Consider the following 72,089-nt stretch of genomic DNA (forward strand, 5'->3'; position numbering starts at 1 on the left):
ATAACATCAAAAAATATGGAATAAAACATACTGCCTTATAAGTAATTGCCACAATATTCAATCCTTCACGAGCAGTCACTCTTGATCTCCAGAATGAACAACATGCGCGCTCTCAAAATGCTGCATTTTGGACTACTTGTCCAAATCGTAGAGCTAAAAAAACGGATGACAGGCCAAAATACACAATACGTCCATTTGCCCCGAAAATGTGTGAGGATTTGTGTCGCCGTATCGGTGGATGCACGTTCTACACATTGTCTTCTGACCTGACCTGCGAACTTGGAACCGACAACAGCGTGATGACTGAGGGGAAGCAGATGTTCCATCTCAAGGTGAGTTTAAATGGAATGGGTTTCAAGTGAACAATTGACTTTCCTTTGCATGTGTTTCTGATGGGTGTTTCACCTTTTCGCATGATTCATGAACACTTTTTTTTCTCCTTCTTTTTTTTTCTTCATTCAAAATCAGTAGATACAAATATACAAAGTACATGATGCAACAGCACTTGGACACCGTAAAACAGAAATTCATATGGGTTGGCATTACACAACGTCTGTACTAGTGCAGAAGTAATAATTTAACTTTATTCAAATGAAGGAATACAACAATGAGCAAAATAGAAAACTCATGATAAATACTGTTATTATTTGATAAACCAAATGCCTTTCATTTTTTGGAGATTTCGTAGGTTCCGTTCTTTTCAGAAATAGGTTACTTTCCCTGAGAAGCCCACATGCAAGAAACATATAAGGTGAACCCATGCTCATGGGATTCTGGCACACTCCGTGGAAGCAATTACAATCATCTGTTGCCTCAGATGTCTGGACCTCACTTGTCCGTTTCCATGGCAACAAGTCTGACTTTGACTTTGTTCATAGTGGTGTGTTTGTCCGGACCATATCTCGAAAGGGTACTAGGTATTCTTTCATGAAACCGAAAACAAACAAAAATCAGTCTGTCAACTGCTGTCTATTATAATTTGCATTTTATTCCTTTGACTTTGACATTGATAAGTGCCTTACATATAAATACAAAGTTATTGTTATTGTTTTGATAGCTCAATAACTTCTCTTGTATACGAATGGATTAGACAAAAAAATCGCTCATCAAATCTTTAAGGAACTCTTAGAAGATTTGTTCTTTGACATTTGTGGGGCCAGAGGGGATTTGTCATCTTTTGATGACTCTTGTTTTATGCTGCTGACAAACAAAATAGAAAATCAGCAACAATCACATATCCAATGGTGGTGAGATTGTAGAGTTTGACTGGGGAGTGCAAAAGTGAGTATACATTTTAAAATGCCAAAACCCTTTTCACATCCATTTCTGCTAAAAGCAGAGTCTATTTACAAATCTTACTATACAAAGTGATTGACGCCGCATTCGGCAGCATTACATGTGGACAAGACAATCATTTGATTGCCAGATTATGTGTTTATCAATCACTATCAAATTGCAATGATACCAGTGTTTGCAGAACGATGAGCCTATCCTGCCCCTCTGGTGGCTTCCGTCATAAACATAAGACAAGCCAACTGTTCACTTAGAAGAAAGGTACACACAAATGGGAAATGCATCGGAGATATTTGATGAACTGATGCATCACATTTTGCAATATCCTCCACATGTTTACCACAAAAGAACTGAACGCTTTACCGAGGCCTTGAATGTTGCACATTTGATCGGACATTTTCCGAACAAGAAACGTATTGCATTCTATAAACACCAAAGCCTGGAGCTGTTGATAAAAATTGCTCGACATGAAAGGAAAGTTGACTGTTTGAAAGCTGATGTCCCCTTTGTCACACAGCTTTGTGGGGATTTTTTTGTCACTGTAGTAATTGAGGGATTGTGTGATTGAGTGAGTGAGTGAGTGAGTGAATATTTATCGTCACATCGGCAATATGTCAGCCATATCGTGACGAGAACATTTTATAAATTAAAGATGAATATATTCTGAAGATTAAAACCTGTCGACGATTGACAGTAAAACTACTAGAGGTGTCACACTAAATCCTTATTCACAGATCTGAACATAAAACACTTGTCTCACTTGTCTGGTTTATTTTAAGTTTAGGGGGTAAATGAGTGGAAGGGAACTGGTTATTTGATGGTGATCGAACAAAACTAAATCATTGATATACCTGAAGCTAAAGTTAAACATCTTGTCCAAATGACCATGTTTTGATTTTGCCAAACCGAACAGAAATTCTGATTTATAAGCATAAAGAAACAAATCCACGAAGATGGGAGCACAGTTGGTGCCCATGGGATGCTTACTTCTTGTCTAAATGCTTTATCCCCCATGTTATGAAGTAAGACGTCCAGCATTTCACATAGTGTTTTCTCAGTAAACTTCAAATGAAATTTGAATTTCATTTTTGACAAAAGATCCTGAGCTTCTGAAGATATACATGTATACTGAACCACAAAATAATGTCGCACCGATAGCAGTTTCTTACAGCATACACTTTAAATCACTCTAATTAACAATCAAAACGGATGATTTAGTTAAAACTTGACAATTAGGGTGAACACATTTTCGGGGATCACATTTAGAGTTCACACAAACAAAATCACATAAAATGGTACCATTAACATACCCCAAAGTCAGTATTATGTGTGGCCTCCATTGGCATCGATGAAAGCATTGCATTGTCTGTACACGGAATGAATTAGCCGATTGGTGAAGGCCATGGGCACTTGGACCCATACTGAGCGAAATGCCTGATCGAGGCTAGCCGCAGTTGTCGGCTTTGGTTGGAGGTCATTCAGTCTTCTTTGAATTTCGTCCCAACGGTGTTCTATTGGACTAAAATCTGGAGTGAGTGCGGGCTATTGTAGGGTTTGGATGCCATGCTGGCTGATGAAGTCTAATCTTGCTCTGGCAGTGTGGGCACTAGCGTTGTCTTGCTGGAATATGGGGTGGGGTGGGGTCTTATGACTCGGTCAATATAGCGAGCACATCATTCGTCCTCATCCTGGACCACGATTCTGGAACACCACGGAGTCAACTAACTGGTTCAGACCGATTGCACCCCATCACCATGATGATTGGACCATCCCACGAGTCTCTTTCAACAATACCCTCATTGGAAAACAGTTCCCCACGCCTTCACCGTACTGTCACTCTGTCATCTACTGTCGAAACACAATAACGGCTTTCATGAGATACAAGCACAGTTCTTCATTGTCGATAACGCCAATTTCTTTGCCCATTGCCCATCAGTTTTGGCGGTGATGAGCGGTGAGGACAGGACTACGGTTTGGTCTGTGGGACAGCAGAGGTTTCTTCCGTGCAAACGTCCACACACTGTATCGGCACTGATGGGTCTGTTGTGACTCCCAATGCCCTGGTGTGCTGTTTCCGTCGCTCTGTGGAAGCGATCCTGCAGATGGTTGCTGTCGGTCTTGACGTTGTGATGTTACTGGAGGTCGCCCATTGCGTGGACGATCTTGGATGCTGTTAGTGACCTGATACCACACTTGCAGTCGGTGGATTGTCCTCACATGAATATTAAAATGATTGGACACCCTCCGTGAAGTCTGGAAAACTTGGTTCCTCTGATCTCTCGTAATTGTGTCAAAACAAAAATGTCAGGCGTGTTTGGGACTCGCTTTCATTGGTTTGGTTGTCACGACATGCACGTGCATTTTCATTTTCACGAATGTCATATGGAACCGTTTACCATTTGTGCCTTTTGCGGCGCGTTTGGTCGATATATCAGAAAACACTGATGTTGGTAATAACTGTCAATTTGGATTGAAAACATGTTAACAAAACGGTACAATCATAATGCAAATACCACCTTGTAAAAAAAACCTTTGCATTTGGTTTTGAAAGGCGCCGTTTCTTTTGTGGTTCAGTATAGGTATATCTTTGTTCACCAAGTTTTTTGATAAATGCACCTTGGCTCAAGGAATGACGTTTTTCGTTACGTTTGTCAAGTGGGAAGATGATGTACAACACTGAAAAAGCAAATGTTTTGACAGAACTGAACTCGGTCAGTTTTTTGAGAATCCAAATGGTATTACTTCCTCTTGTCTCAAGTGGCAAACTCCTTCCTTGATAGTATTAAGTCTTAGGGAAGTCCTTGAGACCGGGATGTGCTGCACTTTGCAATACATCTAATGGTGTACAGATTTTTAAGTAGCTTTGGAATCCAGCACTAAAAGAGGAAAGGACCAAAAAGTAACCAGCCAAGTACCTAAAGAATTCCATTATCTTGAGAAGGCAGAATGTCTGTGATAATTAATGGATGGTTCACTGAAAATCAGCAATGGTTCAAGGTACTTGCACAAAACAGTAAACATGCCCTTCTCAACAGATAGCACCCGTAAATTTCACAGTTGGCGTTAACGTAAGTATCTATTGTGTGACGCCGTACAGCAGTGCTCCTACACTGTGGCAGCAGCCTGTAAACTAAGCAGAGTTATGGCTGGACCAGACAATCCAGTAACATGATGGTTATCTGATTTTGATGAAAGTAAGAGTCGGGGTATGATAATGTTAAATTACATTCACTGTGTTGACGTGCTGGTAATGCTATAACTAGAAATCCAGTAACGTCATAGTTCTCCTGAATTTGTTTCAAGTAAGAAGAAGGTTTGATAATTTTTAATTACACCCTCTGCGTTGACGTGCAGAAAGCGTGTTACACACGTTTAACTGAAAAAGGCGTGACGTCAATGTGGCATTGTGGTACGTCATGTCTCATTGAGGCAGAGAAATAGCCCGGGAGTTCTCTGTGAATGCCAATAACCTATGAAGCCACGAGAGCAACCTCACACACAAGTTCATCGCAAATACAAGCATTATTTCTAGACAAATTTGTCATACATATTATTACATTAAAATAGCATTTTAAAAACCATGCCTATCGTAACGTGTTCGGTTGGTCAGGCTCGCTGACTCATGCTGTTGATCACTGGATTGACCAGACCGATTATTTACAGACTGCCGCCTTATAGTAAGAATGTTGCTAGTGCAGCTATAAGCAAATTACTCATTCCTATTTTTAATGAAATGGTGTCCGAACCAGAATATGTTGCAAGTTTTAGTTCCTGAAATTTTAGAATCTTGCGAGACTTGTTTTCTTTGAGAAAGCTACTTAAAAGGAATCAAACATCACCAATTTCCATGTTTGCTAATTTTTAATTCACGAGATGCGGTCATTTCTTTCTGATTGAGTTTAGTGAGTGTGTTGTTCAACTGTAGTTTTCTAATGGGGTAACTTATAGTTGCTCAGTGTTCTGAGTTCAATGTTTCTCAAGTAGTCATATTGATTTATCATTGTTCTGCATATTTTGTTTATCATAAAAGGACAAACACCCATTGAACCAATGTGCAGGCGACTCTCAACTGATAATCAGCAGAGCAGGAAAACCGAAGTGTGTGAAATGTAAGTTTGGTCCATCATTTGCAGTAACACTACTGCTTGTGCTGGTCTAATTTCATATATTTCATACGACATTGAAACAAATATACTCAGTCCAGCCTATGCATGTCTAGAATATGTCGTAACTCCAGATTAGCGCAGTCTGAACATGAATATGTCTCTGGGTATTTTTTTATTATATTTTATGATGATGATTTAGGAATTTTGTGTGTGTGAAGTCAGTTAATTCCAGAGACTAAATGTTAGTCTTCGTGCATCATTATGGACCAGTTATATATTCATTAGATGTGACCGTGGCAGTGAGATTATATTTGTAGTAGAATGGTCTAAGGTGGCACATATCACTGTAGTATGTCGCCGAGTTGTCAAGATCAGATGGTCCGGGTTTGAGTCCAGTTATACGAGGACATCATCATGGCACTGTTCATGTTCTACAAAATGTCCGGCATGAGGTTTTACTTTCTCTCCAGTATAGACATATTATAAGTGGATTAAAGAATGGGTTGCACCTTTATTGTAAGGTAATGCAATGTACTGTAACGTAACTTAACTTACTGTGACGTAAAGTAACACAATATGCGTTGATTTTTAAAGCCACAATGACCGTCATGTATGAAGAGTCATTAAAGACACAGAATCTTGCCCACCAGCAACATCTACAAAATCAATCCATTCAGAAAGGTAAGAACATTTTACAACACGGAAAATATTGTCCATCAGTGTAACCTGTTTCATCGTTCCGTCATCCAATAATAACTATACTGGCCACATAAAGAAACTGTGCAAACAGAAAATATAAAGATAGGCAGACAGCGTTTTTATACATAAATAAAGGTGTGAACATAGCAAGTATTGGAGACAATCAAACGCTCATGCAGGTGCCAGGCGACGTGACGTCATTGATGGTGGCCTATGGACTTGCAATGTGTTACTGCACGTGCAGCCTGTGCAGCTGCACACAACATGTGAAACTCAGAAATTGCTGTCACTGTCGAAAGCTTGATCTTTTGTCATTCAAACGTTCACAAATTCACATGAGAAGTCACATGCACATCATGCCAAGATTAACATCGGCTCAACGTCATGAAGTCATTGGAATGGTTCGAGCAGGCATGAACCAACAACAGGTGGCAGCACATTTCCAATGGCATCGTAACACGATATCTGCATTGGTCCGGCGTTAGGGAAACAGTAATGACGTCGCCGACCACCCACGTTCTGGGAAGTCCCCGAGTAACGACGCCAAGACAGGACAGATGGATTCGGGTGACTCATCTCAAACACAGGTTCCAGACGGCAGTGACCACGTCCCAAACCATTCCCCAGGCCTTCATTTGGAAAATTTGGTAGCCTCTATGCGTCGGTGATGCATTGCTGTGCTTCACGCGTATGATGGTCATACTCATTACTGACTTTGTGATTTCGACGTGTGACCCCGACTCAATTTTGAACTTCTGACGTCATCGTTACTGATATTGTTCATGTTCTTTTGACATGTTGTTGAGGCCCGATACTTCAGCTTATAAAGTGTCTACATCATGTCGTCTTTTCTGTGTTGTGTTCCAATTCTGAAGGAATTTTCTGTGAGCACAGTTTCTTTATGTGGCTAGTATATATACTAAACATAATCCAGTTGTAAGCACGTACTGTGCCTACAAAATCTACATTATCAATCCATTGAGTAAAGGTAACAACATTGGCAACATGGAAGAAATAATTGTCCATCAGTTTAACATGTTTCATGGTTTCGTTATCCAGGGATAAACTAAGCATAATCTATTTGTAAACACGTTTCCATACCATTCAAATGTTGTCTTCTGTATATTGCCATGCTTCATTACCGTTTGGTATTTACGTACGACACAGGAAACAAGGTGACAACAAGAGCCCATCCGATTCGGTCGCATCTTCTGGCAGTACCAAGTAAACCACTAAAACCCACATCTCGTCTGAACATCTACGACCACTCAGTACAAACATACCCTAATATGGGCATCCAAGGTATCAATGCTGTGTGCTTCGTCCCTTCTACAAGGGAAATACTGGTAGGAGCAAACTGGGGTTTATACTCTGCACCCTTGTATGGACTAAAACACAGAAAAAGAAAAATAGGTGTCCATGTTGACTGTGTTGTGGTGGATGATGAGGGAGGCTTATTCTTCATCAGCAGTAAAAACGACATCTACAGCAGTTCAATACAACCTGTTAAACCAAAAAAGATTCATAACATTACAAAGGAATTTAAACTTCAACTTGCTGTTGACACGCAACAAAGAAGCGTCTTATATGTCATGACCTCTAATAACCTCATGTCATTTTCCTACACTGGTTCGCTTCTTGGCATATTGCATGAAGAAAAGTATATGCGTTCCTTAACAGTCGACCCAGTGGCAAATATACTTTACTTCAACCTAGACACAGATATACTGATGATGTATTTGACAGGCACCAACACCAGTGTGTTTTTCAAGAAACTTCCACATTTCTCAGATAGGATCACAGCTTATGACAACAGACTCTATGTAATGGACTCTGGAGGACTGGTGGTTTATGTCAACAACAGTTCGATTCCATTGATTACAGAGGATGATAGCCCCCTGAAATGTATGTGTCTTGTACCTTAATAATAGCATCAAAAAACATGAATTGTTCCTGGTAGTAACACTGCATTCCAATGCAGCAAATAGCAATGTTACTCTGGACGAATGATGGCATCGTCGTTGCAACGCTGCTGATGTCGTACTCAAGAAAATATAAACTTACAATAGCTGTTGAAACTATAGTTTGTTGTTTGTTTCTTGCTGTGACCCAACGACATTCCAGCTTTAAAATGGCGGTCTGTAAATCATCAAATTTAGATCAGATAACGCAGAGATTGATATGATAAGCATCGATATATGCAACCCCGAAACAATGACATTCGTCAACCAAGTCAGCAAGCCTGACCATCCGTCCTGTAACTCGCCCCTTTGTTGAAGACCGGATATTCAAGGGTATAATCGGACTTATAGGTATCAAATGGGTGCACAACTATGTTGAAAGACATATCCTTTGTTTGTCTGCCCAGTAAGCTGACAGGGGGTCAGTTATCGCTTTTACCGTGTCTAAATAAAAACGATACAAGTAATTTCTTTAATCACAATGGCTGTCAGAAAAGCACAGTCCTGTAGAGTTCGTATGCGTTTCTTTCCTGGGACTTAGTCTCAAAAGGGATTAATGATTTAGCTTGGCTGCTATGGCCTGGTGTTATCCGGTAATCTCTAAACATCATTTTAGGTTGCCATGTGTGACGCCCATTTTGGGTGCCCACGCAGTAATATTGCGGAATAGTGCTAAAAGCCACATGGAGCGTTACTCCTCCCTCAAGCGTACCCCACCGTAATACTACTAGAACTTTGTGAAAAGCTGCGTCAAACCTTACTCACTCCCTTAAGTGGACCCCTCCGTTACTTTGTTGGAATAGTGCTAAAGTCCGTGTGTAGGCTAACTACATCCCTCATTCCCTTAAGTGGACTCTGCTGTAATTTTGCAAGAATAGTGCTAAAAGCTGCGTAAAGCCTTACTCAGTACCTTAATCCCTTAGCAGACCCCGCCGTAACATGGCAAGAATAGTGCTACAACCTGCGTAAAGCCTTACTCAGTTCCTTACTCCCTTAAGCACATCCCGCCGTAACATGGCAAGAATAGTGCTAAAACCCCGCATAAAGCCTTATTCAATTACTTAAGGGGCGTGAAACATGAAAACATTATCAGAGCTTCTTCGTACACGTTGAGTATGCTTCTCCACGTAGCTAATTGCCAGTCCATGATATACAAAACACAGACTGCCGACCAATATCCAACGCTTGAGTGAGTGTGTTTAGTTTAACGTCGCTTTCAGCAATATTCCAGCAATATCACGGCGGGGGAAAACCAAAAATGGGCTTTATACATTGTACCCATATGGGAAATCGAATCCCGGTCTTGGCTTGACGAGCGAACGCTTTAACCACTAGGTTACCCTATCTACCCTAATATGCCACTGACCAATAAGAGAAACGTGCCAAACCCTACAAGATTTACCTTACCGTTATTGGAACAGTTATATTAATTTTAACACACATGGTTTCAGTAAATGCATCATTTTCCCACTCACTTTAAAAAACCGGGAGACTATATTTCACAAAAACAACCCAGATATGGTGTCTGGGTATAATGGCAGCCTGAATGAGCAAGTACTTTGAACGCTCTGTGCACACAGACCATCAATAATTTGAAGTCAAGAAGATGCGGATGTTTTTGATCTGAAACATATCCCTCAAATATTAAAAATTAAAACGTTAACTTCACACCTGATGATAAGTATTTCACAGGATTTATGCAGATTATACTTATTGCTAGTTTCAGAACATGTTAATAGTCAGAGTTAATATTTAACGCATTAGCATTACTTCCGCCATGTTGGTGAGACCACATTAATACATATGCACAAGTCCATTGCATAAGCGAGCAAATTATATACACATGTGAAGATTACAATCTTAATTACGATTTAAAACACGGGCAAAAAAAGCGATTTAGTTTCCAATTTGAAACACGACCAAGAGCAAAAAATTGTCAAGTACATATTTATAGTTTAGATACCGAGTAGTAATGTTCAAGCAATCAGCATATTGGTCAACAATCCTTCATTTGTAGTGCTTGACAATGTGAATACCTTGCAACTGCAACTACAATTCCACACAGTCAAGCAAAACATGCTTCATGGTGATCCTTTCATCATAAGCTACACACTGATGGGCGTCGTCGTCTATTTTAAGCAGGCATTCGTGAGTAAATGTGACACTATTTGTCGTGTACATTTGTCAGATACATGTCAAGGTGACAAGCAGATTTTGTTCATGAGAATCGCAGACCTAAACAAATTCTCAGTCGGGACAGGATAGACAAACAAAGGGATAGCCGGCAGACAATGGGAAGAGCGCGGATAGGCAGAAGGCAATCCTTGACAAGGAGGGACGAACACTGACCAGCTATCTGCCCAAGTGTCAGCCTGTTCACATGAATCGCAAACCTACAAAGGTCGTCAATCGTCCATCTGCACATAAAACATCAGACAGGATAGACAAGCCTGGACAAGAAGGTAGGAGCACTGACCAGCCAATCCAGCCCATCTCCTGCCCCAGTGTCAGCCTGACATCGCCATCTTTCCATGGTAGTCACTTTCGGACTCTGCATAAATTCACATAGTTGTACTGCATTTAAAAACACCCGTGCTTTGTAAACTAATACGAATCATGTTGTTTAAAGTGTGCCAGATGTGTTACGCCATGAACAAAACCTCATAGACCTCATCATGTCTTGACAAACAACCGCAGTAGGTATGAGTGAGTGAGTTAAGATGTAACGTCACGCAGTAGATATGACCGACTGAATTGGTTTGAATACATTGAAGGTTATTGATTCCCACCTGGGTGTCCCTTCATTTTTGCAAATGATGCCGATTACAACCTTATATACTTGGCTTGAAATCACTGTAAGCGGTAAACAATTTCGATAAAGATTTGTAAGATTCAAATACAACATCCACAGTTTGTGTTTCCGGCTATTCCTACTAGTGGTGGTCCGATTAATTGAAATAATCGAAGATTGGTCGTAGTGACTAAACGACCAAGCAATCGATAATAATTTCTCATAATCGAACACGAACAGTGGCTGAGACACTGACATCTTGGCCACCATCTTTGGATCCCAAAGAAAAAAGGACCTACCACGATATGACATGTTGAAATCATCGACAAAATGTGAGCCATCAACACACATGTTTAAAGCTGTAGTAAGACTATTAATATGACTATTAATTGTGACTACAATAATCGGACAGGATGGAACCCACTCGAAGATGAAATCGTTCTTAGTGAGATATAAAGGAATGTAATTTGCTGTTCAATCCAAATTCATGCATATCTTTTAAAACACCATGTTTTCAATTTGTCTCGAGTGCTTTCTGTTGGTCGATAAAGATTACTTCGTTGACTAAAGAAGTTATAAATTATTGACTTCATCTGCTCTGTGTCATCATCACGTCCGGGCTAAACGCATTCTGCTATTTCTGTCATCTTTTAAAATACAATAACTATTCTAAGCAATCGTTCAGATACGAATGTATATTAAACTTTATGATCAATTTGCCAGTATAAAAAGGCAATCCAATTAAGTATTTCCTATATTGCCAAACACTTTGCAGTGGGGAAGAATGAAAACATATAATATAAGTTGTTCACTGGTATCGAGGGGCACTAGTGTGCCTACATTAAACTGTGTGATGAAAGGAAATAACGAAGAAGGAGCAACAACACGGCACCCGTATTAAGTAAAGCATGAAAATTGCCTAGTAATATCTACGTGATGTGCCTCTTAAGTCAAGTTTTAGTTCAGTTCAGTTTTACGCGGGTGTTAGCAATATTTCAGCAATATCACGGACACCCGAAACGGACATTTTACCCCTGTGAAGTATCGAACCTGGGTTTTCAGCGTGACGAGCAAACGTTTAAACCATTGGACTACCCCACCGCCCCTTAACGTTATCCGTCCCAAATCACCAGGGAAAATGGTTCAGGTAAACAGAAATGTTAAAAAGAAAATCGATAAAGCAAATTGTTTGATATGCATTGCTCTAAGAGCAGGTTGATAAGGACTGATAAACTGAAGGAAATTATAGCACAGACAACACCTAGCAACAACCACCATAGTCTTTCTGGATACAATGGTATGTTGCTTTCACATGCAACACCTGTACTGTACATATACGTCTTCTTCATGCATTGTGGGGCGGTGGGGTAGCCGAGTGGTTTAAGCGTTAGCTCGTCACGCCGAAGACCCGGGTTCGATTCCCCACATGGGTACAATGTGTAAAACCCATTTCTGGTGTAGTCCGCTGTGATATTGCTGGAATATTGCTAAGAGTGGCGTAAAACTATACTCACTCACTCACTCACTCACTCAAGCACTGTAATGGTTTGTGTGACTGTTTCTGTATGAGTAGATCACGGGGCACATGTTCTTGTCTAAAATTCATTTCGGATATATTTGTAGTCGTTGATTAAACAAACCTCCCCACGTCGTCTAGGTGCTACCCAGTGGGAAGTCGGCCCAGTCTATAATCCACGGCGACTCTCGGTGCAGAGTTTGGTCCCTTTAGATCTGTGAGTGGGGTTCGAATCCCGGCTCATCCCAATAATGTTTCTAGATTTACCAGAACTTCACCCTTGTTCCTTGATTTCACCAATGTGTTAATTATCTCATATCTGCATCATGTCCGGCTTACCTCCAGCATCAAGCTGTCACTCTCGTTCATAACTAGACTGACTGAGTTTAGTTTTACGCCGCTTTTAGCAATATTCCAGCAATATCACGGCGGGTTCATAACTAGAATATTGCCAAACGTGGCCTCGGGGTCAAGTCAGTCAAGCTTCGGTCGGCTTGGAGATAAAATCTAACTGAAACCGCCAAGTCCATGGCTATTTAGGTGTTACGTCATGCCACTGTCTACAATGTGCGATCCACGGTGACAACTAAATACAGAAGTGTCCGTGTTTAGTTACCATTGCATAAGTGTTCGCATATCTGTATGCTTCTTCAATACGAACAACTGGGCTCTGAAGAGCCGTCTATCAGCCATATGTGATATCAAGCTTCTCAACAACTTGGCCACTTTGAAACCATTTTCAGGATTTGCTGTTACCTTTATTCAGTCACCATGTACGAACTATTAGGCATATTCACAGACATTGGATTATCTTTAAACATGGTATGTCCCAATGATTTAGCCGCTCAATGATAAGGATAAGCTACCGACAGAAGACAGAGGCTTAGAGCACTGTTAGTTATAACATGCAACCAGCCTCCCAAAATACACAACAACAAACCGTTACGAATCAAGAAAAAAAACAACAACAACAACAAAAACCCAAACTCTCGACAACTGAAAGCAAACAAAACAAAATATATGGTAATCGATCCTTTGACATTTGAAAATATTCATGTTGTGTGAAAAATCCATAAAGGCAAAAACTTTGCAATGGGGAAGAATGAAAACATATAATGTACGTTGTTCACCGGTCTCGAGGGTCAATCAGAAAACGACATTTATGTGTGAGGCAAGATAACGTTTACTGTTCCACAAGTCATTTGTACAAGCTGAATCACAAATAAGCCTGTTAGCAAGCTGTGTGGGTCGACCAGGAAGTTCAATACTTAAATACACACAGACAATCAAGCCCCTGCTGGCCAAACTGTGGTCCGGAGGTACTCGCGTCGAAGGACAAGTCAGGATAATATGATCCACTTGTACAACTTGGTGATCTGATGCTTCTTAGTGGCACACCATCATGGACAAGAGGCTGGAGGTTCATTTGATGTTTTTAGCTGCGCTGGCTGTCAGTGGTAGGTGTCTATTGTATCATTTTTTATTTAGAACATGACTCGCTGTCGAGACCCTGACCCATGAAGATCCGGGTGAGAACTGATCTTCAGTAACCCACGCTTGTCGTAAGAGGCGGCTAATGGGATCTGATGGTCAAGCTCGTTGATCACTGGAGTGTCTGGTCTATTTTCAGACCGCCGCCATACAGCTTGGAAAATTGCTGAGTGCGGCGTCAAATTAGACTGATTGTAGAGACCTATAGCCCCATTTGTGGAATTGAACTGTATTAACTATACTGAAACACTTTAAAAACGCAACAAACAAGTTCCACGTCATCTGAAAATACCTAAAGAAAATACAGTGGTACATGGAACTACGACTGGAATCGGTGTCAGTCCGGGTTTGAAACCATATCATGTGACCACACCTGGATCAGTTTCGCCAAACGCAGTAATGCAGAGCTGCTGATATGGATGGTTGAAGAAGGTGCAAGTCTTTTATCAGCGGTTGGATGCATAAAAGACACGGTGATTTATCACTGTTCACACAGGCGTCGGCATCCACATATCCCATCCCATCAGACAGACCAAGCCACATAGACTACCAGATAGACAGTCACTATTTACGGCTGTACTGATGGGCATCGCTACAGCGTTACACAACCCGCTAGTCATACAACACAATACAAAGCTAATATTAACATACTTACTCAGCTAAAACGAAAATACCAAAAATTTACTTAAAATAATAAACCAAACGTTAAAAACCAACTATATATCATGCATGAAACAAGTTTGGATCCCTGCACAGGTTGGGGTGTTTGGAAACGCACACGCCGACCAGGTCGGCAGAACAGCTCTATATATTTCCGGAAATACGCCTAAACACACCACTTAGTAAATTCGAAATACAAAAGTATATCAAAATAAAACTTCGCCAACAGCAGCAAACTAGTAACCAAATTTATATCCCAAAAAACATTACACCCTGCGAAAGCCAGTCCAAATACAAAACACCTACCACAGATGCAAAAACCATGACCTATAGACTGGACACACAGTAAGTTAAACTCGCACCTGCGCAAAATAATAATTTAAAAGGATAATCCAGCAAATGGCCCCTCTGCATTGCACGCAGTAACACCTACAACCAACAAAGAATAGTGCTCCAAATCTTACTGGACACTACAAACACTATTAAGCCCAGTACACAACACCCAGACCTTCAAATATCTAATTGAACCAAGCTTCAGTTGATGCTGCTATTTTCCTCCCGTGTTTCAATAAGTTGTTGTGCGGCTGTCAGTGGAGACCAAGTCACGTGTACCATCTGAATTTTCTCATACACCCTGTCCATTTATTGATCCAAAAAGGCTCCAACCTTAATACATGTTTCCCCTCATTCTATCAAGGTAAATACGCCAATGAATTCACAAAATTGCAAGTCATTTTCTAGTTGTACTCTGCATGTCCTAATCACCTGGATTGTTTTGGTGTAATCAGCCAGGAAGGTCTACACGCACACACAAAACACTACTACATAATGACGCAGCTAGTCTATCTCACGTCAGAGTGTATGCTGTACAATATTCATCCATCGACCATAGCCAGAAACACGTTACCTTGCATTCAAAATGACAGAAATGGGTGCAGCGTATATACTTCTTCTTACCAGATTCTCTTGCAGCGGTAAGTTTCAGGCAAATATTTATATTTTTTTAACTCAGCTAGAATATTGTTTATACATATTGTTCTGTCATTATGGCTGTAAAGAAGCGTTTCTGTCAATGTTGTTTCATAATGACAACTCATCTTATATTTCCAGTGTTTGGCCAGACAATCCGACTCGTGTCCCCACTGGACAACGGTGTTGGGAGACTTGAGGTGTACTGTAACGGTACATGGGGCACGGTGTGTACCGATGGAGCTAAAGTGGCCTGTAGACAACTAGGACGTTAGTAAGACACCATGTATAAACTATATCTCTATGTCTTATAGCTAGAATGCTGACGTTAAACAACTGCTTGCAGACAGACTAACAAAACTGACAGGTATCTTGGGGGAGTTCGTAAAGTAATTTATCTACAGAACGTGTTATAGAATGCATTCAGATATGCGAGTTGTCACGTCCAACGCAGATTATGTAGGACAGTCGTTATATGGCGTACTGAGGTTGGCGAGGTATGCATGACTGTGGTAAAATATTATGCTGAAATAGTACTTGAGATAGGTCAGGCATGTGACAATAGTAAGATAACGTGTTAAAGAAGTACTTGTGATGACTTTAGATCACACATTAGTACTATGTATGACCATCGTAATGCTCTCGTAAGGCAGGTTATAATATGCTCGGAGGCAAGAATTATTGTGACATGGTAATCTCATAAATTAATTTTTGGATTTTAATCAGAGAATGAGTGTACTAAAGTGATCAAAGAAACGGAAACTAGCTGTTGTTCGAATTGCACGAAATTTCAAAGAAGCATTATATATGTCCGGTAATGTTCACTTCAAAATGCCAGGCATGAAGACACGTATCATTATTCCCACTCAATGCCGTTTTTAGAAGTGTAGAAGGCAGAAAAAACGTCGATTGAACGCCCATAGAAACACAGTTTGGCGCTTATGTTGACCTTGCCTTCAACACAATCACGTTATTGACCATTGCAGTGGTGACAGCTGAACAATAACGACCACAAGTAAAGTCTGATGGATTCGAACCTCGCACCGCCGACACAGGTTTCAGTCAGCAGCCCGCACACCCAGTATCATACCTGACAACAGAGGTGTATCAGTGAGAAGGGTTCGATGAGGGGTGAAGTGATCTCGCAAGATCCCCGGATTGGTCACCCACTGAAACCCGTCTGGGATCCTGCTTTTATGACGTCATTCGAAGTTTTTAACAAACTGCATGAATTCTTCCTCGCATATCAAATGATGTTCCCCATGAGGTGAAGGCCCAGGTCTGCATCAATACACTAGCTGGACAAACTGGCTATTGGCCGCGTGAACAAGCCTGTGTACATATGCCAGGGCCGTTGATCGTTACTTTACCTTAAAGCATTGGTCTTTGCATGCAATAACAGTTCACTCGTGGCTCCAAAGTTATGAACTGAATTTAGTTGTTGTTTGTATGTCACAAGAAGTTTTGCTTCTGAGTACAGTAATAATGCCTTTATTCTGAGGTAGGTGAGGTCTGTGTGACAATAGTAGGACACACGTTTTAAGGTAGTAAGGTACATGTAGTACCGACCTATAATTGTGACCCATAGTTTGTGGGCAATTTGGGGATGCCAACGACAATATAATAGCGGAGTTACACCGAGGGTTATTCAAAGTTTCGGATTTGGAGTGGGGAGGATTTGGTTGGATGACGTTAGTTCCTCCGGTACCGAATCATCTTTGGCCAGCTGTTCACACAACACATGGGGCGCCAACAGTTGTAGTCACAGTGAAGATGTTGGCATCATATGTGATCCAAGTGATTAATCATCTTGACAAGAATTTACTTGAATAAATCTAGCTATAGTTATTGTGCAGCTCGTCCATTGTCACTGTCTTTTCTCGATCATGATTAGAAATACATACCAGTGAAATCGAAACAAACAAATAGCAATCTTCAAAACACCACCCATCCCACCACACCCCACCCCTTCGTTTCATCCTCTTATAAATCAAATAAAATGAAATATTACACGGAAATGTTTCAAAATTAGTCTATTGCTTGACTTTTTAAAAAATGTACAAATGAACATTAAATGGGTGACTCCAAACCAGAATGAAAAATGTGTACTTACTGCTTATTGTATATTTGTACACACCTTTCAGCTATCCACCTGGAGCCACCAGGAAGTGTCCTCAATGTCACCCTTGGTCAGGTGATCAGTGTGGTGTGTGTCGGCGAGGATTTTAACTATCCGGCCACGTTGTTCAGGTGGACACACAGTGGACTTTCTTACAGTGGACAAACCTTCAGTACAACAATAGCGTCGAAGAACGATTCAGGCACACTGAGATGCCAAGTTGTGAATGTGATGGCCTCCACGGAAATACACGTGTGGTGTAAGTGTTCCACGGCATTAAGTCATGAGAGTTATAAAATGTAAAATGATCATAAATGGCACAGACTTGTTCACAGCAACAAAGGCTAAAGGATAAAGGATAATACAGGATATTCTGATATGCATTTACGTATAAGTGAGCTTGTTGTCAGATAAATTGAATATTGTGTCTGCTTCATGTGGGATGAAGTCCCGAAGAGTACAGGTCCATGAACATTGATATGGTACTGACTTCACACCACGACCGTAGGATTCTCGCAGGTCTGGCAGGTTTACAGCGCCTCCTGGCTACCTATGGGGTTCATGCATTCAAGACACGTCATATGCTCCATTATACTGTATTTACTTAGAATGTATGTTGAATAGTATCGAAAATATGTAACAAAAGCAGATATTTGCAAATGTACATCCATGGAACTGGGCGAATATGTTAGGGGACATTGTGAACCATTTATTCATTTGAAAATGTTGTTGTTCTTTACCTCTAGTCGAAATAGATCCACCAAAAATACACCTCGAGCCGAACCAACAAGTCATCAATGTCAAACAGGGTGGCGATGTCACTGTTGTGTGTGTCGTTGACGACGCCAATCCCAGCGTCACTTCATACACGTGGTTACATCCTCACATGAAGTAAAATTGTCATGATGACAGTCAATCCTACATCTGTTTATTTGCATTTCTTCATTTTGATGTGTTCTGTCGCAGTGCAAGCTTCCTCTTGGATCGGGAGCGATGACACTACAAGCACAAATAAAGTGATTGCCATAGGAACAGGGTCTGCTTGCCTAGTCATCATTGTCATCCTCATCTTCATCATTTTCTATTTTAGGAGGAGAGTACATGCTGCAAAACGTAAGTGCATTTTTGGTAGACTTTACAACATGGCTGACATAAAATATGCACATAGCTACTAAAGACGTTCACCAGTTAACATTTATTTCAACATTGCTGTGCATAAGGACATATCACAAGTGATATATTGACCTCCCTTGAATAGAATAGCATTGTTCGAAACATGACATTGACAACGGCGTATCTATTTCTAGCTGAAAATAAACCAGAGGAGAACCAACAGAGGTAGGTGTTCTGCATCTTTGTATATATGTACTGATGGAGTTGTTTAATCAATATTCAGTATGTAACAAGTAGCTGGTAACAAGCCATTTACAGTTATGGTGATTATTATACCGCAATTTCTCACAGTAAAATGACACCTAGTCATTTGTCTCATGGGATGATTTAATGTATTCTTTCAATCACAAGATCAGCCCATTTTACTCAAAATGGCACCGATTCTGCTAAATGGTATATTTATGCTATTCAATATTCACCAGTAATTGATACTTGACATCATCTACTAAATTCAGAAATTTAACATTTCACCAACATGCTTCACGCCCTTCACCTCTCTCCTCTATATAAGACGATATTTACACTTGTGCCAAAATGCACACAGTGTCTTAGAATTCTTAAACAATCTTCCATTGTCGGACTAACATATGCAATTGGTGGAACGGTAAAAACGAGAACTGTCGGTGGCTGACGATGTTTCTTCATATTTCACTGGAAAAGAAGCGGAGTAAAGTTTGCCCTTACTGATCCACTTGACCTGCAAAAGTAGATAATGACCTGACATGTGCAAGGTTTACCTATGTATTCGATTATAGAATAATGTACATAACATCTAACACAATGTATAATTTCCTCTTGAATGATGATATATACGTGTATATGTAAATTAATGACGATGGCAAACTTGTCAATTCCTTGTAGCTCTCTGTTGGCTGCACGCTTACAAAACCTACTGAACGTAACTTGTCAGAGTAAAGAACCATATCTTTGAGCTTTTATCTCCTAATCTTTGATGAAGAAGAATATGTTTACATAGTTCATTAGAGCATGATTTTGTGTTTGTGTATGTATACTAGAATTGCACAGGCGTCAAGGAACAATGAAGAAAGATGACAACAGAATTACGAGACCATGGAGCGGTCAAGTGGAGGTATAGCACCAAAAAATCTATAGCATATACTTAGTGACGTGAACGGCCAAGTGGAGGTATAGCACCAATATTATCTCTAGCATATACTTAGTGACGTGAACGGCCAAGTGGAGGTATAGCACCAATATTATCTATAGCATATACTTAGTGACGTGAACGGCCAAGTGGAGGTATAGCACCAATATTATCTATAGCATATACTGAGTGACGTGAACGACCAAGTGGAGGTATAGCACCAATATTATCTATAGCATATACTTAGTGACGTGAACGACCAAGTGAGGAGGTATAGCACCAATATTATCTATAGCATATACTGAGTGACGTGAACGGCCAAGTGGAGGTATATAGCACCAATATTATCTATAGCATATAATATTATAGCACCAATATTATCTATAGCATATACTGAGTGACGTGAACGGCCAAGTGGAGGTATAGCACCAATATTATCTATAGCATATACTGAGTGACGTGAACGGCCAAGTGGAGGTATAGCACCAATATTATCTATAGCATATACTGAGTGACGTGAACGGCCAAGTAGCACCAATATTATCTACAGAGGTATAGCACCAATATTATCTACAGCATATACTGAGTGACGTGAACGACCAAGTGGAGGTATAGCACCAATATTATCTATAGCATATACTGAGTGACAAGAACAAGGTCATACTATTATATGACGTTTTGCCTTGCATTTCTGCCTTTAGCAGATGAGGTTGTTATATGTTCCAGGTGCTGAGAATTCCTATTTCGGAATTGAAATGACCCCAAGGAAAGGTTATTTACATGTCTGTGTACTAATAGGGTTGGCAGGACAGACACCTGGTGTCATCACTGATTTCCAGTTATCAGGGCTGGCTATCGAAAAAGAATATAGCGATCGATAATCGATCGATCACTTATCGAAATATAGAAGACGGAATGTTGAGCAAAAATGCCAAAAATGTCTGAAAGAAATGAATATATTTAACATCACAGGTGAGTTGTGTTGCATGGATTGTTAACAAAACAACGTGTTTCGACAATATTTCTTAATGTCAATCATTTTAGCCAGTCCTATCAGTTATCGATGCAATTTTCAAAGTTACTTGGTCCAATTGAAACTGTTTCGGCATTAGATTACGTCGTCGATGCGTAAGATATACAAAAGACTCAAAAGACTTCTCTTTTTCGTCCTAAAAGGGTACTGAATGCATTTCTGTTCACAGCTTTGTCCCTTTGTGTGACAGGAACCTGGCTCGATCCAAGGATTAAGTCAGTGCTTTACCGCAATTTTGTTGACTTTGTGAAATTCATACCTGTCCACGTTGGGTTCACAAAGTATCGTGGTCATTCTGCCAAATGGAGCTGACAAGTTTTATCGTATATGAAATTTACTCGGAAGTAACACAATGTTTCAGATGCTGATCCTGCTCATATCTATGGCAACATTGGATTTGAAGATGAAGAAAACACAATGCAAGAACAAGGTAACATGTTTCCGATTTAAAGTGCTAAGAGAGATCTGAACATTAACCCAGGCCTTCATCTCGGTTTCGGATTTATAAACACATTCGGATTCGTACAGCAGCAGCGATTTCTTAACAAATGTGAAAATATTTCTGTCGTTTTTAACATTTAACAAAAATGATTTTTCATGAGAATGTTTCCATTGTGCACATTCTGTGTTCCATATGAGCGTGTTATTTTCTACAATAATACATTACTCATGGAGTCTAACCGTCTAAGAACCAATTAAAACGAATATTTGAGATAATAAAGAATTATAGGGACGTATATATCAATTAGTCCGAAGTTCGACATCCAACTAGTCCATGCAGGTGACAAAAGTACTGTAAGTCACCATGTCCCTAGTATGGTGATCTGCTTTCATTTGCTGGTGACCTATGGCCCGTTTTTTTTATATTGTGTTGTCCTGTATTGTAGTAAAGATTTTCACACTTACGCCAGTTTAATTTTCTATCTGTGATAACCTGGTTGTTTTACTGTCCTTTGTTGACAGATTTTATGAAATAACTTTATTTATTATTTACGCATAAATTGTTTTAGTAACGATATCGGCTGAAATATTGCCAATGTGACTGTGAATCTTAACTCACTCTCGAAACAAGCTGAGAGTAATTAAGAAAGGCCCCGGCGACGATTCGGATTCTACCGGTATCGTAGCAACTTAAATTAGTTGGAGTGGGCGAGGTGTATTCACGAATACTTTGAGTTCCCCGGATAGATTAAGATAGAGTAAGACCTGTGGTGAACCTGTCTTTGGTGACCATCACGAAGACGAGTCAGCCGGACAAGCTTATCTCGTCATGCCATTTTGCAAACAATTTCCACTCTAGTGTCACATCTCCAATGACCAATTAAGTGTTCCCTGCCTTCTAACACCTGAAATAACATTGAAACATTTATCTAAATGTGTTTCTGCCTGAATTCCGTGACCTGCACAGCGTCAGGTAACACGGTGTATCGAGGGTGACACTTAAAATTATAGATACATTGTGCAAACATAGGATACATTTTGATATTACTGAAATTCTCTATGTTACCAGGAACTGCTTCTAGTCCATACTCCAGCAACATCCAGTTTGGAATGAACAAGAAAGTAGGCCCCAAAAGAGGTACTTAGACGCTGATTAAGAAACTACACCGCTCACGTGTGCGCAGTGACTATATACATAATAAATAATAAAGTTAATATTTGTAAGTCGTATTGATCAACGGCGAAGGGTATGTTGAACAAGTCGGTTTTCAGCTGTCATTTGAAGTGGCCGAGATTTACAATGTCCTGAACGTGTCGAGGAAGACATTCAAGGAAGACATTCAGTATAAACAATGAATCGTGAGGTGTCCCAATGGTCTGAAGAAATGCAACAACCTCAGCTGCCTCAGTCCGCGGGTCATGAGTACAATAGTTGCCGTTATCCTTGCTCCATAGTAGTGTAGAGTTCAATGATGTACATCACAGGACTGCCAAATGTTTATCAGTGGTAAGACGTCCTGCTTACCAGCGGCACATAGTCCTGTTTAATTGTGCTTGCTGTGTAACGCCATATTAAGCTATTCTTCCATCTATATGGCGTCGGTCTGTAAATAATCAAGTTTTGATGTGACAATCCAGAGGTCAACATCAGGAACATCAATCTCATCAATTGGGAAACGATGACATGTGTCAACCACACGGGCCTGACAACCTCATCTTACGACTGAAAGCCAATTCCATCCCGAATCTTTACAGGTACTGTTTTATGAGTTGTCGATGGTCATTCTTAGTAGTGGTATAACATAAACTTGAACACTCCCACATTTGTTTTCATCTTTTATACAGAAATAAAAGAAAGAAAAGTGAGACCGCCAAGAGGACAAAAGCACGGTAAGAGTTTATTTCTGCTTGAGGTTTTTACTTTAAAAGCAGAACTGGAAGCAAAAGTCCTGTTTATCAGAAGTACATGGTACTCCTTTTCAGTGGCATATTGCCCAGTGGTATAGCTTTACCACGTCCTCATCCGTCTTCGTCTGTTATACAGAAGGGATAAAAAGTAAAGTCAGACCGCAGAGAGAAAAGCTTTATGAGGGGAAGGTGACTATGATACTTGCAGTTTGTACTTGAATGGCTTCCTAACCGAAAGCAAAACACAAATGATTAATTATGTTAGAAACCACCAATTGCCGATCTACAGATTCTGCAGGTTTTGATGTTTTCAAGTAAACATGTGAGGTGTTTTTATCGACTAATGTGTGTACCGGTAGCTGCAGGTTCTAACATGTTCATTATTTAAAGTCCATGTTTCATGTTTTGCATTCCTCGACTTTTCAGATAAACCTCGGGTCTTGTACAAAATAGCATTACAAATATAATTGGTGTTAATGGACATGAGAAATATATTATATTGATGGGTGGTCGGCAGCTGGGGTTTAATTTGTTGGCACACTGGCGGATTCTACATCAAATCAGACTTTCTGACTGATTATTGTTTGTTTGACAAGGTGATTCTCATATTAATACTTCACTATTGTTACTAGCTCTCGCCTGTTCTCCCTCACAGAGCATGTTTATGAAAACACCATCGTCAAGAACTGAACTTTCTGGGAACTATGGATCCGATGTTATCACCTGTCCTGGGCACCTGTCTGCATCTGCAATTAGTGTTTGCCATATGTGTACATTAGTATGTAAATGTTTTATTGTTCCTTTTACCCACGAGCTAATACAACCAGCCCCATCACTGCATCTTGACTGTACTTGGTTTCTCTCTCAATCGCATTGGCTCGTCATTATGTTGTTACCTTTGACCATCAATCCGAAATTACATGGATCTGCTGTATGTACTCTATAAACTCACGTGTTCTTGGGGCAAGGTGGTGCCAACTTAACACTCAGATAAGATGTTATTCATGTTTGTTCTCGTAAATGTCCACCAGTTACCTTTATACGTAGCAATTCGTGTCTGGTTTCATCATTTTATGTACAAACAAATATATATAACAGTTTTCAACAGCATACATGTAATGATGTTCATTACCTAGTAGTCATACAGCGCCTTTATCATTTGAGAGACACCTTTTATCATTTCTACTATATGATACATTTGGGATTACAGATTGTACTCGTTTGAGCCCCATACAGGATTCGTCCAAAACCTCTGAGAGTCGATCTGACCCACCCAAGCCATCGCTGCTTCCACAAACATGATCACGTATTTTGTGTACTCTTCCTTCTGAGAAGGGTAAAATGGCATGGCGCCCATGACCAGTTGTTCGTGGAAACCGCTATGGCTGAGTGTGTCAGATAAGTACGCTTGTTGGTTCAACAAACATCCAACAGGACGTCTCACAGTGACGTATTAGTTTGTCAGATGGTGTTTTAAGTGACTACCTCTCTTTACGTGTATTTGCTCATGTCCTCATGTCAGTGAATGCACTGACCTCGGCACAATACGAAACGTGTTTTAACGTCGTTTTTATGCATTTTCTACAACTTTTTCTAGTGCAATAACATACATTACATGTTATCATTGTTCACCGTTTGTCGTTTTTTCTTGTACATACTGTCTTTAAGGGGCGCCTAGAAGTTAGAGCAGTAAGGAGGGATAACGATGAAAAAATATGATCAACCTCTTTATTACCTACATCGAATCGTCGCTCTCACTGCAATAAAGTTGTTCATCCACACATTGTTACTTCAGTACATAGTCATACCATGTTACTATTCATTCGTGTTCTACAACAGTTCTCAATGTAATGATGTGCATTATGTAGTTTCCATTGAACACTGGTTTTGTCGTTTCCAGGAAACCTGTTATCATTTTCTATGTGATAGATTTACCGCATTATTTTATCATTTTTTGACAAGAGTATAATCATTAATTCAAATGTTCGTAGAAACCATGAGAGGGAAGTAAAATCCTATAACAATACAAAGCAAATTGACTGGGAATGTGACTTACTACCTGCGTGCATTAAAGCAAGAAAAGTGTACAAAAATACTTCTAGGAACAATCCCAAATTGTTTTGATAAAAACAGAGAGATGCTGGAAATATTTTGTGGGATACACTTAAAACCTAAAGTTGGAACGTCTGAGGTAACAATATAGAAATACAAGAATGGTTTGAATATTTCCAGCGTTCTTTAACAAATAAGCACATTCCTGTTGACACACAGTGGAATACGTAATTTGATAGTGATGATAATTTAGTCACTGACATTGTAGATCTTCCAATAACCGAGATGAAGCATGTTATTATAAAGTTGAGAAAGAATTAACGTCCTGATATGAACTGGTCTGTTATAGAATTTGTAAAATGTTTTCTTTAAACAAACCTACTATGACAGTAATATATATTTACAGTATACTACTATAGTTTGTTACACGCATTTGACCGGGGCCAATAAAATAGTTCGTTATTATCCTTTAGTTCGTTATCACCGTGTCATTTATGAAAGTAGTTTAGATTCTTCCAAGAACTGGTGTCTGGGAGTTGTAGTTCCACTTCATTAAAAGGGATCTACAAATGATGTAAACAATCACACAGTCATTAAAGTTTCTAGTATATTTAGCAAAGTCCGTATTTCAATCATCAACACGCATTTAGTGTACTGGTATGAGTCTCGAGATAAAACTGCAGAGGCAAGTTGGGTTTATACGTTCGGCAAATGATGACATGTTTGTTTACATAGTATTATAGACCGACATAGAAATCGGAAGGAGGAAAGTTATTTGCAGTTCCTTTTCAGATTCTGTGGCTTTTATTTGGTTCACATTGTGTTGCCAACAAAATGAGGAAACTGATGTGCAGTATTTATGAAAGGATGAAATGATGCGTTAACCTAAATGATAACTATACTGATCATTGTACCTTTCATAACAGTGTTCGCCAAGGGTGTGTTCCACGCTCCATTGTATTCTGTTTATTTTTCATTCATGAATAAGCTTTTAACAAAATAAACAGCTGTGATGGTGGTGTTCAGCTTCACCCTGAAACGTTTTATCATATCTAACTCACTATTTGCTGACGGTATTTTTATGTAGTCGACTAGCATAAAATGTTTGCAATATTTGATTTACTGTTTAGAATTATATTATGAGAACTTGAAACTAAGATAGAAACCCCAGAGTGTTTGTGTTTAGCAAGAAAAGTAAGCCATCAAGAAAAGAAAAATAGCTTTTTGAAGGGGTGATATTGGATACTGTTACGTCTTACAGATGCATTGAATTTTGCATTTACAAAGACATTATCACTGAATGAACATACTAGTAACTCAGCAAAGGAAGTTAAAATATTTGTTGGAATTTTACACAATTTTACACATAACGTATCTTTCACACAACGCATTGTTTTTAAATATTTGATACTAAAATTTGTCCTCGTCTATTACATGACTTAGCAACTTGTTTCTGTATGAAGTGAAAGCTGTTTAAGTTGTAATGTATATCTGCTTGTAAACAACAATGATATCAAACAATATACTTCAAATGTTATACGTACGTAAGTCCCGAGGGACTCAAAGTACAATTTAACTTGCAAACCTTTTCAAAGGTAGCATTTTTGCTAAATTATCATACAATCAGCAGCTGCTGAAGGCATAGTATCAATCCATTTAGGGTCCATGCGGGTAGCAAAGGTACTGTAAGTCCCCATGGTCCCTATATAGCTAGTATGGTGATCTACCGTCGGTTGTTGGCTATCTATAGCCCGTATTTTTATATTGTGTTGTCACTAAACAGTTTACTATGTTATATGCTCCCTAGCTTGAAATAAAATGTGATTAACTAGTTGTTGTACTGTGCTTTGGGGACAGGATTTTATAACCTTGAAATATATTTAATATTTTGTTTATTGCTGTAAAACGTTATCTCGTCACGATATGGCTGAAATATTGCCGAATGTGACGATAAATCTTAACTCACTCAGTCACTCTCTGAAATGTCCCTATATATATTTTCGTTATGCAATAATTCTTATATGTCCGATGGAAATATTAAAGATGACAAGAAATTGTTGCAATTTGTTATATGTTGTTATATATTATGTTATTATATGAAAGCCATGGCGCGCAGAATTGAGTCTACAATGACAAATGTTTATCAAAGTAATGTGTAGATATGCATGGCATCACTGTGTTCCTGACCATCCAACTCAAAACGACATGTATTTGCAAAAAGAATCCTTTCTATCTTAGACTCTCTTGTTAATTGTAAACCAATAGTGTGTGTTTTTTTGCAAATTCATTGGTCGAGAAACCTTGTCGAACATAGTTCGATTCCCTGAATTACAAAAGCCGAATAACAGCCCAATGATACATAAGAATATGCACTACTTTCATTTGCATAATGGAGGCTAACTCTATTTTGTGTGATGCTAATTTTTTTCTTGGTTCCTTTGATGAAATTTTTGGAGATGATGCAATTTTGGAGGAGTTCATGAATGATGAAGGTAAGTATTTCATTTTTTTACCTAACAGAACGCTTATGTGCTTTTTAAAGTATTGATTGAAGAGACATAAAATCTCAGTTGAGCAAACACATTTATTCTAAAAGTGACATACAAAGGACAGTGTTGATAAAAGATTTCTGGTAATTGACAAATGAATAAACTTAAAAAAGTACTTACAGTTGTTAAAAACAATAATTTTTACTTGGGAATAGGTTTCGACTCTCTCCAAGAACCTGACGTACAATCCATTCAGGTTGACAACTCGGCTAACGCTGTCAAAATCCCGGACCAGGCCTCGACAACCGAGCGTCCATCAGTATCGGCTGACCAGAGTGGCTCCAGCTCTCGCTTTGCAAAGGTCAAGGATGATGACCTACAACAAATCATTGATGGATCTTTATCAAAGGCGACCAACAGAAATACCGTCTGGGGTGTGAAACTGTTCCGGGGTGCGTCCATACGACACTTTGTAAACAAAGGGAAACAAATTGATAGTTACCTCCCCTGATTAGTTTAGACTGGCGAAACGTCTTTCACAAACTGTTTGTATCCATAAATAAATGAAGCATACACATCAAACTCTGCCTTGACGGAAAAATGGGAATTTACAACCATTTTAACGATAACTTAATGCAATAACGTGTTATTGATTGCATAAATATTTTAGCCCAATATTTCATACACACCAAGCCATACTGTACTGTAGCGTGGATAAAAAATCTATGATTTTCTAACAAATTTGTTACTTTATAACCTTACCTTCTCTTATTCGCAGAGTGGCTCCAAGAGAGGGGGTATCCTTCCGATTTTGAGAATTTTGATGCTCAAGCACTCAACACCTATCTTCGTTCATTCTACGCTGAAGTGAGGAATGGTCGTGGCGAAATGTATTCGAAGTCTACATTCGTCGGACTGCGGGCGGCCATCAATCGCCATTTGCGTTCTCCTCCATATGAACGTGACATTAATATTATGAACGACAAAGATTTCCATACAACAAACAATGTTTTCATTTCTATGGTCAGAAAAATGAAAAAGGAGGGCCTAGATAAAACTAAACATCACGCTGCAATCCCCGCGACCGAGCTGGCAATGATCCGAGAAAGTTTTGATTTGTCTTTACCAGTCGGCCTATTCAATAAAGTATGGTTTGACATAACTCTTGGATTCGCCCGTCGGGGCAATGAAAACCAGGCATCACTTCGCTCGTCGTCTTTTCAGGTCTCCGTTGACGAAGATGGCTGTGAATATATTGAAATGACACACTAGGAACTCACAAAAAAATCACCGTGGCAATTTGACAGATTCCATTGAGCCAAATAAAAGGATCTATGCCACTGGTGACGCGCACTGTCCGGTTTCATCCTTTAAATCGTACAAATCCCACATGAATCCCAATAATGAATCGTTCTTTCAACATCCAAAATCTGTCGTCGATATCCGCGATTCTGTTTGGTACACCTCACGGTGCGTTGGCAAAAAATTCACTGTCACAAATGATGAAAAACATCTCCAAGAATGCCAAGTTGCCACACACATACACGAATCACTGCCTTCGCGCAACAGCCGTCACTCTGCTATCCCATGCCGGAATCGAAAACAGAGAAATTTGAAAAATAACTGGGCATAAAAAATGATCAGAGTTTAAAATCATATTGCACCGAATCTAGCAGTATACAGAAGAGGTCGTACTCGGCCATTTTGCAGGGTAATGATAGCGAAAACAGAGCAATCAAATGCCACCGCGTGGGTTCTCGTGTCGTTGACACTGTGTCCTCATCTAGGCCCTCTTCACACTTGCAAAGTTCTTCAATTGTATCCGTGATGGGAATGTTTCAGGGCATACACAATTCTACCATAAATGTCAGCTTCTTGAATCAACAGTAGGCCAAACTTGACACGATGAAATCCATGTGGTCGTACTTGATTGGGCCAGTCTACGTAAGGTAACACGAGGTGGAGAAGGTAGCATAAAATGGAATTTGTTCATTGTCATTGTAATTCCAGTGGTATTGCAGTAATTGGGATTAACATGAAGACATGTAAACTGTTACTCATCAAGTTTAAATAAAAACATGACTGAATACATTTTGTTGTATGTATTATATTGACAGTTATTCATTTGGAACATGACGTAACCTATCTCCCCCATCAGATAATAGTTTAACCCTTCTTGTTGTTTTCCGTTTCTGGGGCGACAGCGAACTTGACCACGAGAGGCTAACCGCATTACGACACACGATCTCGCTACGTCAAAGAGTTCATTGAGAAAACGCTTCTTACTAATAATTGGTTTACAATATCGATAAATAGTTTCGTTTGTTCAATTTCCGGGATTCATTGGAATTCAACATAGGCAAATTTTAGCGTTTAAAACCTCCGGCTGACGCCGTCGGTTTTAAACTAAATTTGCCTATGTTGAATTCCAATGAATCCCGGAAATTGAACAAACGAAACTATTTATCTTCTAAGTGTAATTACTATAAACTTTAAATTTCACATGTGTGCAGAGACATACCCTTTTGAAGTATATTGTTGAACATATAAAGTGGCTGTATTACAACTTGATTACAGTACACATAGATTATTGATGGAATTAGGAAACCAACAAACTGTGAAAGGGAAACATGTGCACAATGTATTTTAAATGCAGTTGAATATGCTTAGCACTTGTTTGTCTGCTGTAAATATAATGATTTAAAAAGAAAATATCTGAAAAAGGCTTTTTTAGTTTAAGCAAATATTCCAAGAATTCGTATCCTTAATATGTTCATCTTATTTTAATGTCCTATGAAACTTTTCATTGTTTATCATGCAGTGTTCACTAGACAGTACATTACGCTGTTTCCACCTTCTGCTTTGTATGCTAGGCCTGTGGCCCCACAGTACATATGCGAATATAGAATTGTAGATACATGTGTAAGATACTGTACCTCATCCACATCTGGAAAGTCGCTCTGAAACGTTATGCTAACTGGTCTGTCTCCCTGACAAGTAACACTGGCAAGATGTCTGTAACAATACAGGTTGATTAAAGCATCCACCCAACAACGTGTGTTGATTACTTTCAGTCAAAACTGTTCATCAGGCGTTGCTAGAAGTGGCTAACCTTTTCCTCTGAATGTTTGTGTTAATATATTTATATTCCTGTCATTTATTGCTGGTTTAATAAACATATGTCTTTATAACTTCCGAGTATTCCTAAACATAGCTTGTTAATGCTCATGTATCCGTTTATCGTATACCCCTACTGTCATCTTCTGTTGGTGCTGTCACATATTATGATGGACTGTCCATCTTATATAAGAACTGTCAACATATATGAATACGATGTACCATTAATCTTTTTACATGCTGTCAACAAACTTATACGATGCAGCTGTCGTTCAGAGAGCCTGCTCTGGAAAGACTGGGCCTTCAACTGATAATTAGCAATACAAAATTTGCATTTGCATCAAGAAAAAGGATATATAGCAAAACAAGAGAAGAGACAATATAAACACAACTAAACGAAAGACAATCACCAATACAATAACAAAATAATACGATATATACTAAGCAGCAAAAGAAACGTCAGTTTGGAATTTTCCTTCGCAGAAACGGATAACTGTAAACTCATTTAATGTTTATATTGGATATTTTTGACAACATCTCCAACTTTACCTGAGCAAAGACATTCCTTCCCAAACTCAGAATGGAACTCAGGAAATGGTCTCGGAGATGGTACAGTGTTCTCTATGTTTTTCATGGAACTCATGCTGCACGTGCTGTTCACAAGGACCAGCCCTATAAAATGTACCCCCAAACCTGGTTGAAACATTCACATTACAACGTCAGTGACCAAACGACCAAGCAATCGATCACATTTTCTCATAATCGAACATAAACGATTTTGGAACTACTGCTTTAGTCTTTGAAATACTTGACAATGGAACATATCGTAGTAGTTGTCAGGGCCTGAAAACTTGTTTAATTCTTAGAAAACTCACTTCACTAACTGAAAAGCCATGACTGAATATATTTTTTTAAGACTCCAAGAAGTTTATGTTCATGATATATTAGTCATCACATTAAAGTAGCAAGTTGCATCATGTTATACATATCTGCACTAACGACCTGGATAGGAAAATCTGAAAAATGACGCTAACCAATTTTTTTCGATGATTGTTTGTTGGTAATGAAGCAATCATACTAGCATTACATAACAATATTGACAATACGTAGCTTCATTATGGGATATCGTAGCTAGATGTATGCCTCTCAGTGAGATTGACAGCCTTCTGGCTTACTGTGCCACTGGGATGGTGCTGTCAGTACTGCCCGTATACACTAGTAGCTCCTTCATTCATTTTATACAGATTATTATTCGTAAAATATATTGAAATAATAACATAAGTACATTTGTCTTTGTAAATTTACTTCATATTACTCTCAATGATGTTTGTGATACATTGTTTACAAGTGATAATTGGTTAGATTTATAAGCACATGTATCGTAGAATATATATTTCATAAGCAATGTATACTGTTAATTATTACTTAAACAGCAATTAATGGTCTTTTTTTTCGCTATCTGATGTCAATTGTATTTAAGATCTTAATGACGGCTCCAAGTCTGCACTTCTTTCATTACTTCGTCTTATGATTCTGAGAAGAGATGTGTCTACCCTAAGTGTTGTCTCGTGGTCGACCATGCTAGTCGTGAGACTAATTGGGTGGGGTGTTCAAGCTTTTCCTCTGTGACCCGTGTAGATCTAGATTAGAATTGGTCTTCAGCAACACCTGCTTGACGTGAGATGCTACTGACGGGATTAGGTAGTTATGCTCAAGATGTTGACCACTGGATTGTCCGATCCAGACTCAATTATTTACAAACCGCTGCTATGAAGCTAGAATATTGCTGAGTGCGGCGTTTAGAAACGACGTCAACAACACAAATAATACAATTGCTCAGATGCCAAAGTTATTGATGGCTGTGTGTTACCATTGAGTAAATCAATGAATAAAATGTTGTTTTTCTTTACCGTGGAATCTATACACTTGCAGACAAAATTGACAATTAAAATTAATTACTGGATAACCTGATCAATCGATCACTTGACTGTCTGGTTTGCTCAGAAACCGCCATCACATGGAATCATTACTGCTGTGCGGCGTCGGCATGTAAACGCTTAAGTTTTAAGCAAACTGTGGGAATGGCCTATTTCATACAGTTCTCTTAGCCAATAGTCACACCAAATTAGTTGATGTTTCATTGTTATCAGTTATTCATGTCTGCCTGTTAAGATGACTCCATGTCTTCCCTATTTTCCTTTCTTCTGAGATGACTATTCCTTCCTGGCCACGATATATATAAACTTCGCATCGGCCTTGAATATTTCGGGGTTCATCCTTAAAAAACGTTTCTTCACATCGTCGTAGAGTCCATCAACTATCTGCTCCTTCTCCTCCAGTGATCGGGAATCTGAGAGACCATTCATGAAAGTACTGTTGCTCCAGTTCCTGTGAGCAGACACGTACATCCTGGCAAACTCCTCCCTTTCATCAATTCCTTCTTTGTCTTTCTTCTCTCTCCAATTGTTGTAAAATACATCAGGGTTCACTACAGCTTCAGCTGACAAGAGGGTTAATCCAGACCTTGAAACTGGTGACGTTTTGTCATCGAATGGTTTTCTCAACTCCTTCATGCTGCGATAACAAGCGGATATGTTTGTATTGACGAACTCATCTTTGGAGATTTTACCAGATTCACTGTATTTCTTCCATACCTCATTCAGTTGTCCAACCATGGAATACTGAGTGTATCTATTTTCTCCATTATTTTTGCCCTCAAACTCAGCGCAGGTACCTACGACAAGTACGCCTCCTCGTTTCAGTTCTCTACTTCTTCTCAGTAAAAAGGTCTTCCAGTCCAACTCCGCTTGCTTGTGTAGTGCAGCCGTCTCCTCAGTACTACTCTTGGCATCTTTGTAAATCGAGTCCTTGAAGGTGGTTGAAGTCCTTGACAACCAATGGACAGACGTCATTGACATCATGAAATGCATTGAGTTTGAAGGTACACACTGCTTGTAGAAGTTTGTCCCTGAAGCAAGAACATAGACATTGTCCATTTCCAGGAGGTAGGACGGCGGATCAGGGATGATTCCTGACATACGTTTGAAGAGGGAATTGAAATCATTCATTTCCAAGTCTTCATAAATAACCTGGAACTGGGTGTTGGGACCATGATGATCTTTCAGAGTTACCAACAACTCGCGGAAAATGGCCATGGCAGTAGAACCATCAGCTGCACCATAGTCGGCAATGTTGAAGACCGAGTCCTTGTCAGTGAAGGGAATGGTTTTGGCCAATCTGAGAATCGTTTCTCGCACTGGTTCGACATTTAGAACATTTTGTTTTCCGAGTGTTGATCCATAATTTCCGTCACCTGTTTTCCCATACGGGCGATATGCTTTAGGTACATCTTCATAGTATCTCACTGGTACAGCTGTAAATCCCTTGTGAATGCGTAGATGTCTTCTGATTTCTGAATAGAGTATCCTGATGGACATTGTTGATGCAGTTTTTGTTTTCTAATTATAGAGGGTCGCATGCAATCCCGTTGTGGAATGGTGGCCTGAAGAAAAGACAAATCATATATTCACTCACTGGTTTTACTATCACCAACTGTCTAGCTCCACGTATCAAGACATTTATACCATTCTGATTATTGATGAGAATATTAAGGTGAGGTGAGGTTTACCGTCGTGCTTGAGAATATTTCGCTCATATGGCGACGTGCATGCGTGTGTATGGGTATGTGCGGCTGCTTGTACTAGCCCAGACTGAAGCTGGTTTTATAGTGCTAGCCCACTGAGATACCATGCCGCAGTGAAGCATGAATACCCCACTCTGACACATTATACTGACTCCGAGCCGACCAGTCCTTGTTGAACCCATTAATGCCGAGCGCCAGGCAAGGACCATCAAGTACCATATTTTAACGTCTTTTGGTATGACGGGATCGAACCCGCGACCTTCCTCTCTCCGGGCGGACGCTCTAACCACTACACCATGGAGGCGGTCGATGAGAATATTATGATTAATAACAAAAAGACTGACTCATTGACTGAATTTGATTTACGCCGCTTTTAGCAATATTCCAGCAACATCACGGCGTGGGACACTAGAAATGGGCTTCACACATTGTACCCATGTGGGGATTCGAACCCGGGTCTTCGCGTGACGAGCGAACGCTTTAACCACTAGGCTACCCCACCGCCCCATAACAAAAAGAACAATTATATGAAATAATACGATGTCTTTATAAAATTGCGTTTAGGGGCACTGGTTGATGAAAACATTCATTTTAAATATTAAACTGATTAACAGCATCACAGTCAGAGTTGAATTTCTATGATTGACAAACAGTTTGAACAACACAGGCATTTGCAACACACGGCTAAGATTTGGTCAACTGTTTACACTTTCTGTCGACTCAAGCAAATATGTATTGCAATTTGATAACACCTGAACAGGGAGCACTCTATGTCACTTCATTACAGTGCTAACTCCCTTCGCAAGGGACACAACTCATGTTTCTGCTGTGTGCACACAAGACACATGTACATGTACCATGCACCTTGGCGTGTGTTGGGCAACTGCCAATCTCAGCAGGTTCGTGTGAAGTCACCTGGTGTTCCCGAGTCAAGTTCTAAACGAGTATAACCGCCTCCGTGGTGTAGTGGTTAGAGCGTCCGCCCGGAGAGCGGAAGGTCGCGGGTTCGATCCCCGACCGCGTCATACCAAAAGACGTTAAATATGGTACTTGATTGTCCCTGCCTGGCGCTCAGCATTAATGGGTACAACAAGGACTGGTCGGCTCGGAGTCAGTATAATATGTCATGCACTGCGGCATGATGTCTCAGTGAGCTAGCACTATAAAACCTTCTTCAGTCTGGGATAGTACAAGCAGCACATACACATACACTCGCATGCACGTCGTCATATGAGCGAAATATTCTCAAGCACGACGTTAAACCCAATTTCACCTCACCTCACCTCTAAACGAGTGTCAGAAAGAGATCAACTGTAATCCAATACCCCATACACACCCCTCGCGCTCAATAGCCCATTTGAAAGCGCCATATGCTGTCAGTTTGCATATTTTAACGATGTTAAGCAGAGCATTCACGTGTAGGCCTGATCCTTACCATAACAGTATGCTGACCAAATGCAAAGTAGTTATACCTGTGTAAACAATATTTAACATTTTAACAGCACACGACGCAATTAACTTTGTTAATCCAAGACCCATCTAAACCCCTAGGTGAGATTCAATCAAATTTACCATCAGAACAAGCTGCTAAGGCATAAAATGACAATCACGTGATCAGAATACCAATGTGTATATTAATATACAGAGATGACTGTATGCCGTTAAAGCTTCCGTCACACAATTTCATTATTTTAATCAGCACTTAAGATTTCAGTACTGGAGTACGAGCCAAACAGTTGGGTGTCAGTCAGCAGTGGTACCGCACAGTATGTGATTGACATGATGGTTTTCTGAGTTCAGACTCAACTCTGCCTCAATTCTAGCTCAACGAAACAGTTTGGAGTTGTATTCTGCCTGTTTTATATATCTCCTGGACTTGGAAAACAATAACATTGTTATCAATTTTGTAACGAGTTTACACTTACACAATTGTGACTACATGGTGAGTGTCTGGTGGCAACAGTGTTCATATGTCCGTGTGTAAACACACGCGGAGCTCTTTGTTTGTTAGAAGGCAGATAAACAGCTGTACATATGGCCTTTCTTTGTCAGTAGTGGTTATTCTCAACAGTGAAATTCTGAATTGATGAACTATGCGTTCATCATAAAATTAACATTGTATGGATAGACTGTGCGTGTGTTCATAAACGTAGCTCCCCAGTTAGACGAAATATTGTGGAAACATCTGTTTTTGATGTTCAATAACTGAACTCACTGTCGGCAATGTAACTATGAGTGAGTGAGTGAGCGAGTTCAGATTTTAAGTCACATCGGCAATATTCCAGCCATATTGTGACTATTGAAGTTATAATGTCATAATAATCATTATAAAAACATGTCGGCGAAGGACAGTAAAGATAACTAGAATATCACAGATATAATTGTAAAACTGGTATGAACATCTAAAATAGATTACATATGAAAGACAATACAATACCAAAAGTTGCTATAGATCGCCAACAACTTAAGGTAGGTCACCATACTAGGGACCATCGGGACATACAATACCTTTGCAACCTGCATGGACCCTTGCTGGGTTTACACCATCCCTTCAGCCATTGGCGTTTATAGTCCAAATTAGCCATACTTTAAAATAACACAAATTCTACGATTAAAAACACGTGGTATTGGTATGAAAAATCCAGTGTAACTATGCGAAAAGAAAGAATTACTGAATGTTTCAGGTATGCATTCATATACAACAGCAAATAAAGCTCAAACCTTCACATACCATTCCCATGCAAATTCACAACAGCTGCAATTGTTGTTGTTTTAGAAACATAATAAATAATATACATTAAAAGCGTACTTACATTCACCAGACGATATTTCCGTGCATGTAGCAGTTCGTCACCAGGTCAAGTCTACTCAAGTTACGCCATGTGCAGCAGATGCTATTAGTAATGGATACCTGCGCAGTTTCAGTCACCTGACACACATGTCCAATCAATCTTTATTTTCTTTGTAGTGGAGGCCATAGGCCCAGGCTACACTTCAGGATTTCAGAGCGGTACATATGTGCAAATATAGTTCAGAAGACAATAAGTTAATTTACAAAGTATACAAAAGGAAATATGATATTATTGGCATAGAAGTGAATCTCTAAGTTTCATTGCATTGTGTATATAAATAGCTAGGTTTTTTACAATATATAGATTGCCAGTTCACATGAGCATATTAAACTTATGAATAGTGGGATTCGAATAAAAGTTATGTGGTAAATTCAAACATCTCAGATTTTGATAACAATTACATACCAAAATAAAATTAAATTCATTTTCAATAAAGTTATCTTTACTTACAAAACATAATCTGTTTGATCTGGGTTGATTAATATATCGACCGGTTTCAATTTGCAGGCAGTGTGAAGAACATCTGAATTTAGCAAGGCCGATCGGAATTTTGAAATTGATAAATCTTTTATCTAAAATTCAACATTAAATGAGATTTTAAAACAAGAATAAAGTGAAAATTTAGGACTATTTAAAAGCTATGTGTGCCATTCTTGTTCATAACTTGCTCTTAGTCTAAAAACAAATTCTGATATGAATTTATCGACATTACATAAATTTTGCTGCTGTTCCCACATAAAGCCAAATCCAAGAGAGTAAAGAATATTCTTATTTTTTTATGCCAACTTTGTTTTACCATTTACAGAGTCTAAAACTAACATATTATAACATTTATTTACAAATCTGAAAGCGGGTATTTTACATATTTTACACCAATATTTAACAACTTTTTATATATACATATATACATTGGATAACGGCCACAGTCTCCCCTAACTACATGGTTCGAAGTCGACTGTTTGACATTTAAAAACCGTTTACAACAAAACATATGTACAACTTCGACTTCTTTAAAGTTATCAACTCCCCATATTTCAGCTCCATTTAAAAGAATCGGACTAAGTTTTGTATCAAATATCTTAAAAAATAAATCATAAGGAAGTGGATTAAACGTATAAAGAGATTTTAGAATGCCATATACAATTTTCATGTCAACGAGTTACACCTTTATCTGTGACAATATGCCCATGTCGAATGTACACTCCAGCATTAAACGTGTCAAACTGTTTGTCGAATTCCCGAAAAGAAACTCCATCTTGTGCGTCTAATTTCTCCTTTAATCAGTGTATGAACATCTGCGTATACAGCGAAGTCTGTGACATATTGGTGAGAACACTGACATCCGTTAATATGGGTTTTCCCGAATCGAAATTGATGGAAAAGAGACATTCACAAGCCACTGGCAAAGTTTCGTTATGTGTCACAAAAAGAGTCGGGTTTACATACCAAGGACACTGATAATCTAAGCCGCAAACAGTGTGCCAAATGTCACGCAAATAAACTTGAGATGGCGCACTGTGTTAACATATCTCGAGATATAATGGTTGGTTGGTTGGTTTGTTGGTTGGTTGGTTGGTTGACGCAACGCTCAGCAATGTTCCAGCTGTATGGCGGCGGTCTGTAAAGGACGTCGACCTTTGGGTGACATGTCATGGTTCATGTAAGAAAAAAGGTCGACGTCCTGTCCATTTGACATTATACCAATCAACAGGGGATTAAAAAAAGACAGAGATAATCCAGTGTTTACACAAGGTGATAATCCGGATTATGCGCTTGAAAGCACAGACAACAGGAGGAAAGTATTATATTTCGTCCATTTTATTTCTGATTCGAAATCATCCCACATGAAGCAGGTGAGATGCAGCATCTGCAAAATCTCTGGTGTTGATGAGGCCATTCCTAAGATCATGTTTTAGGACGTCCAGGCGACGTTCCAAATCACTGCCCTTTCTTTTTATTCAAGGGACGTTTTTGTCCACCGCCGAACTGCAACAGGCGGACTTCAGTGTGAGTCTGCTCCTTTGCAAGAAACTTGATCATTTCAAAGATATTGGGGTGCGCCTTCCCCACCAATCTCTTGAGACGAGAGTGTCACCCTTCTAAATGGTTGTTGGTGCGGGGGCCATCAGAATCATGGTGGTTCCACTGTGGTCTATGGCGGTCACCCTCATTTTATAAATAAGCACTTTACAACACTCAACTGCTATGTAGAAATTGTTAGAATTTTTCACAAGTCTATTATATGGTAGTATTACCTGAATCTTTTGCGGTTCCATCAAATAGCCTCTCGTCACGCAGGCATCGCACAAAAGTCTAAACATTCTCGTGTATGTTTCCTCTCTCTTATCTGGTAAAAAGAAAAACACGAGGGGAAACATGTGTCCATCAATCATGGCATGGATCGTGTACAGTTGGTGAAAAATGCCAGGTGTCACGTAGAATGTTCCATCGCAAAAGATCATCTCAGCCGCACTTAGATGCAAAACATGTTTCGGATCAGATATATTTATTTTACATTTATATTTTTCTTTGTAACATATTGATATTAGGCATTGAGAAAATGCTTACCTTCATGTCTACTTCGACATTGGGATGACTATGGACGCCTTTCACCTTCGTCACTATGTCATTGGCGGTTGACGCAGTGGAGTTACAGTGCACTTCCAAGATATCTAATCTCTCTTCCTCTTATTCACACGGTACATAAAGCCACCAACACACAGGTATCTGCCACCACGAGATGTAGGAAGAATGATACGAATTATTTTCAAAAGTTATTAAAATATATAGTTTACAAATCTGGACATTACCTTTGATTTTTCAATCGTAAGAATATCATTCTAACATACCACTTTAATTTGAAAATAAAACTAAACCAAACTAAACCAAAATAGCTCCATCAACACAAACACAACAGGGTCAGTGGGGCATCCAAGTGGTTAAAGCGTTCACTCGTCACGATGAAGACCCGGATTCGATTCCACACATGGGCACAATATGTGAAGCCCATTACTGGTAGTCTCCCACCGTGATTGCTAAAAGCGGCGTAAAACCAATCTCACTCAATCACTCAAACATAACAACAGTGTTCTACATCGAGATGCAAACTAACGAAATTCAAGGTTACATCAAAATCGGGTATTACTTATGAAAACTACCCAGAAAACCACCCACAGATTCTTCTCCAGATATTTTTTAAGAAATTGGCCAATTTCTCCCAGAATGATTTGGGCAGATGTTCAATGTCCTCTCCATGACCTCTCTCCCTATCGAGTTAAAATCATCTCCTTCCCTAAGTACATTCAAAACACGACTAAAGACTCATCTATTTCTTCGCTACAAGTGACTTCCAATCATCCGTACCTGCCAACTGTATATAGTTTTAACTTGAGCTCAGGAAGCGCTTTGAGCATATCCCTGTGACGTGGAAAGGCGCTATATAAATGGCCTATTATTATTATTAAGTTTCATGATAAATCTTTCAGCATCTCTCTGAGTTCAGTGACTGCTGTGTCGATAATCATCCATAACGGTACTTTCATATTTGTCCACGTTTGTGCCACACAACAGCGATACAGCGGTACTTGAATGTGAGATGACACTGCAGACAATATCCACAAAGTCACAAATACCACCACAGGAATCGAGATCTGTGGTACATTCCTTAACAGCCGTGTAGGCGCCGCAGCCAACTTCCTTAATACTTAATAGCAGTTAAAACAGCACGTTTCTGTCTAGAGTGCTCTGCGTCTGAAAACACAAATATGATACATAATACAATGAATCTGAAATCGATTGCATGACGTTTTGATCTGATATTTGGTTTGGTTTGCTGTTTAATGCCGCACTCAGCAATATTTCAGCTATGTGGCAGCGGTCTCTAAATAATCGAGTCTGGACGAGTCAATCCAGTGATCGATCAACGCAATTGCAACATGATGACATGTGTCCACCAAATCAGCAAACCTGACCACCCGACACCATTAGTCGCCTCTTACGTCAAGCATGGGTTACTGAAAACTAATTCTCTTCATGGGTCCTTCCTTCTCTGTATGTAACATGTACTGAGTGAGTGGGTGAGTGAGTGAGTGAGTGAGTGGGTGGGGGGGGGGTTGGGTTTGAGGAGTGAGTGAGTGATTGAGTGAGTGAGTGAGTGAGGGAAGGAGTGGGGAGGGAGGGAGGGAGGGAGTGAGGGAGAGATTGGATGAGTGAGTAAGTGAGTGAGTGGTGAGTGAAATTTGAGTGAGTGAGTGAGTGGGCTGGTGGGAGAGCTTGAGTGAGTCAGTTTTGAGTGAGTGAGTGAGTGCAATGCATGTATTGTGAAAAAAGCGCAAGTACGTACGTCCTTGCCTGTCGTCAGCGTCATTTGCGAGGGGCACTCCGACTGAGGCAGGTGTCAGCACGCCCACCAGCACCAGATAAAACACCACAAGTCTCATGTTCTTTATCTGCTAAAACATTAGTACCAGAGAGACATTCCAAATACGTTAATTCATCAGCGTTGCAATAGTTCATCAAACAGGTCAGTCTCAAAATGACAATCACGACGCTACCATACCTCCAACCACCACTCCTTGTGATAATAATAATACCCTCACAATGATAACACTCCCATTCCTCCACTACCACTGCCTATGACAATAATAGCACTGTCATACCTCCACTACCACTGCCTATGACAATAATAGCACTGTCATACCTCCACTACCACTGCCTATGACAATAATAGCACTGTCATACCTCCACTACCACTGCCTATGACAATAATAGCACTGTCATACCTCCACTACCACTGCCTATGACAATAATAGCACTCCCATACCTCCACTACCACTGCCTATGACAATAATAGCACTCCCATACCTCCACTACCACTGCCTATGACAATAATAGCACTGTCATACCTCCACTACCACTGCCTATGACAATAATAGCACTGTCATACCTCCACTACCGCTGCCTATGACAATAATAGCACTGTCATACCTCCACTACCACTGCCTATGACAATAATAGCACTGTCATACCTCCACTACCACTGCCTATGACAATAATAGCACTGTCATACCTCCACTACCACTGCCTATGACAATAATAGCACTGTCATACCTCCACTACCACTGCCTATGACAATAATAGCACTGTCATACCTCCACTACCACTGCCTATGACAATAATAGCACTGTCATACCTCCACTACCACTGCCTATGACAATAATAGCACTGTCATACCTCCACTACCACTGCCTATGACAATAATAGCACTGTCATACCTCCACTACCACTGCCTATGACAATAATACCTCCAGCACTGTCATACTCCACTACCACTGCCTATGACAATAATAGCACTGTCATACCTCCACTACCACTGCCTATGACAATAATAGCACTGTCATACCTCCACTACCACTGCCTATGACAATAATAGCACTGTCATACCTCCACTACCACTGCCTATGACAATAATAGCACTGTCATACCTCCACTACTACCACTGCCTATGCACTCCCATACCTCCACTACCACTTGACAATAATAGCACTCCCATACCTCCACTACCGCTGCCTATGACAATAATAGCACTGTCATAAGTCCACTACCACTGCCTATGACAATAATAGCACTCCCATACCTCCACTACCGCTGCCTATGACAATAATAGCACTGTCATAAGTCCACTACCACTGCCTATGACAATAATAGCACTCCCATACCTCCACTACCGCTGCCTATGACAATAATAGCACACTGTCACACATCCACTACCACTGCCTCATGCCAATATAATAGCACTCCATACCTCCACTACCTATGCCAATGGCATATGACAATGTGTAGCACTGTCATACCTCCACTACCACTGCCTATGACAATAATAGCACTCTCATACCCCCACTACCGCTGCCTGTGACAATAATAGCACTGTCATACCTCCACTACCACTGCCTATGACAATAATAGCACTCTGATTCCTCCACTACCACTGCCTATGACAATAATAGCACTGTCATACCTCCACTACCACTGCCTATGACAATAATAGTACTGTCAGACCTCCACTACCGCTGCCTGTGACAATAATAGCACTCCCATACCTCCACTACCACTGCCTATGACAATAATAACACTGTCATACCTCCACTACCACTGTCTATTACAATAATAGCACTGTCATACCTCCACTACCACTGCCTATGACAATGATAACACTGTCATACCTCCACTACCACCGCCTATGACAATGATAACACTCCCATACCTCCTCTACCACTGTCAATAATAGCACTGTCATACCTCCACTACCGCTGCCTATGACAATAACAGCACTGTCATACCTCCACTACCACCGCCTATGACAATGATAACACTCCCATACCTCCTCTACCACTGTCTATGGCAATAACAGCACTGTCATGACTCCACTACCGCTGCCTATGACAATATCAGCACTGTCATACCTCCACTACCACTGCCTATGTCAATAATAGCACTGTCATACCTCCACTACCACTGCCTATGACAATAATAACACTGTCATACCTCCACTACCACTGCCTCTTACAATAATAGCACTGTCATACCTCCACTACCGCCGCCTATGACAATGATAACACTCCCATACCTCCACTACCACTGTCTATGACAATAATAGCACTGTCATACCTCCACTACCGCTGCCTATGACAATAATAGCACTGTCATACCTCCACTACCACTGCCTATGTCAATAATAGCACTGTCATACCTCCACTACCACTGCCTATGACAATAATAACACTGTCATACCTCCACTACCACTGCCTCTTACAATAATAGCACTGTCATACCTCCACTACCGCTGCCTATGACAATAACAGGACTGTCATACGTCCACTACCGCTGCCTATGACAATAATAGCACTCCCATACCTCCACTACCACTGCCTATGACAGTAATAGCACTCCCATACCTCCACTACCACTGCCTATGATAATGATAACTCTGTCATACCTCCACTACCACTGCCTATGACAATAATAACACTGTCATACCTCCACTGCCGCTGCCTATGTCAATAATAGCATTGTCATACCTCCACTACCGCTGCCTATTTCAATAATAGCACTGTCATACCTCCACTACCACTACCTATGTCAATAATAGCACTCCCATACCTCCACTACCGCTGCCTATGATAATGATAACACTGTCATACCTCCACTACCACTTCCTATGACAATAATAACACTGTCATACCTCCACTACCACTGCCTATTACAATAATAGCACTGTCATACCTCCACTGCCGCTGCCTATGTCAATAATAGCACTGTCATACCTCCACTACCGCTGCCTATGTCAATAATAGCACTGTCATACCTCCACTACCACTGCCTATGTCAATAATAGCACTGTCATACCTCCACTACCACTGCCTATGTCAATAATAGCACTGTCATACCTCCACTACCACTGCCTATGTCAATAATAGCACTCCCATACCTACACTACCGCTGCCTATGATAATGATAACACTGTCATACCTTCACTACCACTGCCTATTACAATAATAACACTGTCATACCTCCACTACCACTGCCTATTACAATAATAGCACTGTCATACCTCCACTACCACTGCCTATGTCAATAATAGCACTCCCATACCTCCACTACCACTGCCTATGTCAATAATAGCACTCCCATACCTCCGTAGACGGTTCGATTATCAATTGAAAACGTTCTTAGCAATGAGAGTATGGGTCAGGTGAGTTAACGCTTTATTAATTGATTATCAAGGTTAGCGAGCTGTGAGAGGTGAGGTGAGGTGGAATTGGGTTTTAACGTCGTACTTGAGAATATTTCGCTCATATGACGACGTGCATGCGTGTGTATGTGAATGTGCGGCTGCTTGTACTAGCCCAGACTGAAGCTGGTTTTATAGTGCTAGCCCACTGAGATAACATGCTGCAGTGAAGCATGAATACCTCACTCAGACACATTATACTGACTCCGAGCCGACCAGTCCTTGTTGTACCCATCAATGCCGAGCGTCAGGCAGGGACCAACAAGTACCATATTTTAACGTCTTTTGGTATGACGCGGTCGGGGATCAAACCCGCGACCTTCTGCACTCCGGGCGGACGCTCTAACCACAACAACACAGGGGCGGTCGCGAGCTATGAGAACAGTAATCATACAAATCATATAATTATGATTCCAGTTTTAAAAGGCTCTGTGTGGGTTGGAAAACACAGGTGCTGCGATATTTTTCCCATGTGGATAGTTCCATCATCACACCTGACAAGGCAGAAAGAGACAATGCATCTCGCCCTCCTCCTGGCTTTACATCTGTGACCCGTGAAGATCCGGACTAGAATTGGTCTTTAGCTGCCGATGCTTGTCGTGAGAGGCGTCAACAAAATGGGGTTGTCACGCTCTTTTGTTTGGTTGCGTGCCATCGTATCCCAATTATGTTGATTGATGCTCATAATGTTGATCACTGAATTGTCTGGCCCACACTCATTTATTTACAGTCCGCCGCTATATGGCTGGAATATTGCGGAGTACAACGACAGCACCAACAAATATTATCAAATTGGTCAGATGCAAAATGCAAAATTACCCACAATTACCTGCATAAAACATTGCCAGAATGAGGTTAAGTACTATTCTTCTGTGACCCGTGAAGATCCAGGTTAGAATTGGTCTTCATCAACCCATGCTTGTCGTGAGGTCAGGTTCATTTACTTGGTTGAGACATGTCATAACACATTGATTAAGGATCATAAAGTTGATCACTTGATTGTCTTGTACATGTACGGACTCGATAATTTACAGGCCGCCGCCATATAGCTGGTATATTGCTGAGTGCAGTGGTAAACATCGACAAGAAGAAAAGTACTGCACTTGATCAGATGTCAAAGTTATTGGTACATGTATGGCTGTGTTAAGGTTCAAATACAATGAATACAAGACTTGTTCTTTCCCTTACACAGCAGAATCTCTGCACCTCTAAAGAAATGTGTCAGTTAAAAATAAATAACTGGATACTCGATCCGGTCAATCGAACACTTCACTGTCTGATTTTCTTATGAGCTGCCGTCAGATGGCACCATTACTCCAGGGCGGCGTCCGCTGTAAATGCTTAGTTTTTTAAGCCAACTGTGGGAATGGCGGGTGCTACCGATAAAGCAGGACATGCTTATCCTTTCAGTGAAAAAGAAATGTCAACACTGATATTCAGGGGTCTATTTCATAAAGTTCCCTTAGTCTATTGTCACACCAAATTAGTTGATGTTTGATTGCTATCAGAAAGGTATGTCTGCCCGTTAAGATTTCCTCCACGTCATTTCTTCTGGTCTGACTATTCCTTTCTGATCACGAGATATATCAACTTCACATCGTCCTTGAATATTTCGGGGTTCATCCTTGAAATACGTTTCTTCACGTCGTCGTACAGCCCATCAACTATCTGCTCCTTCTCCTCCAGTGATCGGGAATCTGAGAGACCATTCATGAAGGTGGTGTTGCTCCAGTTCCTGTGAGCGGAAACGTACAACCTGGCAAACTCCTCCCTATCATCAATTCCTTCTTTGTCCTTCTTCTCTCTCCAATCGTTGTAAAATACATCAGGGTTCACTACAGCTTCAGCTGACAAGAGGGTTAATCCTGACCTTGAAACTGGTGACGTTTTGTCATGGAATGGTTTTCTCATCTCCTTCATGGTGCGACAACAAGTGGATATATTTGTATTGACGAACTCACCTTTGGAGATTTTACCAGATTCACTGTATTCCTTCCATACCTCATTCAGTAGTCCCACAAGGGAATACAGAGTGTATCTATTTTCTCCAGTGTTTCTGTCCTCAAACTCAGCGCAGGTACCTACGACAAGTAAGCCTCCCCGTTTCAGTTCTCTACTTCTTCTCAGTAAAAATGTCTCCCAGTCCAACTCGGCTAGCTTGTTTAGTGCAGTCGTCTCCTCAGTACTACTCTTGGCATCTTTGTAAATTGAGTCCTTGAAGATAGGAGTCTTTGACAGCCAGTGGACAGATGCCATTGACATCATGAAATGGATAGAGTTTGAAGGTACACACTGCTTGTAGAAGTTTGTACCTGAAGCAAGAACATAGACATTGTCCATTTCCAGGAGGTAGGACGGTGGATCAGGGATGATTCCTGACATACGTTTGAAAAGGGAATTGAAATCATTCATTTCCAAGTCTTCATAGATAACCTGAAACTGGGTGCTGGGGCCATGATGATCTTTCAAAGTTGCCAGCAACTCACCGAAAATGGCCATGGCAGTAGAACCATCAGCTGCACCATAGTCGGCAATGTTGAAGACCGAGTCCTTGTCAGTGAAAGGAATGGTTTTGGCCAAACTGAGAATCGTTTCTCGTACTTGTTCGATGTATCCAACATTTTGTTTTCCGAGTGTTGATCCATAATTTCCGTCTCCTGTCTTTCCATACGGGCGATATATTTTTGGAATATCTCCATAGTATCTCACTGGGACAGCTGCAAATCCCTTGTTCAACCAGTGACATCTTCTTATCGTTGAAAAGAGTATCCTGGTGGACATTGTTGATGCAGTGTTTTCTATTCAAAAAGATCCTTTGCAATCCTGTTGTAGAATTATTGCCTGTAGAAAAAAAAGAATAACAAAACAAATCATATATTCACCAACAGGTTTTACTATCATCCCCTTGTCCAGCTCCTGTTATCAACACATGCTGATTATCATCAAGATTTTGGAATGAAATTGCGTTTTAGGGCACTGTCTGAACAATGCTGTCTGAACATTCATTTTGAAATATAAAGCTGACGTCAGTGTTTCTAAATTTCCCCCCACCCCCACCCCTTTTGTGCTGAAAGTTTGTTAAATGACCATTGAAACTCGTGTGAAAACGAAATGTGCAGCCCTCCTTTTCTCAATAGTGTGCATCCCCATTTCTCAAAAAGCTGTATCCGCCCCTGTAACTTCCAGAGTCTGGTTTGCAAAAAAAGTGGCTTGCCAAATCAAGCCCGTGAGAAAGCCCGTGGTTTCAGTTGCGTTCGTGCAATGCATTACACATGTTTTCGATTAAGTGATTTTAATGTTCAATGTTCCTTCATCTAGTCCTGTTTTACATTGTTTGTGTTATCAGCTTTAGCGTGTCTCTACAAATCTCAATGGAATGGGGTTTTGTCCATCTAATTAGACCAACGTCCTGGCATTCAAATGTATTTGATAGTATTTCATGTCTCCCCTAATAGCTAAAATCAGTCGCCCAAACGCAACGCAGGGAGATTTGTGCTTGAGGGGTGGGGGTGGGGTTCTTGAAAACGAATAATGGGAATATATTTTGAAAGTATTAAACTTTAGAGACACCGATATAATTATAAAATACAAAATACGAAATCCTTGTTTCAACGATTTAGTTGGCCGTATTCCTCGGCGTATGTGTAAAAATATTAACCTGAGCCCTCGGCTTGCGCGTCGAGGTATATTGATTATTGGCTCACTCGGGGCTCAGGTTAATATTTACTAGATACAACGACAAATGAAGCTCAAACCTTCGCATACCGTTCCCATCCAACTGCCCATCACCTGTAAGACTGTCATTTTAGAAACATAATAATATACTATAAAAGCGAACTTACATTCACCAGACGATATTTCCGTGCATGGAGCAGTTCGTCACCAGGTCAACTGGTAGTAGTCACGTGACATGCGGCACACGCTATCAGTAATTGATATTTGCTCGGTGAAGGTCACGTGACAAGCGACGGACGTGAGTTTCTGGTGTGTCTATAGAGATTACTAAACGAGTGTCTGTCAGATACCATTTATCTTACAACGAGTTGTAAGATTAATGGTATCTGACAGACACGAGTACAGTAATCAGTTTCTTACACACCATAAAATCGCACCCATTTTAAGGTCGAATAGATTAAATTTTCATATTTTCTCATCGTAGCTGCGCAATAATACACAATACAACGTTTATGAATGTGTGACGTCACCTGGTTTCCTAATTACTACTCATCCCCAAGGTCACCCTCCACACAAAAAATGTTTCTTCCACATGTTCGCGTCATCGAGGCGATACTGATAATACAAACCGTCACCATGTAAATGTGGATGATTTTAATTCTTGCAAGCATAACCTATTTGAGATTGTGACGTCATCAGTATCGTTTGGTGGTTGTCGTCATCGGAAGATCGTTTTGGATATCTCTGACATTGGGGATCTGTACTTGTGTACCAATTTATGTTCAATGTTCTCCCATCCACCGGAGCCAAAATTATTGAGTGTGTGTAATTAGGAGTAACCCGTGTGCTTGAATGTGACTTTGCCGAGGTGACTTATGTTCACTATCAATGGGGGATCTACTCTGACGTTCCATGTTGTACGTTGTTTCAGTGAGTGTGTTTTTGTAGAGCTGGAAGTGGATCTTTTTCGAAAGTATCACAATGTTTGTCAGTGAATAATGTCATCTTTGTCAATTCATCAAAGAAACCACGAGGCAAATCGATCTCACAATGGACAAGCACTTAAGGCCATTTTTTTTTATTAATTGGTTTATGGATCCGCCGACCCTAATTTTTGGCAACAGCAAATAAAAATAAAATTTCAATGAGAAGTGTTTTTTATTGCCGCCGAGTGCTTGGTATTAAAACCTACATTAAAAAAAAGATCGACTGACATACCCGATATTAAAATCATTCGTCTATCTGCACTGGTTCAGAAATAAATATTTCACTTGTAGAAAAATCGCGGGCACGAACTACGAATCAATATAACCTGAAACCGAAACCAGTATGAAAGGGGGGTAACTCCGAATCGTAACCCTACATACGGGAATTTCGTAGATCCAATGGCGGCGGGAAACCAACTAGGTTTTTTTCCACGCGACTGTTTTCAATGGGAAAACAGCGCCGGAAAAGAAGTTTTTGTCCGCCAAAGGAAATCAATCGGTTGGGGATGCTGTCGCCCATTTGGTTGAGGATGATTCTTTCATCCTCAACATCAAATGCATCGCAACTGCAGATGGTCAGTTCAACGGCACCGACACGCCTGTGTCAACCCCAATTCAGACGCTCGTTGAATTTTGCAGTAAATATCTGTACATTTTTACATCGAAGAGGCTTGAAGAAAAAAACAAACATTTCCAGGGGTCAAGAAATGCATTTGATGTTCTGCTGTCGGTGCAAAAGAAATACAACTGCCTTCCGAAAAGATCACTTTAACATATATCCTTGTATTTCACTTAAAACTGTTAAATATAAGTTGGTTTAATTTCTTGTACATAATTGTCAATTTGTCATCGATTCAGGACACTTTTATGATAAGATTTCAGTTTGATTTCATAAACGTTATCTAATTTGTGAAACAGAACGAGCGTTTTTGTTTTATATCTTGAGTGAATAATTGTCTTTACTATTTCAGCTTGAAATAGAGGTATATCAACAATTAACTTTTGCCTTCTTTTGTATATTTAACTTTAATACAGTTCTGTAGGGTAATAAGCACCCATATAAAGAAATGAACGACGGTTTATCACACCTGTTAAATATTCCCACATTTTAAAACATTTGACGCCTCCATTATGTAAACACTGTTTTCAAAGGTTGAAGGCAATTTTACTTGTGGGTTTATTTATGTGTGGACAAAATTTAATGAGGCATCAAATATCCTCATTTAATATTATTTCATATTTGTGCATATCAAATACCCTACATGGCTGCACTATGTAATAGAAACTAGGCCTAGTAGATAGCACAGAATACCCTTGCTTTGCCTTCTCTTTCCCATCTGTCTTTTATATCTTCGTCAATCTTTTCACATATTCTGATATATGTACATATAATAATAGAAAAGCACACTGTCTCTGCTCTGTTCCCTCTATTAATATATGCTTAGTGATGGGATATTTTTAATTTTTGAATGTCGAATGTTGTACATATCTTGTATCCTGCATGACTATTAAATTATTAAACTATATACTACACTAATATTAATTTATATTTTGAAGATTAATTTGTAAAATAATACAAGTTCTTTTTGATGAAATATTTGAAGGCATACATTTAATGATACATGAATTTTGACAAACAATATTTGTTTTATAAAACATGACTAAGACTTTGAATAGAAAAATCATAAATTGATGGCTGAATTTTTAAAACATTGAGGTGTATGATTTCCGAATGATAGAACTTCATTTGTATAATTCTGAATATTGTTTTCAGAAAAATAGTGACTGCCAAAGATACACTCTTCAACGACGTTTTGAAGCTTTTGAAGAAATCTGATGTTGGCTTCACATCAATGCAAGTGAATACAACAGGAGTCGAGGTTTGCAGCGTTTTGACCAATGCGTTATGGTACATTGACCCACATCACTCAAAGCTTGAAAGCCGAGGGGTCCTTCTACCCAATGATTTTCGTACATTGTCTGGCTATTACGACTGGAAAATACAGAAAAAGAAGTCTCCTCAGGTACAGTAAATATTTAGGGTAACAAGGCTCGATTTCGTGTACAATTGCTTGCAACAATGCAGGGTGATTCCAGTCAGAGCAGCCTATCTTATTCCATAGACTGCACCCGGTAACTCCCTGATTAAATTCGATTTGACATCTAACATTTTGCCTCCTCACATACCAAATTAACAAAACTAACCAAACTATATTTATTTTGGGTTTGGTTTCTTAGGCCAAAAATAAAAAATATTGTGGTTCCGATTTCCCTAATTTCAGAACTAGAGTAGGTAGGTAGGCATTTTATGTTTTTTATAAAATATTTTTTTATTTTTCTCACTTCATTCCACATGTTAATGCATCCATGATGTCTTAAGTTTAATACCTCATTTAATGCACAGTGTGATGTTTTCCATTTTAATGGTCTCTGCTGGAACAAGCTTCAAATATTCTTATGTCAGAAAATAGATTTCATTCAATATGCTGAATAAAATTGTTACGGTAAGCAGAAAAATATAGGGTAGGTAGAAAAATCGGAACAAGCATTTTTTAGGCCTTATTGTTATTCTATATCAAAAGAACTTTTGTTGTTAGGTATAATATAATTTCCAACTGCTGATTTAAATATATGAAATATTTTTAAAGTATGAATGATACATTTAAATGCAAGAAGAATGTATCTTAATATCACAAATTAGAAAATTAGAATCTACACAGTATGTACGATTTCTGAATGCCGGCATGTTTTGTTTTTCAGATGTCTGCTACAGATCTGGAGAAACACGTGTCAGCCCTGGTTGATATGACCATAATGCCATAGTTCTTGAACGACCGCTTCAGAAACTTCAGAAACATGTGTTCAATTTTCACTGATGGCTCAAAAAAGTATCTTGGTCATCTACAACAACAACAACAACAGCGTGCTGCCTTTCGTCAAGCATCTGACACCCCAATTCGTTCACTAACTGATAGTTGGACCATGGGTGTCATTGAGGCAACTGCTGAAATGAAGATGAGTATCTTGAAGTTGAAAACCAGCTTGAAGGCATGGAGTTGTATGAGCCTTTATTTCTCTTTGACTTTGAACCCACAGATAGATATGATCGGCGAGCGTGACGTCAGAAGATGGCATCATTTTCCCAGTTCGTTTGTACCAGCACCATCATGGAAACTATTTTGGCAACTTCAATTTTCTGTGGAAAATTGCTGAAAACAGTGAAGATCGTGCAAACAAAGACCTGGGCGCAATTGCAACCATCAGAGAGGATCTCTTCACTTATTCGACACGTGCCATCATGAAATCATTCATTCAGAGGTATGCCAAAGTGAATGTCACTAAGCCTGCGATCCTGAGAGACGTGTTCCATTTCCTCACCCAGGACAGGCGTGTTGCCAAATTCTTACTAGATGCCGATGATGCAACCCTCTTCTATGATTTAAGGAAAAGCAACGGACGCCCTAAGGATGAGAAATTGGATCCATTTTGGGAAGCTCTCCAGAAGTATCTGGACAGTGTGTCGGTTGTTCAGGAGAGAAGACATGGCGATCAAACATACATGCCAATAGCGATGTCCCTACATCATTTGATTGACATTGTGGCCACAGATTTGCCAGCTGGCAGTGCACTGTTTCATGGCTTCGATTCAATTTGTGGCCACCCAATGCATATTCGAAAGATGCAATTTGTTACACAGGAAGGTTCAAAGTCAAGTATGCAATCCAGCAGAGATTGCTCAGATCGAAACATCCAGATTCAGCGTACTGCTTTAATCAGTTTTCCATGATGAAAGAAATGGCGGTGCAGATGCGTGACATTGCGTGTATGATCTGTTTGGATGACAAGTCCATTGTTCCAATAGGAGAGCCAAATGCCCCAATATCAACTGGAGTTCGTGCAGCTTCAAAGTCCCTCTTTGCAGCTAAAGGCACTTGATCATGATTTTCATGCGCATGGTGCTATGCCATCAGTGATGTTCAAGATCAACATACCTGAAGACAGCAAAGACAGTTTCTATGATGGAGAACTTCACGTGACTGTCAAGAACAAAGTATTTGAACCATCAACAGCAATACGCCACACAACGGAAACTAGTGCGATTTTACGTCAGGATCTTGCCATTCAGAACGGCTTGTCTTTGGACAAACCCGTTCTCTTTGTATTCACAGATGGGGGGCCAGGTCATCGCTCAACCTACTGGAGTGTTCAGATGTCTCTCATAGCCCTGTTTGTACAACTGGATTTGGACTTACTTGTCAGTGCAAGAACTGCACCATCACACAACTATTGTAATCCTGCAGAGCGATGCATGAGTTTGCTGAATTTGGCCCTGCAGAATTCATCTTTTGCCAGACAATATATGGATGAAACTGCAGAATACAAGGTTAGGTCTACATCAACTTTGAAGCAGGTACTTTTAAATAATCATTAATATATTTTTCAAAGTTTTATTTTAAGTATATATCGGCTCACTTAAAAAATCATGATGGCTTTCCCATGCAATTTTTTAACGTTCCCTGTATTTTATCATTTTGGCACAAATACTAGAATATTATTTAACATAAAATAATGGAATGCTCCATACACTTCATTTTATTTTCAATAATATGTATTTGGATCCAAGATGATTGAATACAGATTTTTACAGAGACTATTTGGAAATTTCATATATTCCTCCATTGAAGACAGAATAGATGTTTCAGTTTTTTGTGAAGATATGCTATTATGTAAATTTTAAAATGAAACAAGAGCATGATATGTGATCTATTTCAAAACTACTTTGAAAAGACAATATTATTGTATTTTTCAGGTTCGCCAGATTGCAGAGAAACAGCCACTGCTAAAGGATTCTCTGATTGGATCCGTGGAACCAGTATTGGCCAAGTTGAAGCTACATGGAGAACTCGTCCAAGTCCATGATGCTGCTTCAGATGTTGACATGAAGAATGTCACAGAGTGTTTGGATATATTCCTTGATGAAGGCGATAGTATGTTTGACAAAGTTCTCAAAAAGGGGGATGTTTCACGATACCCAAAGCTGAAGAAATTCATGGAAATTCATTGTCAAGAGCGACAATACTCATTTCAGGTATGCAAAGTCATTCCCAGGATCATGAAAGAACCTATTAAAGCCTTTCTCACCCTGATATTTATTCATACCACTTCAAAGTGATTCTGAGGTGTTCATGTAGACATCTAATACACTTGATTTCAATGGAGCGGTATTATTTTAAGGTTTTGGATATTCAAAAAAAAAGTCGAAGATTTTTTCACAATCCTTGAGCAGATGCTTTAATGTGTTGAGTGTTCAGCTATATCCAAATGGATACCATATTCACAAGATAAATTTTGAATTTAAAATTCTTTATTTAAAGGATACTTCATTCTGAACTTCATTGTGTGAAATTGCTCTGCTTGCAGATAAAGAAATGCATGTCTTGTTGATATTTACAATCAATCCACCAAGGACAGAAGAGGCACTGCACCCCTCCCCTGACACCCCTACCCCCCTCAATCAAGACAAAGGTATTTGTGTTTTCAACATTTCTGTTACATTTTAATAATAGTTTTGATTTGCAGATGTCAGAAGCACACACATGTAGTAAGTCTTGTAATTTTTAGTTGTAATTTTGAAGACATTTTTATATAGCGATATGGGTTAGGTTTATTTACTTTTTGATAGAAAATAGTTCTGATGTGTCTTTTTTTTTGCAGATGAATGGAAACCGTTTGCTGAATTGTATGGAAGTGTGACAACAGATTCTGACCGGCCTTCATTAAAGGAGAAAACTGTGTCAGGTGCAGAAACTGACAAAGATTTCAAGGGTCTCTTTGTAGCAGGTATTTGATATATTGATTGACTTTAACAATTATTAATTATTACCAGCTATGGTAGTCAGTTCATCAGAAAAACATGTGATAGCATCAGGAACATCAATAAAACATTCAGGTTTAAGTTTGTCAGCACACAACGTTTCATATAAAGGCCAGTTAGCTTTTTTAAAATTCCATCTTGAGGATGGAGGAGCATCAGATGGGGTTACACGTTTGAGTATAGTAGGAAAATGGTCACTTCCACAAAGGTCATCGTGGACTGACCATTCAAATTCATTTAGTAAGTTGGAGTCAGTTATTGACAAATTAAGGGCTGAATATGTTCATGTAACAGGATGTAAATATGTATCTGTACCATCATTATATATACATAAATTATTATTTGAAATAAATTCCTCCAGAATTTTACCTTTAGTGTTTGCGGTCGCACTGCCCCAGAGTGGGTTGTGGCCATTCAAATCACCCATGAGTACACATGGTTTGGGAAGATCATCATAAAGTGTTTGAAGATCAGCCTGCATAAGAGTTGATGATGGCGGAATGTACAATGAACACAGAGTAAGTGCAACGTTCAAAGGTAATTCGCACTGCAACTGCTTGGAGATTTGTTTTGAGATGTGACGGGCTGTGGATAACACCATGTCTTACAAGAATGGATGATCCTCAGTGGCCCTATCACCTGTAGCAGAATAATAATGATATGTGTTGAACTGACGAAAATTTAAAGAATCTGTCTGCTTCAAATACGTTTCTTGTAAGCAGATCGCTGACGGTTGAAACTCCTGGTCCAATAGATGTAGTTCATGTAGATTAGTTTTAAGGCCTCTACAATTCCACTGAATAATGTTCGAAGAAACTATTTCTTCGGGGGGTTTATTGGGGATCTACCCATTGCCTTTCTAGAGGGCGACACGCTATGTGTCCTATTTGGGATGTTTTCGGACACATCCATGTCCTCCAACGATCCAAATTTATTGAAAAGCTGGATTTTGTTTGTAGATCCTTTTGGGGCTCTGCCACTTTGACATTTTTGTGAAGATTCGCTTCTTGATTTCACTTTGGGATGTGCGATTTCTTTGACATTTGTTTGAGAATCAGATATGGATTGAGATTGAGTTGACTTACATAAAGATGCATCCTGAACACGGGTTGACTCCGGAAGAACTTCTTCAGTTTGAGTGGATATTTCATTAAAGGAGAAAACTGTGTCAGGTGCAGAAACTGACAAAGATTTCAAGGGTCTCTCTGTAGCAGGTATTTGATATATTGATTGACTTTAACAATTATTAAACCCAGATATACTTAATTTAATCATAATAGAATTGTGCAAGTGTTAAAGTCATAATGTCCGATCACAAAGTTTTTTTATTTTCTATTTATTTTAATTGTAATCTTTAAATTTTGTTATCAGCAATAATGTGTTATTTACTTGTGCATGTTTGCATATATCGCGGCTGTAGTATTGAACTTTGATGTTTCTTGTGGATGCAATGCGCAACTTAGTCTCAATGTACTACAAGAGATCCTACACAAGTATTAGTCACGGATAGTTGGACCAAAAAACTGCATGCACTTTCAATGAGTGATCTTGTTTAAACATTATTAAAACATGTATTTTGTCATCAGTTAAAAGAAAAAGTATCATTGTATTGTTGAATGAATTTCCTACCTGAATAAATGGTTTTGTTTACAACATTTTAAAAATATTTGGATAGGAATGCATCTCTGACATTGAGTGAACATTTACCCCAAACTTTTATATTCACAGCAAAGGTAAGAGACTACATTATCTGCGGCGAATGTGGGAAAAGGAGGGTGGTGTACTGCAAACAGAAGATGACCAAGCAGCAGCAGCAGACTGCACTGGACCGAGTGCAAGAGGAGCTGTCCTACACTTGTGGAAGCCAGTTGTTTCCAGGAGAGCACCAACTGCACTCATTGTTGAGAGTTGCCAGAGTCCCATTGAGATCACTTACTACGCAGGTGAACATGATCAGCAAAAAGGGTTAAGAACCACCTACGTTTTCATGCTGAAGTATTGAATAGTTCATGTGTAATATGACCCATATGATACTTGGTAGATATTGAGGTGGTCTTAAAACATTTCTGTTGAGTATGGATATTTCATATAGAGTAAGCAAATACTTGACTCATTTAAACACTCCAACTATTTCATTATTTTGTTTAATATGTTCAGATTTTGTTATTGCTCAAGTAAATGGACATTATATAATATATTTCATTGTTTATATAAAATTATATACTTGAAAAACAAATATTTTTACTTTCAGATGTAACACACAGGTTTACCCCAGTGTGTTACTACTGTCAACGACGATGATGCCCTCTCCAATTCAACTGTTGTCCAGCAACTGCAAACACAGTATTCCATTGTGCGGCCATTATGATCCATGTCTGCAGACTGGAAGCAGCCTGCAGTACGAAATGCGCTAAAAGTGGGTCTAAGAAGAAGTAGAATGATTTCTGCATTTTGTAAACAAAGACAACTGCGCAGTATTAAAAGTCTACCAGTAGTGAATATATCCCTTGTTTGTACTTTCATTGTATTAAATATAGAGGATATTTCATGTTTCCAGGGCAATATCAGTTACCTCTCATCTCATAATGGAGAAAGGCTGATATTTGCAGAGATATTACACTGAAAACATGACAAATCCTATATATTCGATGCTTCAAAGATGGAAAAGAGACATGTCCAGATAGTCCATACCATTGTTTCACTGTCACCAAGCAAGGACTATTAAATGATGTCAGTGAGGTAAACCGCATTCTACAGGTAATGTCAATATCTCTTTGATATTATTACAGAGTTTAGAAAAATCACTCTTATGATTCACAATAATTACTCTTCTCTTACAATGCCAAATTTTGGATTATTTTTTTAATCCTACCGACTCAAATGTTGAGACAAACACTTAAAAAAAATGAAGACTTTCAATTTTATTTTTATTTTTATTTCGACCACCGACCCTAGGTATTTTGGAAAAAAATCCGTAAACCAATTAAAAAAAAAAAAACGGCCTAAGTTATCGTGTCGGATATTTTTGTATGATGATGCATGACACTTGTCGTATCTCTCCAGTAAAAGTATCATTGTTGTACATTTTGAATATTCGAATAGAATCTCGCCTTTATCTCTAACGGCGATATTCACATAAATGTTTTCACAGCTATCACTGATTGGTCGAGCGATTTGAATTCATGACTAGAGTCAAACGTTTTAATAACAGGAATTAGAAAATAACCTTCTAGCGCCTAACAGGCAGCTTGGGTTATCCGGGGTAATAATGTGCTGTACCTTGATTGTTAGCGCTATGAGCATACCTAGTGTGGAGTTTGGCGCTATATAAATGGACACATTATTATTATTATTATTAGATTCGTTTTAGTTGATTCTAGTTGTGTTTTATTGTATATATACCTGTTTATGTTGCAGTTGGGAAAATAACAGGAAGGTGTTAAGGTGTCTGGCACGAGGTTTCTGTTTGATTAAAGCACGAGTAACTTTTCAATGAATTTTAATCAGGACCCTAGGTCATCACCACGGAGTAGCCATTCACGGGACTAGAAATCGATCTGACACATATGTTTGATACCAGTTTTCTCACATGGGTTTCTCACACTAGGCCCGTGTCGCATGTACTCTGGGTCATTCGACTTCTCAAACTGTTTGTCAAAGCCCCGAAAAACAACATCTTTGCTTTGGTATCCTTGAATCAGTTTCTGAATATTTATGATTGCTGGCTTGGAATTATTGATTGAGCATGATCACATGGCTGCCGTTTACAGGAGTGCTGAAACAACATCATAAACTTGTTAAAAATCGACCGTGAAGGTCCGGGCTAGAATATTGATCTTCAGTAACCCATGCTTGTCGTAAGAGGCGACTTACGGGATCCTCGCGGACTTGGTTGACAAATGTCATCTGTTCCCAATTGCGCAGATCGATGCTCATGCTGTTGATCACTAGATTGTCTGCTCCAGACTCGATTATTTACAGACCGCCGCCATATAGCTGGAATATTGCTGAGTGATGCATACAACTAAACTCACTCACTCACTCACTTGTTAGAAATCATACAGCATGCTGATCCTTGTTCAGATAGGTGTTGACCATTTTGGTACATCACCTGGCCCAGTTTTGTGACTATCAATAATTCTCTGTCCATTTAGCCCTTAATTGACCCGTTATCTTCATGGTGAGCTCAAATTCCCCCCTCACCGCTCCCAAAAGAGACCCAACTGATGGGGGTGCATATAGGGGCCAGTAGTTACTGCAATTCGCTGTGCCGAGTTGCTTCCCCTGGGTACACCAGAAACTTGTGATCGTGGGTTTGAATCCTGGTTTTCCCCTGCATGTTTCCTGTATAGACGTAGTGCTGACCTCACTATACTCTTTAATGCATCCGGTGCGGTGGGGTATCCCAGTGGTTAAAGCGTTCGCTCGTCACGCCGAAGACCCGGGTTCCATTCCTCACATGGGTACAATGTGTGAAGCCCATTTCTGGTGTCCCCCGCCGTGGTATTGCTTGAATATTGCTAAAAGCGGCGCAAAATAAACTCACTCACTCACTCTAATGCATCATACGTAATGCAACATTGACCCCCTTTCTACCTCCATCCCTTCACAGCTGTACCGTACCCGTGAAGATCCGGGTTAGAATATTGATCTTCAGTAACCATTGCTTGTCGTAAGAGGCGCTGACTTGTCATCGGTTCCCAATTGTGCAGATCGATGATCATGCTGTTGATCACTGAATTGTCTGGTCCAGACTCGATTATTTACAGACCGCCGCCATATAGCTGGAATATGGCTGAGTGCGGCGTAAAACCAAGCTCACGCACTCACTCACTACATCTGTACCGACCTGTTCTCCTGCTTATTTCATTCTTGTCGTTTCCCACTTAGTCTTAGAGGAATCTTTATCTCAGGTACAATATCACATCCCCATGTGTCTATAAATATATCGATGATGAACACCCGGATAAATGGGACATTACTGACAGGTAATCAATCAAAAGTGATTAATGGTTTTTTTCCAAATTAATAGGGTTTTTCCGTCCGGTCAATAATAAGAAAAAAATATGTACAACAACCTGTTTGACGATGATTAAAAATAGACCCTAAATAATCGATTGAAACTTGCTAGGCAAGTCTGTCCCACACATGGTTATCTCATTTATACAATCCATTTTCGTTTTGAACGCACCCTAGGTAATGTGTATCTATGTTGTCAAGACGCGAGCTAGCACCGGGGAAGATCTTTTATCACGTGAGAGACTTCCGTTTTCTGTCACAAGCAGATACAGGGTTATCTCATTATCCCGTGCATCGATTCAATCACAGGCAGACATGTTTATCCTTCGTTATAACACCCCCTCAATTTCGTTTTTCTAACATGTTGACGCAACTCAGAAATACAGTATAGTTATCTATGTATTAGAAAAATAATTTTCTTCTCTTCTTTGGCAACTGGTGAGGCCTGAAGTTGACCTAACTCTGACAAAGTTTAAGAAATCTGAAACTAATGAATTACAATATAAACAAGAATATAATCACCTAAAAACTAGATATTATAGATATAAATCTTTATTTACAGATGGGTCCAAGGATGGTGGCGCGGTAGCATGTGCCACTGTCATTGGATCCCCCGAACAATATCTTCTCGATTACCAAATAACAGCTCTATTTTCACAGCAGAAGCTAACGCCATCTTAACAGCTCTTACATATATTAATAAACACCGTAAATATAAACAATATATAATCTTTTCCGATTCTCTTTCGTGTCTTCAGGCTATTAAAAATCTTTCTTGTAAACATCCACTTGTGTTAGAAATTATTGAATTGTACAATGAACTTGCTACGGCCAATGCGACATCGTCTTTTGTTGGTTACCCAGCCACGTTGGTATTTCTGGGAATACAATGGCCGATCTTGCTGCTAAGGCAGCACTCAACAAATCTGTGACACCGCTTCTTATTCCATACTCTGATTACAAAGCTATCATTAGAACTTACATCCGGGATCTGATGCAGAAGAAGTGGGACACCGAAGTGGGTATTAATAAATTACATGAAATAAAACCTTACATTGGTTACACCTACTTGGGTTGCCAGTCCAGATTTGAAGAGGTCATCATACCACGATGTCGTATTGGCCACACAAGATATACACATGAATACTTGCTTAAAGGTGAGGATCCTCCGTTTTGTATCCCTTGTGATGAAAGAATCATGGTTAAGCATGTCCTGCTTGACTGCATTAAATATTCCATCACAAGGGATAACTATATCAAAGCACGAACTATGAAGGGGATCTTTTTACTAATGTCAGTTCTCATTTAATTATTTTGTAAAGAATTAGATTTGTTAACTAATTTGTAAATAGATAAATATTTTATGATTGGAAGTTTAAATTATTACCTTAGATTGTTAGTGGCTGTATCCGCAAGGGGGGTTGAAGTATTGTAAAATTATTGTCCTCCTGAGAGGGTAGGTCAGTCCCAAAATTTGCAAAGTCAATTTAAACTTGCCAGGAGTTTTAAACGTAGCATCCTTGTCATTTTAATTTTGGCTAACATTTCTTACAATCTCCAGCAGCTGAAGGGATGGTGTAAATCCAACTAGGGTCCATGCAGGTAGCAAAGGTACTGTAAGTCCCCATGGTCCCTGGTATGGTGATCTACCTTCTGGTGTTGGCAATCTATAGTTTTGTTTTTATATTGTGTTGTCCAAATAGTGCTATCAGTTTTAACTCTCAACACTAGTTTTAGTTGTAATTGTGATATTCTAGTTGTTTACTGTCCTTCGTCGACAGGTTTTTTATAATATACATATCTTCCATTTCAATGTCACATATGTTCTCGTCACGATATGGCTGAGATATTGCCGATGTGACGTTAAATATTAACTCACTCACTCACTCACTCACTCACTCACTCACTCTTTAAATTTATCAAATTCTCACATTTCAGCTCCATACAAAAGAATTTGACTAATTTTGGTATCAAATATCTTTAAAAATAAATCATAAGGAAATGGATTAAACATATAAAGATATTTAGAAAACCATATGCAATTTTCTTAGCTTGCAAAGCAGCGTTATTCACACGGGGAGACCAAGATATAGAACGCGCAAATAAATTACCCAAATATTTGTACGATGAACGGTTTCCATAAGAATTCCATTGAAATGCCATTTTTCATATTTTGATATTTTACAACCATTTTTTAACACAACAATCTTGGCTTTTTCCAAGTTATCAGTTTCTTGGTGACTTTTACAGAAACTTTTTAACATATTTACACGTTTTTGTAAACCAAAATTGATACAGAGTACAATATCATCAGCAAAAAGTAGTAGAAACATTTGTACAACATCAGGGTGAAGCTGTTTACCTGGGTAACATGTGGATTCAATTTCCAAAGCTAATTCATTGATAAAGAATGAGAACAATATCGGGCTCAAAACACACTTTTGTCCGAAACTCTGTCGGCAATCAAACAACTGAGAAAGAGAAATATCACGAACCCGTACCTTAACATACTTTTAGATAGAAGTTAAGGCTTTAAGCATTTTAGGTGAAACGTCTCTTATATTTGAGAATTGGCCCATAGTTGTTCCCGGTTAACAAAATCAAAAGCCTTTTTGAAATCAGCAAATATAGCATAAAACTTCCTTTTTTTCTGACATAGATAGCGTTGGATAACAGATTGCTCAATAAAACCATTATCAATTATACTGTAACCTTCCCTAAATCCTCCTTGTGATCTACAGCGTTTTCTTGTGTATCAGGCACCCGTGAAGAGCCACCTCCTCGTGGTGGGTGCTGGGTAACGCTAAGCGCTCTTCAACCCCCCGTTGTGGACCCGGGGGTATATTTGGTCCACCAACCCGTTTGCCGTGGGAGGACGGGTGTCTGGTGGTTGAGGGCACTGGTTCCAGGAACAGGGTTCCTTTGCCCAACACACCACTTCGCCCCTTACTTCACCTAGACTGGTGGTAGAACTGACCCGGTTCTATCAATCGGCTGGTCACGCCAAGCCCTGTGCTACAACTATATCATGTTGCACAACATTTGAAATTTATTAGATGATATTGTTAAGTCTTGGCAAATTTTTTAACTGAGAATTTCAAGTACACAAGATCATGTATGTGTTTTGCCTAGAGTCGTATGCCCAGAAGGCGGTGGCTCATGGGCCAATCTGGTGGAATCATTAATCTTTTAATTTTTCTGCTGGAGTACATCATCCGGGTATCGATTGTTTGCAGATATTTCGGAACTTGACATCGTCTCTGAGATGAAAGATCAAGGCGTACTCTATGTCAAAAGTTTCACAACCCGGAAAAACGATGCTGTTATAAAAACAAACACCTACCTGTTTTCATTTTCTTCACCAAATGCTCCAAAATCTCTCAAGAAAGGATGTGGTAACATCAATGTTGACATGTAGATTCCGAACCCTCTAAGGTGCTTCAAATGTCAAAAGTTCGGTCATGGCATAAATACTTGCACATTGTCTGTTGTATGTGCTCACTGTGGTGAAAAGACACATACAACAGAAGATTGTGACGGTAATGTAAAAAAATGTACCAACTGTGAAGGGGATCATCCATCTTACTCTCAAAACTGTTCTGTTTGGAAACATCAAATGGAGATAAAAAGAATCAAATTACCCAAAACATTAGTTTTGCCGATGCCAAAAAACTAGTTCAAAGCTCAGAGCATAAGGAGAGCTATGCTTCTATCACCAGAACACCGTCAGAAGCAACCACTAGAATAACAAAGTCATCTGCATGCTGTCAGACAAACCTGACCTGGGTTAAATCCGAATCTCCTCTGATATTCTCTCCTGCAATATCGACCCAAACAACAGAATCAGTTCCTATTAGTACGTCTCAAAGCCAGTGTGAAACATCCTCTGATCTTGACGCATCATCTCAGTCGACATCAAAGTCTACACAGCCCCTTAAAGGCAAAGGTAAGAAGCCAGATTCTTTGAAAAAAACTCAGTGGCAGAGCCCCAAAAGGGTCAGAAAATCAAATCAACTTATACAACAAATGTGGTTCCCTTGAGGACATGGATGTGTCTAAAAAATGTCCGTTCTAGGGCACACAGCTTGTCGCCCATCAAAAAAGTACGGGGAAGATCCCCAATTTATCCCCCCAAAAGTTTATCACAATCATATTATACAGTGGAATTGTAGAGGACTGAGGACTAATTTCAGTGAATTACAACTTTTAGTCCTGGCTTTAACACCATCAGCGTTCTGTCTGCAGGAGACCTATTTAAAACAGACAGATGCTTTTGTCCTGCGTTCTTTCAATGCATACAATTGTTTTTCACCTCTGGGTGACATGGCCACTGGAGGATCTTCCATTCTAGTCAAACAGAACGTTATCCATAGCCCTGTTGCACTCACTACTAATCTTCAGGCTGTTGCAGTGCGACTAAACTTGCACGTTGCGTTTGCATTATGCTCTCTTTATATATCTCCGTCTTCAACGTTTCACAAAACGGATCTTCAAGCTCTATATGACCAACTCCCGAAGCCCTGTATTATCATGGGAGATTAAAATGGACACAACCCACTCTGGGGTAGTGCAAATACAAACGCTAAAGGTAAATTACTGGAGGAGTTTTGTTCAGATAATGATTTATGTATTTATAATGACGGTTCCAACACATATTTACACCCTGGTACAGGAACCTATTCTGCGGACTTGTCAGTCACAAATTCAGAACTACTAAATGGATTTGAATGGTCAGTCCACGATGACCTCTGTGGAAGTGACCATTTTCCTACTCTACTAAAACCTGTAACTCCATCTGATGTACTTCCATCATCAAGGCGGAATTTTAAGAAGGCTAACTGCGCTTTATATGAAACACTGTGTGCTCCAAAACTGAAACCTGAACTTTTTATTGACGTTCTTGATGCTATCAACTGTTTTTCTGATGAACTGAATACCATAGCTGATGAATGTATACCACAGTCCTCTGCAAATCCACATATCCGAAAACCATGGTTCAACGATGAGTGCAAACAAGCTAGGAAGGCAAGGAAAAAAGCAGTATTTCCGTCGCCATCCTATGGTGCATAATTAAAATAAATTTAAAATGTTAAATGCTAAAGCGCGGCGTACCTTTAAACAGAATAAACACCAATCTTGGCAAAAATTATGTATCCAAAATAAATTCCCGAACGCCCATGTCCAAGGTATGGAACATTGTCCAGAAAATTAAAGGTAAAGGTACTAAATTTAGAGTCCATCATCTTAAACATGGAGATCAATTACTTACCAATAAATCAGATATTGCGAATAAACTGGGTGAAACACTCTTCCTCTTTTAATTATGTGCCTAAATTCCAACAATATCAAAAACAAGAAGAAAAGAAAACTATTAATTCAATTCAGATAATGGGGAAGATTATAATGAAACATTTTCTATTCATGAACTCCATACTGCCCTTGAGCAAGCTCACGATACTGCTACAAGTGCTGATAACATACATTATCAACTCCTGAAACACTTACCAGAATCATGTTTAGAGACGCTCTAATGTATCTGCCCAAAATGTTAATGTATTGATGAGTACAGATGTATATAATTTACTGAAAGTACTATGAAGGAATATTCCCCTGTAATTATTTGGATAAGTACAATCACCCTTCTTACCAGAAGGTACTGTAATTGCTATACGCCAGCTGCCTGGAAAAGTGGATGACTCGAAAATAATGCTGATGTCAATCGACTGACAGTGGACGAATGACATCCAACGTCTCTTGCAATTGCCATCAATGACATTCTAGCATTCCTCGTACCAATACCCTGCCATCTTTGAGTAGTAGTTTGTGTGTGCACCCTGTCCAGACATTTAAATGTCTTATTATCGTATTTGGCATGCTGGCCTCTTTGTAAAACTATGTGACAACACGACCGTGATATGGGCAGGCTCAGTGCTGGACATTCCGTTGCATCAGTTGCTCCAGCCCTGGGTTGTTGTCTTCAGACAAGTGTAAGGACCCTTGCAGATCGCCAAGACCCATGAAATACAAGGGAATACAAATCAGGTTACAATACCACCGTAACAGATTGGTTCCTGCAGCCTTCACTAGCAGATAGTTGTTCTGAGGTAACGGCACCGTGGACTATAAGGAATTGACTGTGCATCGTAAGTATCCTAGCTAGACGACCATACCAAGGACATATCCTGACGCAGTTTAATCCTGTTCAACTCTCACCATGGGTCTGGAAATCTTTTAGTTATGTCACAAAATAACAAGCAAAAACAATACAAATGAATAACTGTTGATATTCATATTTTATTTGCCGTCTGGTTGAGGACATTTACACAGTACTTGTTTTCGTGTCATGTCATTTCTAAGAGTGTTGCCAGCAGCTTTCACAGGTCACGATCTTCCAAAATAGTCAGTGAGCACGGTATCAAATAAAGTCCCTTGATATGGATGGATCAGAGAATACAGCAATATAGGGTACATCTATGCGCAGCAAATGTGCAGCAAACGTGCTGCCTTCGTATAGATATATCAGAGGACACAGTGATACAGGATATATATAGGTGAACGTTAGACAATTGAAGCGAAGGCTGCATTCGAAACAATGAGGGTGTAAACTAGTTGTTAACCAGAGGCAATTGTAGTGAAGGCAACACGGATATGAAAGTGGAGTAGACAAATTAAACAACTTATTTGATACTTACTGAAGTTTGATCTTATTTGGATTCTTTGAGAATGTGTGGACTTGTTACCGAGATAGCTTTCATCAATACCAGGTTATCCGTCCTGATTGTCAGTTTCAGAGCCCGTGCTATTGGGTTTCAACAAAGACGGAATGTTCTAAAAACAGTGTATCAGTTCGTGTCCGTGCATCAGTTCCCACATTAATCTAAAGTGCCGTGATAAACATTTTACACTTTCCAAATTGTTGTTAGAGGCAACTCACTTTCTCACTCTAAACACACTGAAGTGAAAGCGGTGGTTGTTTTATAGTATATAGGAGTTTATCATTCTTAGGTATCCGTCAGGAAATAGATTAGCAATTCAAAACCTTTTCCATAGTCATAAGAAACAAGACTTGACATGGCATAAAAATGTGTACGTACTCAAAGCCAAAGGTTTTAAGTCATAATGAAGAATGTGAAACGCATTCAGCAAAGTGAATCATAAAATCCAAATCCCTATTCATAATATTGATCTGTATTCATGAATATGTTTGAAAATATGTGGGGGTTTTAATATATGTATCCTAGTCATATAGGTCTAGTGTAAATTGGTCAATGTTAGTTGTGTATGTGTAGGTCTCACGATCTGTGTACTGATATTTATTAAAAATTTACCCAAGCAAAAAAAAGGACAATTAGTACAGAAATAGGACCGTTCAGATGGGAGTTTGTTTGAAGCCGATAACATCGAGGCCTCAGAGAAAGATTGGTATCATATACACTCCTGATTTTTTCATGTGGCTCTCTTGTCAGGGACAAAGCAGCAGCATAAACAATTAGACGGTGGGACCAGATGGTGGAAGTCATCTCTCTTCACCCCAGTAGCATCCCGTATGTTAACCATCGTCAGAGTAATGGTGAGTCAAGATTATTTTTTGTATGTAATCGGGGAAATTGGCAGCCCAGCCTATTTGGTTTAACATGTGCAAACACAAATGTATTGCTGACAGTGTACATTTATTTCAATCCTAAAGACTCCAAAAAGGCTGACTATTAAAATGGATTGGGTATTTGGCTTAACGAAGGCAATTGGATAGATAAGGAAGATAGTTTTATGGCTGTCTTTGTTATGAGGATGTATTTAACACATATACACAACGTTTCGGAGAATATTCTTACTCCTTCACCAGGTGCATATACCCCGAAACATTGTGTATATTTGTTAAATATCTCCTCATAATATCATCAGGTGATGGAGGAGGAAGCATATACTCCGAAACGCTGTGTCCCTCATAATAAAGAAGTTGACATCAATAAAACTCTCTTCCTTACTAGACCAGTGGGGTAGCCTAGTGGTTATAGCGTTCGCTCGTCACACCAATGATTCGATTCCCCAGTCTGTTAAGCCCATTTCTGGTGTCCCCGACGTGATATTACTGGAATATTGCTAAAAGTGGCAAAAAACCAAACTCACTCACTAAGTCTTCTTCATCAATGTGATTGCCTTCTCAGTGTCATTCGAAGGCCTGAACTGCATTGATGTTTATGATACATTGTCAATTCTACACAGAAGGCAATATCGTGGACGTTGGAAAAGACTAAGTCCTCTCCCCACAAAGCAATAACATGAAGATGTAAGCACAGTGAGCTGAAGGCAGAAGCCACACTAGGCTACCGAGAATGATGGTGTCCATCTTGTGTCATTGAAATTATCTTATTCTGATCCTGTTCAAATGATCGTTTACTATGACTTTGCTTTGATCTCACGCGCTTCGACATGGAGTGCCATAATATGAGTAGAAACAACACTCCTTACAAACGTTTTAAGTCAGCTCTACGGTTATTTTAACTTCCTCACTGATTAGTTGTTAAAGACTTCTGGGGATTACTAGCGACGATGGGGTAGCCTAATGGTTAAAGCGTTGACTCGTCATGTCGAAGACCCGGGTTCGAATCCCCACATGGGTACAATGTGTACCCATTTCTGATGTCCCCCGCCGTGATGTTGCTGGAATATTTCTAAAAGCGGCGTAAAACCAAACTCAGTCAGTCAGTCAGTCAGTCTGGGGATTACTGGTACGAGCAGGAACCGCAGAAAACCATGCTTGTCCTAAAGGGCGAAAAAATGGTTCGGTGGTGAGGTTCTTTGATTTGAATGCATTTCACAGTGTATCAAACCAAAAAAACAGGTATTCTCTTTTTTACTGACATGTTTTCGGTGTGCGTGTCTGGTTAAATGTCAATTTCAAGTTCACGGCATGTCCTTTTGCGACGCTGCAATATATACCCTTTGTCAGACGTACATTTCGTTGTAGATTCCTCTGGGGAAAATCATGACTTGTGGGATCTGGGCATACCTTGTTCTCGGCTATTTCATAGTGCATAGTGACCCGTGAAGATCCGGGGTAGAATAGGTCTTCAGCAACCCATGTGCTTGCCATAAAAAGGCGACTATCTTGTCGTAAGAGGCGACTAACGGGATCGGGTGGTCAGTTTCGCTGACTTGGTTGACACATGTCATCGGTTCCCAATTGCGCAGATCGATGCTCATGCTGTTGATCACTGGATTGTCTGGTCCAGACTCGATTATTTACAGACCGCCGCCATATAGCTGGAATATTGCTGAGTGCGGCGTTAAACTAAACTCACTCACTCACTCATAGTGCATAGTCGTCAAGAAACGCAGTCGTTTATGAGAAGACCATACGGAATTAAGCTGTGTGTTGAGTTTTGCTCAACTCTGATGGGATGTTCATCATACACATTCTCACAGAAAGACCTTTCCTGTCGGGTAAACGATGGTCCAAATCTTCGCCATAGAGATGAAAGACAATATTTTGTCAACAAGGTAAACTGATTGCAGAATCCATCTTGCAGGTATACTTCATAAATATATTTTAAGAACATGCTGATACAATGCTGATACAATGTGTTAATACGATACTTCATGTAGGTAATTTTGTCTTCCCATTAATTGTATACTTGTAAGGGAGTGAGTAAGTGAAACAGTTTTGGACGGGAACTGCATTGTTATCCCCCGCAACGCGTTTTGTGTGTGTGCGTCCGTGCACATTTGTCTTTTCCGGAGCATAACTCTAAAACCGTTCAATATTTCTTCACCAAGCTTGGCACAAAGATAGATCTAGTGGTCTACAGGTGCCTTTTGGTAGTCTTGGATTTCTGAACAAAATATTTTTTGCGTTTTCATGGCATCAGGTTTCACTTAGACTGAAATTGGTGGTAGTACTCTTTTCCGAGCAGAACTCTAAGACCGTTCAATGTTTCTTCACCAAACTTGGCACATAGATAGATCTGGTGGTGAGCCGGTGCCTTATGGTAGTTTTGGATGTCTGAATATAATATTTTTTTGCGTTTCCATGGCAACAAGTTTGACATAGACTGAAATTGGTGGTAGTACTCTTTTCCGAGCAGAACTCTAAGACCGTTCAATGTTTCTTCACCAACCTTGGCACATAGATAGATCTGGTGGTGAACCGGTGCCTAATGGTAGTTTTGGATGTCTGAATATAATATTTTTTGCGTTTCCATGGCAACAAGTTTGACATAGACTGAAATTGGTGGTAGTACTCTTTTCCGGAACAGAACTCTAAAACCGTTCAATGTTTCTTCACCAAACTTGGCACATAGATAGATCTGGTGGTGAACCGGTGCCTTATGGTAGTTTTGGATGTCTGAATATAATATTTTTTGCGTTTCCATGGCAACAAGTTTGACATAGACTGAAATTGGTGGTAGTACTCTTTTCCGGAACAGAACTCTAAAACCGTTCAATGTTTCTTCACCAAACATGGCACATAGATAGATCTGGTGGTGAACCGGTGCCTTATGGTAGTTTTGGATTTATGAATATAATATTTTTTTGCGTTTCCATGGCAACAAGTTTGACATAGACTGAAATTGGTGGTAGTACTCTTTTCCGGAACAGAACTCTAAAACCGTTCAATGTTTCTTCACCAAACTTGTCACATAGATAGATCTGCTGCCCATTGCGGGGGATATTGATGACATTGTCTTCTTGTTGCCTTTGTTTCGCTTGTAGGACACAAAAGGTATTGGAGCATTCTTCAATGGAACATGTCCGAACTTTTCCCAACTGTTGCACAAAAGAACACAGAGCCTTGTGTGCATTGGCAGAAAAGGTAATATATAGTTTTCTTTCTGGGAATGTTAATAATGAAGTTGAGTAGATAAATATTCTGAAACGATTATCATGTATGAGAGAACAAAACCACACATTCATGGAAAAAACAAAACCAACAACGTGGGCTGCCATGGTCCAGGATCACATCAGATGTTACATGTTGTTGACAATATTTGTATATGGAGTGTGACGTCTCAAGACTCACTACGTGACCACTTTTGTCTTGTTAATTTGTCGCCTCAAATTTGTCGCCTTCATCAATGCAAACAGCATGTTTTGTTTACACAACCACAACACATGGCCTTTGTGTCTAAGTTCAAACAAATTGATATGATGTTCCATGATTCAGTGATCATGAGTTTCAATCGGTATGTGCACCTACACACCACTGACATTGTAGTGTTAATATTACCACATGTTCAGTGTCAATGACAGCTGACCGCCTCCGTGGTTTAGTGGTTAGAGCGTCCGCACGGAGAGCGGAAGGTCGTGGGTTCAATCCCCGACCGCGT

At 39.6% G+C, this 72,089-nt stretch overlaps 3 protein-coding genes and 1 long non-coding RNA gene across 4 annotated transcripts; 1 reads left to right on the forward strand and 3 right to left on the reverse strand.

Annotated features, from left to right (window-relative positions):
- Positions 1-27,887: 27,887 nt before the first annotated feature.
- LOC124268122 lies at positions 27,888-28,664 on the reverse strand. Its single transcript, XR_006896208.1, has 2 exons — positions 28,569-28,664; positions 27,888-28,182 (listed from the first exon to the last, which is right to left on the reverse strand). It is a non-coding gene; the product is annotated as an uncharacterized LOC124268122 (long non-coding RNA).
- On the forward strand, positions 27,961-29,078 carry LOC124268121. Its single transcript, XM_046703141.1, has 2 exons — positions 27,961-28,258; positions 28,585-29,078. Exons 1-2 carry the CDS (start codon positions 27,961-27,963, stop codon positions 29,076-29,078), a joined length of 792 nt encoding a protein of 263 aa, XP_046559097.1.
- Positions 29,079-33,136: 4,058 nt separating this feature from the next.
- On the reverse strand, positions 33,137-37,475 carry LOC124268124 (gibberellic acid methyltransferase 1-like). The gene is made up of 2 exons (XM_046703144.1): positions 37,380-37,475; positions 33,137-34,425 (listed from the first exon to the last, which is right to left on the reverse strand). The coding sequence occupies exon 2, from the start codon at positions 34,358-34,360 to the stop codon at positions 33,137-33,139; it is 1,224 nt and encodes a 407-aa protein (XP_046559100.1). The 5' UTR covers positions 34,361-34,425; positions 37,380-37,475.
- A 9,114-nt stretch (positions 37,476-46,589) lies between these two features.
- LOC124268123 (methyltransferase FUS9-like) lies at positions 46,590-47,999 on the reverse strand. The gene has a single exon (XM_046703143.1). The coding sequence runs from the start codon at positions 47,986-47,988 to the stop codon at positions 46,768-46,770; it is 1,221 nt and encodes a 406-aa protein (XP_046559099.1). The 5' UTR covers positions 47,989-47,999; the 3' UTR covers positions 46,590-46,767.
- Positions 48,000-72,089: the final 24,090 nt, after the last annotated feature.

The sequence above is a fragment of the Haliotis rubra genome, unplaced genomic scaffold, assembly GCF_003918875.1.
Source record: "Haliotis rubra isolate DU_JTF1 unplaced genomic scaffold, ASM391887v1 Scf1362, whole genome shotgun sequence".
In the NCBI taxonomy this organism is placed as follows: Eukaryota; Metazoa; Mollusca; class Gastropoda; order Lepetellida; family Haliotidae; genus Haliotis; species Haliotis rubra.

Bases quoted from the DNA above. Each gene is read 5' to 3' on its own strand.
- LOC124268123 (XM_046703143.1), bottom strand. From the start codon at position 47,988: ATGTCCACCAGGATACTCTTTTCAACGATAAGAAGATGTCACTGGTTG.
- LOC124268124 (XM_046703144.1), bottom strand. From the start codon at position 34,360: ATGTCCATCAGGATACTCTATTCAGAAATCAGAAGACATCTACGCATT.
- LOC124268121 (XM_046703141.1), top strand. From the start codon at position 27,961: ATGAATAAACTTAAAAAAGTACTTACAGTTGTTAAAAACAATAATTTT. The intron at 28,259-28,584 runs GTGCGTCCATAC...TCTTATTCGCAG, and splicing joins GGGTGTGAAACTGTTCCGGG to AGTGGCTCCAAGAGAGGGGG.